At 49.6% G+C, this 61,312-nt stretch overlaps 6 protein-coding genes across 8 annotated transcripts; 2 read left to right on the top strand and 4 right to left on the bottom strand.

The window, feature by feature from the left end:
- Positions 1–1,478: 1,478 nt before the first annotated feature.
- Positions 1,479–7,583, bottom strand: LOC120691446 (CSC1-like protein At1g32090). Of its 2 annotated transcripts, none has more exons than XM_039974515.1 (11): positions 6,917–7,583; positions 5,135–5,287; positions 4,846–4,981; positions 4,528–4,629; positions 4,259–4,378; positions 4,053–4,133; positions 3,456–3,796; positions 3,105–3,350; positions 2,561–2,885; positions 2,228–2,461; positions 1,479–2,121 (listed from the first exon to the last, which is right to left on the bottom strand). In XM_039974515.1, the coding sequence occupies exons 1-11, from the start codon at positions 7,228–7,230 to the stop codon at positions 1,744–1,746; spliced, it is 2,430 nt and encodes an 809-aa protein (XP_039830449.1). In that variant the 5' UTR covers positions 7,231–7,583; the 3' UTR covers positions 1,479–1,743. The 2 variants fall into 2 exon arrangements, with proteins under 2 accessions (XP_039830449.1, XP_039830450.1); XM_039974516.1 differs by lacking the exon at positions 6,917–7,583 and adding an exon at positions 5,374–6,881.
- A 4,234-nt stretch (positions 7,584–11,817) lies between these two features.
- On the bottom strand, positions 11,818–16,383 carry LOC120687956 (D-xylose-proton symporter-like 2). 2 transcript variants are annotated; one of them, XM_039970063.1, is made up of 14 exons: positions 16,137–16,383; positions 15,832–15,980; positions 15,405–15,483; positions 15,232–15,291; positions 15,053–15,119; positions 14,833–14,957; positions 14,607–14,708; positions 14,128–14,496; positions 13,838–13,885; positions 13,346–13,408; positions 13,056–13,136; positions 12,824–12,922; positions 12,474–12,611; positions 11,818–12,328 (listed from the first exon to the last, which is right to left on the bottom strand). In XM_039970063.1, the coding sequence occupies exons 1-14, from the start codon at positions 16,179–16,181 to the stop codon at positions 12,200–12,202; spliced, it is 1,554 nt and encodes a 517-aa protein (XP_039825997.1). In that variant the 5' UTR covers positions 16,182–16,383; the 3' UTR covers positions 11,818–12,199. The 2 variants fall into 2 exon arrangements, with proteins under 2 accessions (XP_039825997.1, XP_039825996.1); XM_039970062.1 differs by having other exon boundaries at positions 11,853–12,328; positions 15,832–15,983; positions 16,137–16,371.
- Positions 16,384–16,643: 260 nt separating this feature from the next.
- LOC120687957 (probable NADH dehydrogenase [ubiquinone] 1 alpha subcomplex subunit 12) lies at positions 16,644–19,356 on the bottom strand. Its single transcript, XM_039970064.1, has 5 exons — positions 19,159–19,356; positions 18,058–18,084; positions 17,877–17,968; positions 17,440–17,549; positions 16,644–17,080 (listed from the first exon to the last, which is right to left on the bottom strand). Exons 1-5 carry the CDS (start codon positions 19,245–19,247, stop codon positions 16,919–16,921), a joined length of 480 nt encoding a protein of 159 aa, XP_039825998.1. The 5' UTR covers positions 19,248–19,356; the 3' UTR covers positions 16,644–16,918.
- Positions 19,357–27,567: 8,211 nt separating this feature from the next.
- LOC120687525 lies at positions 27,568–29,423 on the top strand. Its single transcript, XM_039969540.1, has 3 exons — positions 27,568–27,717; positions 27,802–28,331; positions 28,439–29,423. Exons 2-3 carry the CDS (start codon positions 27,814–27,816, stop codon positions 29,259–29,261), a joined length of 1,341 nt encoding a protein of 446 aa, XP_039825474.1. The 5' UTR covers positions 27,568–27,717; positions 27,802–27,813; the 3' UTR covers positions 29,262–29,423.
- An 813-nt stretch (positions 29,424–30,236) lies between these two features.
- Positions 30,237–32,005, bottom strand: LOC120692623. Its single transcript, XM_039976004.1, has 4 exons — positions 31,731–32,005; positions 31,535–31,641; positions 31,364–31,448; positions 30,237–30,664 (listed from the first exon to the last, which is right to left on the bottom strand). The coding sequence occupies exons 1-4, from the start codon at positions 31,956–31,958 to the stop codon at positions 30,575–30,577; spliced, it is 510 nt and encodes a 169-aa protein (XP_039831938.1). The 5' UTR covers positions 31,959–32,005; the 3' UTR covers positions 30,237–30,574.
- Positions 32,006–53,325: 21,320 nt separating this feature from the next.
- Positions 53,326–56,672, top strand: LOC120687508 (protein NRT1/ PTR FAMILY 8.3-like). The gene is made up of 5 exons (XM_039969523.1): positions 53,326–53,554; positions 53,859–53,922; positions 54,076–54,293; positions 54,394–54,950; positions 55,623–56,672. Exons 1-5 carry the CDS (start codon positions 53,489–53,491, stop codon positions 56,422–56,424), a joined length of 1,707 nt encoding a protein of 568 aa, XP_039825457.1. The 5' UTR covers positions 53,326–53,488; the 3' UTR covers positions 56,425–56,672.
- Positions 56,673–61,312: the final 4,640 nt, after the last annotated feature.

Genomic DNA, 61,312 nt, shown 5'->3' with positions numbered 1-61,312 from the left:
ACCTCCAATGCAATTTCAGATCCAATGAGATAGCAAAGTATTCCACAGGAACAAAATAATTCCGTCTAATTAATCACCAATACAAGCAATAGCACTGATAGAAGGAATCGGCTTACAGCAGATGATGCAAATATTAACATATTCCCTTGCCTTCTCTTTCTCCTCTTTTCTGAAAAATTCTGCACCTTTAAAAATGAGACTTGACGATAGGCCATCAAGATTAAATATTCCTTCCTTCATAATATTGTGCTCAACACAAACAGTAAATGCACCGAGGTTAATATTTTGATGAACCATGGGCTCATCAGCAATGGTGGGTCTAGGGGGGCTCCAACCCCCACAAATAATGGAGCCCTTCCTCTAATTTTGAGGAGAAAGAAGGAAGAAGAGGAGAAAGAAAGGAAGAAGAAATAAGCACCCCTTAATCTATTTCTGGATCTGCCACAGCGAATTGACCGTGCCCACCATGCCTAGACTAAGAAGCCGACATGTAGTGCCGGCATGGCACGACACGACTAAGTTGTCGTGTTAGTGTCGTGTCCTGGCGTACGGCCCATTTGACCATCTATATATCTCCTCCTGACTGCCTATCAGTCAGGTCCCTGGTTGCTCCGTGGCTGGCTCTGTGGTTCCCGTGCTTCTCGTGAGCAAGGCCTGGCCCGTGATCACGGCAACAACCAAAAGAAAATCAGGTAAGCTATAGTTGCCGCAAAAATCAGACGGTGAGTCTTGCGGAGGATGACACGATAAGGCCTGAGAGTGATGCTTATCTCCAGTGCAGATCCTATTTTAAAAATTCAGATGTGCTAGTCAATTTGACCTAATCAGTAATAAATAATAAGGAAAGTATTGGCTGAGATTCCCAATATTTGCAAAAGAAACATTTATGAGTATTGGTAAGAACTGATGCAACTGTTGTTTGGTTTTTTAGATGATATTGTACAGCGAAGGGTATTGTAGCTTTAAGGTTGTAGTTTCCAATCCATTTATCCTTCCAAACTCAGATCCGTTGACCATCATGTAACAGAAAAGTTTCAGCCTTCGAAGAACTCCATGATCCCCATGAGTCCTGACCAGGGGTTGTCCCTTGTTTTGTGCTTGGGCAATAGTTTGATATTTGTTCTGTACATATATCTAGGTTCCCAACTCGTAGGGGTGCAAAGAGGTGCACCTAAGGATATCCACCGCTCCTCTTTAGTTAAAAGTTTATACTAATTTTTCGAAGTGGAAACTCAATTTAAGAAATTAGTATAATTTTTTGAACTAAAGAGGGGTAATGGATACTCTAAGAGGCACTCATTTGCACCCCTACCAACTCGCATTGGTCAGCACCAACAAAAGAAGCAGAGCAGCAGAATGCATGCCATTGTCATGAGGAAGAAGATGGGCTGCTTGGCTGCTCACACAGCACACACCATTCCCATTCTTCTACTGCTCTCCATCAGCTAGAATCACAGTTCAGCGCGAGATACACATCATGGAACACGCAACACGAAAGCTGACTCCTCATCATTTTGGTGCAGGGAATCAATGTTCAGGGCCCATGGCCACATCAGGATTTTAGAGGCCCTGTTTGGTTCTCTAGCGCTGCCTAGCACTACCCACTCGCATGTACATCAACGACTCATCAAACATTAAAATTAGCAATTCAGCATCCTTTTTAATGGTAAGGTGACTAAGAGAAGCATTCACAGGGCGACCAGGAAAACCAGATCAAGTTAGACTACTGCTTTTCAGGATCATTCAGGGTTGGATGTCGTAGTGGTAGATGAAGTGCGGCGGCGACGGCGAGTCCGTGTCGCTCCTCACATGGATCCCCTCATGGTGGTACTGGGTGCTCCGGCTCACATGGCTCTCGTGGTGGTAATGCGTCTCGTGCGTGCTCCTGAAGTGACCCTCCTCGTGGTGGTACTGCGATGAGTTCCTCACATGAGTCTCCTCCTGACGGTGCTGCTGCTGCTGGGCTTTGTCGATCCTCACCTCCACCGTCTCCTGACTCTCCTCCTTTGCCGGTTCCTCAAAAAGATGGAAGATGGGATGCAGGTAAGCGTTGGCCAGGAAGGATTTCAGGTTCAGGTTAGGCTCTGACGCGTGCTCCATGTTATCCTTCTCCATTGCTTCCTGAAAAATAAATGCAGCATTCCAAACATAAGATACGGTCAGAGGCGGCTTTCAGAGTTAGTATCTCGTAGCAGAGAGAAAGAATGTTGCTGTAAAACTGGCTCACCTCTAGAGGATACTTCCTGAAAGCAGGCTCGAACCGGCTCTTGCAGTACTTGTGGAACCATATCGTCAGCAGAGGCAGGAAGATGAGCAGAGGGGTGGAGTATGCAGCTTTCTTTGTGCTCATCAACCCAAACAGAGTTACATGCGAGATCAACAGGCTGGCTATTATCCGGGAATGCACCTGAGGCCAAAATGCAGCAGCGCTCTCGTACTCCTGATTGTACACATTGATGATCTGAAACAACAACAGACAAGAAGAGAGTTGTTGAGGTTAGTGACATTCGACATCACAGGCATGGCAAGGTGAAAAGTGGCGTCAATCACAATATCTGACCTGGTGTCTATAGACGAGGAAAGCAAAGGCAAAGAAGATGATAATGAATGGCAGGAGGATGGGGGTGACGACGGCGTATACAAGCCCGAGGAGAAAATACAGCTGTAGGGATGGAAGGTTTTCTCCAAGCCCAATGCTACCGGGATCCATCGCCCTCTCCCTGTCCCTCTCCGTTTTCACGATAAACATGTTTTTCAGATGGTATATCACTAGAGGCTTCACTCGAAGGATCTCGTTTGCAATACCAGCCCAGCCATCAACCATTATGTAAGTCATGAAAAATGTGGCCTTCATTGGTATAGCTACTCCAATTGTCCTTGGTATTCTGCAAAATGAACATACCACGTCACAGGTTATGACTATGCCTTTTACAACGTAAACTCTTTACCACACAGCTTTGAGAAGTTAACAGGCAGAAGCAGTAGTGCGATTCATATTTATCCAGACCTTCAGCCAAGTAGACTACATAAATTGAATACCAAGCAAAAATAACTTTTATGTTCATAAATATGCAGGAAAAGAAAGGAAGCCTGAAGAGAATTACTGTGTAGGAGGCTGGTGGAGGAAAGCATATAGCTGTTCAAACGCTGTACCAGCGATTATGCTTCCAAGGAATACATTCACCAGCATGAAGTAGTAATATTTCGAAGCAGTCCTCCTTTCCAGCGATGATAAAGATACATAGCCTTCAACTTTTGACATGATCATTAAAACTGTAGGGAGGATATAGAGAAAGATCTTCAGAGCCAGACCGGGAAGAAACCCCTGAAGGAAGGATTTTACCACTTTGCTGCAAATCAAACAAGAAACCATGTGAAAAAAAATTCATGAAATAGACCCATCTTAGTCGTTGGCATCAAGCAAGAGAAACAATGTACAGGGAAAGAAACCTTACGCTTCTATTACTGGCTTCAGAAATGGAGCAACCTTTTCAAGACCCTCAAGATTGGCAAGTGATTGCACAAATGCAATAGGTATCATGTAGAAAAACACCAATGCAAAGACCGCAACGGATATCAGAAACCTGCGGATACTGAGAGAGAAAAATGGGATGGCAAGATTCTGCCAATAAACATCCCGCGGTTCAGGAGCCCAATCAGTCAGCCATTGGGTTGGGTTCTTCGACTGTTGTGTCTGTGCACACACAGCAGCGCCCCATCTCGAGTCAAACGTCACAAAAGAAACAGGCATGATAGCTTTTGGGTCATTGAGAACTTTCTGGCGCTCAGATGCCATCTGAAAATATCACAACAATAACACAAAGCGTTAAGATTGTACATGCAAGAATACAATACTACTAGTACAGTACTAGTAGCATTCAGTAGGGTATTTTAGTAATAATTTTGATAATGATGAAATTTATAGCCAGACAGATGCATCAGACCCAGAAGTCTTTTTTTCTCGAATACGAGACCCAGAAGTCCAGTCCACAGATTTATAGAACTGTGTATCATTGATGACGAATCAATATCAGCAAGAACTGCAGACTCACCTTCCTCTCAAGCTCGCTGATTCTAGCCCTGTAGTACTCGATTTGATCCACTTCGCCACCACAGAAACCAAGGCATCCTGTCTGAAACACAGGAAAATCAACATGCTCAGGGATTTCTTGCAAACAAAATACAGAATGAGCATGGTTGAAGAACTTGGTACATGAGCAAATGAAAGAAACAACAGAAGAAATGTTGGAAAAATTACCCGTCTAGTTGGTCTTTTCTCTGGATGCCTTTCAAACTTCAGCTGATAGTAATCCAACCAGTTTTGAAGCCTCTCCCTTTTCTTCACAAGTTTAGCGTATCGATTCGCGTTGTAAACAGGCTGACCATAAAAAGCAAGGTTGCCTTTGTAATCACCACATTTCTCAACAACCATAACTTGTGATTGGTTCAAAACCGAGTAGAATGTAAAATCCATGCCTGACAAAATGCAAGGTGAATCAGACCTAAGTAAAGGAGAGGGCCATGTACCTGCTGACCAAGATAGTGGTCTGGATGATTTCTTCGGAAGAACTCGTCCACTGTTTCAGAAGTTGAATGGCTTGAGATGCGAGGAATGTTCCTAACAATCACCTGGAATTGGAAAAGACCATTAAATGCTACAGTACTAAGGATCTCGGTTACCGTTGTGAATTTATTAAGTCATAGCATAACTGCAGTACATGTTCCGCTCTGCAAATCCACACTAGAGCATGTGCTCAACTACTCTTTTCCTAGTTATCTATAACAACTGAAGTGGAGCATGCATCATATGTATATGGTTAGTATATACTTCATCAATGTACTTACAGTGAACTGATCGGCGCAACGCTTCTGGGAAGCCAGGAAATGCAATCTCATGAATGCAACATTGCTGTATTCTTTGTACAGCATAAAGCACACCCAGAATGTGAACACATATGCCATCAGGAGATGAATAAAGAATCTGAAACAAATTATAATGGCAATGGTCAGATAATTTCAAAGAGTTACAACTTACAACGACGACACTGTAAGATAGTAGGCTGTAGGCATGGAAATTGTTCTGAACTTTGTATAAGGAACAACAAAAAATGTTAAGAGTTCATAAGATTCTTACCTGTTTGATCCAGGGTCTACATTTGATATGGAAAGCTTATCAATATCACTGAAAACAACTTCTTTTCTTAGATCAAGTAATGTGCCACCCGATACATTGACTGGAATAAGAACCAGCAGTGCGAGAGCCGCAATGGGCAAAAATATCTTTAGGCTGCCAAGTAGAGAAAAGTTTGTGTTATCATATTGGATTGAGACCACCTCTTTTTTCTGAAACAAATATAACACTTAGTGACCTACCCAGCACTTGGATCCTTCTCTTGAAACACAATTGCAAATATTCCTCAGAATAAGAGGGAAAAGGAATAAAGGCCACAAGATTAAGCCTTTAAAACTAGGGTTGAAATTGCCAACACACATCATTTTGTGTAGATGCCAAGCATTGCCCATGTGTAAGGTTAAACACTTAAACGTGAAGCAGAAGGCTCAGAATTAAAAAATTGAAGAACATGTGCCAGCACCAGTGTTGGAGTTACTCTTTACAACTAGTAGTAGAGAAGACGACGATGACACCCGGTGAAATTATATTTTGAGCATGCCGTCTCTGGTCACAGTTGCACTCCGAAAAAGAAACCTTTCAAGTGAATTTTCGTCGGAATTTTTCCAATGTAGTACAAGAAAAGCATCTCCAGTTATAAGAAGAACTGGTCCCCACTGACTGAGAGAGCAAGAATCATCACTTGGTGCCTCTACAATCACAGGGACAAGGGCACAAAGCTTGCCCTTTGGGCCCTTGAAGGCGAAAGCTTTGGTGGTCTTTAGTGGGCGAGCACTACCCAGCAATAGAATAGGATAGATAGACTAGAAGTTTGGCACTCCATTAACCGTTAAACTAGGCCCTAGGAAACCAATAATGAAACCACAGAAGTTTGTGCCGTCCTGAAAGAAAGCCAGGAATCGTGCGGATCAAATCAAGATTATCTGACGACACCATTTTCAACGCCACGATCGAGTGGGATAACAGCACAGCCGAAACGTGCTAAGGACAACATTATCACCAACTCTTTGTCATCAAACACAAGCAATTCCCTATTAGAAAAACATAAGTAGGTTCTCTCACATGGATAAGCAATGAATGACGGAATATTTTTACCCTCGCTTCTGACATAACAGCATTATGCGTGGAAGTGACAAGTTTATCGTGCTATTACTGAAAAAATCAATCGCAATAATGATCAAAGGAAAGATCCGGAATAAAAGGGTACGTAAATCTTTTTTGGAAGGTAAAAAATCTCGTTCCTTTTGGTTGCGGCTTTTTTTTGGAAGGTGAAAAGGTGCCGGTTTTCTTTGTTGGAGCAGGCAATCTCCAGAGCAACCTAAAGACGGCGCCTTCTTTCTTCGCTGCGAGACGATGGAACGAGCAAACCTAAACAAACATGGAACGAAGCAAGTTGCTGGAAGGAATGCAGTATCCATACGCAAACCCGCATATGCATCCAGCCAGGCAGAGGCAGGGAAATCCCGAAACCGTCGTGGGGAAAAACCGAAAAAAAGGCCTTGACAGCGGCGTTTGCTGGAATTCAGCAGAAGGAAGAACGAAAGAAATTTTCTAAAAAAGGAAAATCCGCTGGCTACTTCAGAAAAAGAGGGGGAATGTGAAGAAAAACAATGCGTTTTTACTGTCGTCACTCAAATACTTGAAAGTGAAATGATTGCATCTACGCCTCTAACGAACCAAAAGTTCGATAGTGACTAGTAGTAAGAACAAGCAGGAATTATTGCAGTTCTCGAGGCTGCAATTCAGGAATTGCGAGAAGAATCGAGGGGTTGTTAAGCGGCGTACCCGAGCGTGTAGATGCGCAGGTAGACGGCGGAGTCGAGGCCGGCGTGCGCGACGAGCTCGCTCTCGGTCATGCGGAGCGCGCCGGGCACCCAGCTGAGGAAGGTGACGTAGGTGCAGACGTTGAGGTTGACGAAGCGGCGGACGGCGGAGCGCGCCGAGTGGTCGTGGCGGCGCTTGCCGGCGAGGTAGAGCTTGGGGAAGTATACGCGGTCGTTGACGGGCTGGATGCGGAGGACGGCGAAGAGGATGAGGAAGACCAAGGCGCCGAGGATGTTGATGAAGGCGGAGACGCCCAGGTCCTCGAGCGTCGCCATTCCGCCGGTGGTGCTGGTTTAGGGGAGGGGAGGGGAGGGGAGAGGAGGCCGGGGAGGGAGGAGGGAGAAGGGGAATTCTTGGGGGATGGATCGGTGGTGGGCTGGCGAGCGCGAGGGAGGGAATTGAAGGCAGCCGAGCAGAGTGCAGAGCCGAGCACGCGGCGGCGCTGGTTGGCGTCGCGTGGTGGCGGCCAGTTGGTTTTGTTGGCCGTGGACGCGGACTGGCTTGGACGGACGCGGGTTCACCGTGAATGCACCGTGGTCGTCCTCATGCAGGACGCACTGCTCTGATCTGATCCTCACCCGGGCAGTCAAAGTGCAGGGACAGGGCGAAGGAGAACAACGCACTGCTGAGGGTAGTAGCACTGAACTGAACCAGAGAGTGAGCACCGGCCTGCAGGCTTTTTCTCACCTGCCGCGACCCGACCCGACCCCCTGCGTTTCGGCGCCTGTCTCTGAGCTGAATTTGCGTGTGGATGCTGGGATGGCGAAGGAATAACTTTTAGAACCTTCCTGTGTCATCAAAAAGCGGGGGGGGGGGGGGGGGGGGGGGGGGGGGGGGAACCGAGGAACTTTCCACCTACTGGCCCACATGCGCCGGTGTCACATGCCCGCGTCTCCCTCCGAAGAAGAAAACAACAGCAGCCCAGCCAGCCCAGGAGGTTAACGATCACGGGCGGGGCGGCGCGCGGCTGGTTTGGCTGTGGCCTGAGCGAGTGTCTGACCATGGAAGGAAGGAATGATTGGCAGCCGGGAGGAAGACGACGACTAGGAGGAATCACACCACATGCCCGTGGACGCTGCATTTGCATTGCGTGCGCGACGCGACGGGGCAGAGTCAAAACGCATGAGCCCCAGCCCCTGGGGAAATCTATTTATCGCATATGCGATTTCTCGTCACCACATCGCAGAAGAGCCGCTGCCGCGCCTGTTCATTTCTCCGTGGAGATAAGCAGCGGCCGGAGCTTGGGGAGGGGGAGGGGGTGCTTGGGGAGGGGTGGTAGGTGGGGGGGGGGGGGGGGGGGGGGGGGGGGCGGAGCGGCCGCCGGCTTTAGGGTTCCGGGTTACCTGGGTTCGGGGAGCTCCATGGCCGCCGGCGATAGAAGAGGAAGGGCCCCGGGCGACGAAGGATGGGCGGCCAGCGGAGGTAGGACCCCCGGTGGGCGGCGGCCGGGGGGCGGAGGTGAGAAGAAGCCGGCGGCGCGGTGGCGACGAGCTTGGTTAGGGTTGGCGGCGGTGGAGGGCGGCGGTGGAGGTGCCGGGGGCGGCGCAGGAGCTTGGGGAGGCGGCGGATGGCGGAGGAGCGACGGGAGAAACCTTCTGCGATGTGTTTCTTCCCCCTCGCATATGCGGGGAATAGACTCCCCCAGCCCCGGGCATAGCATTTTGCCTTTCCGCCGAGGCAACGAACGAGAGATGCCGCACGGCGGTTAGGCACGCACGCCCGGCGCCTGTCGGCACCCGGCCCATGTGCTCCCACCAGCTTCGGTTAACTGTACACCGCCAAGGCCAGCCAGGCCGCGGCGCTTTCTCTCCTGTGCGAAAAGGCACCGGCACGGCCGCGCCAACGTGTAGACAGAGACAGACTTGTATTAGATTGCTTTAGGATGACATGGCAACAACATATAGCCAACAACCGGCTAAATTAATAGTTTTGCACTTGAGGACGGCATCTTCTCTAACCCTATATATATATATATATATATATATATATATATATATATATATATATATATATATATATATATATATATATATATATATCCTGTTTGGATCCTATAGCTACTGTTGTGCAAACAAACAGCGCAAATCATTGAGCAACTAAAGATCTCTTTAGGTAATTGAAATAGTATAATCCTATTACCCGGTTAAACCCAGCTAATCCCAGCTAAAAAGGTCAAAATACCTTACTACCCCCAACAGAGCAGGTGAAGAAGTGCTGGCGCAAAAATATAGGGTAGTATAGTCTGGTGTGGCTGGCCTATTAGTTGGTGTATCCAAACATACCCAGCTAATGACTAGTTAGCTAATATTTAGCTAGCTAAAAAACTGTTACCAATTGCCTAGTTAATCATTAGTAAGGGAGGATGCCAGTGTGGAATTGTGACAAACGGTTACAAATTCAGGTAATATTGCCACTGTATAGAATAAACAGTAAATGCTAAACAGTTGACCGTCTTCCATTTAGCTATTTATTCAGACTAAACCATTTAAATAGATTAAAAAGTTATTAAACAGATAAATAACTTATTAAACGGACACACCTAGTCATTATATAGCATTTATAAGGTATGTAGGGTCGTGTAGAAGAACAGAGATCGCCACAAAACCACAAAAGGCCACTAACCTGCACCTAGCAATTCCACATATACTTATCGGGTCTGTTTGGTTGGCTGCATAAGCCCCAGTCAGGCTCCAGAAATGCAGTCGGTGCTTATTTAGTTGGCTGTATAAGCCCCTTAGCCAGGCCAAACTTATGCAACTTGGACCCCTTAGCCTGGCTAGCTGGAAACGCAGGATGCGAGCTTCTCCACGGAGCCAGGCTTGGCTTAGTTTGGGGCCAGCTTCTCGTTACCTCCTCATTTGCCCACCGGTGTTCCCCGACCTTCGCGATCAACCATATCCGCGCGGCGACCGTCGGCGAGGCTCCGAACAGGCCGTACATATGCTCCTCCTCCAGCATGGGCGGGCTCAGGCATTGCGTGGCGCGGCGGACGACCCCGTGATTCGCCGGGAAGCTCGCAGGTCCTGGAGGCCGGTCGCGGCTGTTGCTGTGGCGGCCACCCGCAGGCGGATCTGGAGTTAGCGCGAGCAGCGAGGTCGGTGTCACCCGCAGCTGATTCTCCCTGTAGAGGATGCGCGAGCTCGGGGATGGCGCGATGATGGGGATGCTCGCCATGCTCGCTAGCTCTGGAATGGCGCGAGCTCCTCCGCATCTTCTTCCCCCTCCCTCCGCTCCAGTTCCTTCTCTGCCGCCTGTCGTGCCGCGCCAGCGCCGACGGCGCCGATGGGCCCTGCACGCGCGCCGCCGCCATCGTGCTCCGGCAGCTTTGCAGGCTCTTCACCTGCTCCTAAGACGAGGACAACGTCGCGGCCTTCTTCGTCCGCTGCTGGCCTTAGTGCTGCCGCTACTAGGCGTGGTGGTTGTTCTTGCCCGTGCTGTGCTCTGAAGGTCGTGCCCGTGCTGTACTGGCCGGTGCCTACCTTAGTGGCCGTAGAACATGAGGACGGGAGCAGCAGGGTGTGTGCTTGGATGTGGCTGGGAGGAGAACAGAGAACAACAATGGAGGTGCCTGCCGTGCTCTGAGGTGTTCGACGAAATGCTTCTATGGGGTAAACTTACCCTTGTTCATCCGTGGTGATTCTATCTAAAAAATGCAACCAAACAAACACCAAGTCACCGTAGCCAGGCTCATATTCGTAGGCAACCAAACACAGGCTGGTTGGCTATCCAGAACCAGGCCTGGCCTGCCCAGACTACATTTGCTGGCCAGGCTCCAATCAGCCAACAAACCAAACAGACCCATCATGAATCCTGATAGCTTGCTTTGGCGTCGCGTGTGAACATGTGATGCGATGGTTCCCATGGGGAAGGATAAAGGGGTCCCCCATGTGGCGTTGATGTTCCTCGTCTCATTCTGACGCGGCACCGTCAAATGTGGACAAGTAGAACATCAACCACACCACCACGCGCATTTTCCGGAGCTATGCTGTGCGGTCATCCTATCCGATCCGATCCCCTTTTCACGGTGCAACAAAGCTCAAGGGTACTGCGAGTTTGCGGCGACAAGACTGGAAGCTTGCATGAGAGAAACAGAGGTGCAGGCGACAGTTCTGTCTGTACTCTGCTTGCTCGTCAACTTTAACAATATAGTCAGTCCATCTATTATTTTTTTTATGCGGCATAATTTGACTTGATACGGATTTTTAAGCCTTTATTTTATTTAATAATCGTGGATTTGCTGCTACTCTCTCTGTATTACGATATAGGTCAGTTTTAGTTTTTCCTATTCTCTAACTTGACCAGATTTATATTTAAACATACACAAACATATACAAATCAAATTAGTTATATTGGACCCATCATGAGATTTGTCTTGTATAAAAGTTATTAATATTAATATATTCTTCAATAAACCTGGACAAAGCTAGAAATGTTTGGTTTACGACAAAATCAAAGCGACCTACATTTTAAAACCATGGGGTACCAGTTATGAGCTCGCAAATAAATGTACCTTGAAAGCCCAAACTAATAACAATATTTTTGTATTACTAAACTTATGCATGGTTAGCTTAATCGTTGGTAAACAAGAAATACGGTACGAGTTTGCCATCTGATATGCGTGTACATTTGACCACATGGCGGAGTATACTTTTGATTTTGTTCGCGGTGATCTTCTATCTTTCTATCTTTGCAAGAGTACTTGCTAGTAGTAGCTAGCAAGTGGTAAACTGAATTGTCGATTGAGGCAATTCAGTTTACCACGATGGAGGCAGGGAAGGAGGAGGAGATACTGGTAAACTGAATTGCCGATTGATTCAGTACACTACAAAGCTAGCTAGGAGCACTTCACAAGAAATGCACAATTCAGTGAAATGTTTCTGTCATCAATGCACAATTCTAAGAAAATAGTGGTCGGCCCGGTTAGGTGCAAACAGCACTTCCAACTATGTAGCATAAGGCCCATAATAAACTGGCCCGTCTACTATCATTGTAGCCCACAGCAGGCAGCCGGCTACTGTTTCATTTAGGGTGACCCCAGTGCTAGCTCTACAGTCTACAGCAGCAATGCAATGCTCCTCTGATAAGAACACCTCATGAATTAATCTTTACCAGGAAACAGTAATACAACAGCTTGCAGAAATCTGAACAAGCTAGCTACAGAAGAAGGCTGACTGCAAAATGATACCAGCAGTTCCTTCAGTTAACTGAAACTTGGACGAATGAGCATTCTTCTGGATTAATCTACTACAGACTCGCTTCAATCTCCTCCAGGGTGAGTCCCTTCGTCTCCGGGACGATCCAGAATATGAAGACGAGAGATGCCACTGCGATCACCCCGAATCCACAGAAGAGCAACCCCGTTCCAATCAAATCCTATACCACCATGCATACACACAACTATCATGAGTATTTCAACAGCCAGCTGTCTTCACACATTGCGATATCGCGCAGATGAGATGAAAACACTGCAACAATCTTTGGCGAAATAATAAAAAGGCAGGGCACGGCAGGATCATACCTCCAGTGGAGAGAAAGCAAAGGTGACCAGCGCATTGGATGCGAAATTCACAAGAACAGCAACGCTCAATCCACGGCCTCGCAGTCTCAATGGGAAAACTTCCGAGATCATAAGCCAGCCAATAGGACCAAATGACAGCTGCACAGCAGGTTCTCTTCATCAGACAGATTGCCACATATAACTCCATGATAAAATAGCACAAGGCAACTACTAAACTTTGGTGCTAGGTCCTCAACTACTATTTCTCAAAGCCTACTACTCCAGCTGACACAAATTGACAGTAATCCTCACCTGAGTTTTCAGATAAGGTAAGATGGCTATGTGAGCAATGTACAAGGAAGAGAAACTACCTGGTAACAGCCAACATACAGTAGAAGTGCTATGACAGCCACATAGGAGGCATCCTTCAGTAAGGTGTAGTAGGAGGACAGCAAAAATAAGGAAACAGTCTGCACATTTTACAATCAACAGGTAAGTTCAGTAACCATACGACCACCCTCCATTAAGATATTTGTATTTCTTTTCCACTAAAAAGCTAACAGGTTGTCAGCTAATTGATAATCTACTCGACTGCAGACTTACAATTCCACTGACACCTCCAATGAGTAACGGTCTTCGGCCAAGCCTGTCAACCACGAGGACTGCTACTCCAGTCATGATCAACTGTGGTATGGAAACCATAACATCATTAGCGGTCAGTGAATAGAATGTGTGGAACCTTGAGAAGGAAGACACACAATGGTTTGGACTAAGATTAGAAACAATATATGCTTCATTTCTACTGTAATGATGTAATCATAAATTGCACCACTGAAAGCCTTTTCAGGGGTGACAATAAATCAGATGGAAGCAGCAAAAGTATTGACATGTACCTTCAGTAAACCTAGAAGAATTGACACACGAGTGGCATCAGATGCCCCAGAGAATCCAGCACTCTGCTTGCAAACAATGATAGATATGAGTGATACAGGAATGAAAGATAATAATTCTGGGATGCAAAAGGTCTCCTAATAGCGCAATTTGCCCATACAAGTTTGGCAACTGTTAGATTGACAATGTTTTGAAGCCTCGAACCCCATACAGGAGTTTGTCATAGCAATTCCTAACATGAATCGATGAGTCTGGGGAAGCCCGAGTGTGTCTTAGTTTTCATGTTAAGTTTACTTCAGTTGGAGTTCAAGTTGCTAGGTTTAATCTATGTAAACGTTCATTGTAATTCTCGACATGCTTCTCTTTCTTAAACGACATGGCAGTGCTCCTGCCTTTTTCTTCAAAAAAGAATTCCTAAAATGAATGGATTTCCAGAGTACCCAAACATGCTTCAATGGATAATTACATTTACAAAAGCAACAGTACGTCAGTACCTGAAAGATTGTAGCAGCATAATATAGCACGCTAGGTTGACCAGTGACCTGACATATACATAAGGCAGGATCAGATGAAATACCATAATGCCAACACTCTCACGGTGCAACTGGTCAGCTGAACACGCCAGAGAAGTGGTTCACTGAGCCAGCCTAGGTTCGAGTCACGGCACAAGCTTCTTAAGATGAAAATCAGGGGGATGTCTCTCCCACTGGTCGAGTCTTTTTTTTAATCGAAATACCATAATATTTTATTTTTCAGGAAAGAAACTAAAGATATAAGAGATCACCTGCTGAAAGAACACCAAACCACATCCAATTATCATTGCTTTAAGACATTTTCCTTGAAAGATCTCCCTGAAGCCAACTTGCTTCTCTTGATCAATATACGACAGTTCCTCCAGAATCAAGTTAACCTGATCTGAGACCAAATCAGGCGAAGCTTGACCCCTCAATCGACATAAGCACCGGGTTGCAATTTCTTTTGTCTCCAGCAGGTTTCCCTTCCCTTGTATGGCACATAACAGGAGCCACCTAGGTGACGAGGGTAACCAACACACTCCGACTCCCATTACGAGACATAATGGTGTACTGGTGGCATACATATAACGCCAACCGGAAACCACTTCCACATAGAGATTGCCTGCTATATAACCAAGCTGCACAAATACAAATAAATAAGAAGTCTAAAATATTTTTTTTTTGAAAACTAAGTCTAAAATATTACTAAGGGGATGATATATAGAGAGAAAAACTAATATACACTTACAAGCATCCCAAGAACAATAAAGAACTCCTTTAGAGAAATGAGCATGCCTCTTATCTGGCTTGGTGCAGTCTCTGCAATATACATTGGAGCAGCATGCATAGCCTGATAAAAGCAACTTCCATAAGCCTCATAGTTTTTTTTTTCAAAACAAAACATAAGGCCTCATGAAGAAATGTGCATGATCACATGGTTTGCAATGTGAACTGTGACAAAAAGATCCCATTACCAATCCAATTCCTATTCCATATAAAAAGCGGCCAACCACCATGATAGCGAAGTTGGGTGCTACTGCTGTCAGAAGGGCTCCAATCAAATATGAGATAGAAGAAAGGATAAGCTCTTTGCGTCGCCCTGTGGAAGTTAATTAGAATAAACAAAAATGAGAAGACCATACTAAATTGCACCATATATAAGAAGTAGCATGGAAAAGAAGAGGGGTGATAGACCTAAATAGTCTGCAATAGTATATGCCAAGACAGAGCCGATCAAAGCACCATACAGTGAGCCACTGACCTGCATCAAGCATAACCCGCGATTCGATCATTTAGCAACAGGATGCTAGTTAGTCAATCCAGTCCTGCTGAAATTGAAATACTTTTTTACAGGATACGGAATAAAGCATTACCACAAGGCCAGTCTGCACAGATGATAAATTGTACCAGGTTGTACCACTGAATGTCGAAGACTGCAAAAAAATAGATTTATCGACAGATAAATTAGCAATGTTGACCCAACCAGTGTGTGCAAGCTGTAAAGCGGCATTTTCTGAGAAGCAAGCGCCAGCGGGCACAATGTTACCTTGAGCGATATGGTCGCCCCGGATGTTGCCCCAATGTCATAGCCATAGAGAAGGCCTCCCAAAGCTGGAAAGAAGAACCTGCAACAAATTCACCAAAGTGGAAGACCTTGGTAAGGTAAACTAATAAACTGTTTTGCAGTGATAGTAAAGGTTTGTTGTCAGACATTTCATCTGTAACAAGCTATAAGTGATATGCTAAGTAAAAGTGGAGTGCCTGAAAATTTGTGCAATATATCAGGCAGAGTAGGCTTTTGAGCGAGCAGCTTGAGGACAAGTTGTAATCCTAATCCCTGGAGACATGAGGCACAATTTTGAGAGCAGGGTCTGGGGGTACTGGCTGACCGACCGATGGGGGGGGGGGGGGGAGCACGCGGTGCGAATCATGAGAGGTACGGGAGAAGAATGGAGCGGAGAGGCAAAACGTACGGGAGGGCGGCGGCGGAGACGGAGTAGCACTCGGCGGAGGCTGGAGTCCCGAGCAGCAAAGGGCGCCTGCCCTCGCAGTCGGCGTCGTCGTCGGTGTACGCCTGGACGCCACCGGAGGAGACGTGGATCTCCTCCGGCTCGGCCCACCCCTGCTGACGCAAAGCTCAATCGAAGATGGTGTAAGCATGGACCGGCGATCAGCGAGAAGAGGCGATGGGAAAACGCCAAAAAAAAAATCTTTAGAAAAGGAAAGTAGGTAATCCAACGAGTTAGTTGCTGGCGTGGAACGCGGCGGCCATCCATACCTTGTTCGAGTTGGAAGAAGGCTCGGGAGGAGGGTGGGAAGCCATTGGAGCGGAAGCTGGAGCTGGAGCTGGAGCTGAGCTTGGTCGCGTCGCGTACACGTTGAGATCTTATGGTGGTCCTCGGCACGTCACGTTCCCGTCTGGGTTTGAGACTTTGCGGACTGGGAACGGAGGAGAGGCGTGCGTCGCTCGCGTGCGTGCCTGCGTGGGTAGGTAGCCTGCGAAGCTGGAAGGGGGAGAGGCCGGTGCGGGAGCCGGGCACGTTGGCGCCTCCGGTCCCAGGCATGTGTTGTTCAGTTCGGCGTGGCCCTCTCTCCCTCGGTCAGTGGTCACAGGCTCACAGCCTCGCCCCAGGCACTCGACCAAGCATGCAGGGCTCTGCTCTGCAGTTGCCACAGCAACCGTCGACGGGGCTGCAGAGCCGTGATTCACGTGGAGCAGAGAGACAGTAAACCCGCCTCATCAATCATAAAAAGACATCTCTCGTACAATCCAGAGATAACCAAATGTGGTACTAGCATCACAGCCAGACTGCAAGAGATTCAGCAAATCAGCTTTTATACAACAGTAACAACAGCAACCTTTCGAAATCAAACAAAGATGATCGAATTATACAGTATTGTCGTCCAGTACAACATTATTCAGGATCGCTCCAAGGACCCGAGGCCGAACGAGTCACTCGCTGATTGATTGATTATTCAGCTCAGCAACACCTGGCCCAAGGCAAGAAAGCAGGAAAACACAACACAGGGTGGTCCTCCCCGATCAGACACGACATTTTACTAGGCTTGCTCTTTCTTTGGCTCCCAGGGCTGGTACCTCGTCCAGTCCCTCTGCCCCGGGTTAAGGGCATGCCCCTTGGAGTGGTAGATCAGCTCCTCGCCCTCACCGGAGTAGTTCTGCTTGTGCTCCACAAGGTACCGAGCAGTCTTCCGGGCCAGCAGCTGCAGCACAGGGGGGAAAGTAACAGATAGCCATATAAGCCAAACAGTTTCTTCAATGTCCAAATACTGTGGTCACAGCCTTCAATCTCTTTGTTCCAATGTTCCAAAGGAAAGCAACATCCCCATTTCCCACCAACAAAAATACGCATGGCCATAGATGTTTATCAGAGCAAGCAGTAAGCATGAAATTTTTCAGAGCGAGACAAATCGCACGCACATCATCAATACAGGCGCTTAATTGCTATACATAATAAAAGTAAAGAAGAAAGGGAGAAAGCACTACTGTACGCATGTCAGAAGACTAAAGCTTGAACAGCAATTAGGAATTTAACACAATCAACATTCAGAGGGAAACTTGCCTGATCGCCAGTGTTATCTGTGATGTGATGCAGCCATCCATGCCATTCAGGAGGCACTTGGGATGCATTGTAACGATCTTTCTCTGCATATTCCACCCACCTATGCCTTCCTGCAAAATTTACCAATGCTTATCATTCTTGTGTACAATCAGGGGAAATGGCCAGCAGCACAAGAGCAATTTTTGCTCCCACAAAGACATGCACATCAGCTAAGCTTGATCTTTAAAGAGCGAAGTTAATTATCTCAAAAGCTTGGAGGAAAGAAAACAAGATGTGAAGTATTGAAATAAATTGCAGTCAGTGTTATAGAGTTTGACTTTGTTCTTTCTAACACACAAAGCATCACCTTCATGATCGAAATTCCAATGGAACTACAGAAGAATTCCACATTAAAAGCAACTGTAGCAGATCAACTAGCACAATAGAGTATTGCTCACCATGCTGAGTGTCTTGCAGTTTCTCATAGTACTTGTTTCCAAACTTGTCAACCCCTACAAGTGTTGCGCCAATATTGTGAATTTTTGTTTGCCTGGAAATAGAAGGGGGGTTAGCTGTGCTAAGACACATAGCTACATCCATTCCTGCAAAGTGGAGGAAGAGAGGCAGGTGGCCGCTTACAAAAGGTTCCCATCCAGAATGCAATTCCTATAACAAACAGTATGTTAGATTAAGGCAACAAATACAAATGCAACAAATATAGACTTTAGCTACATCTGCAAAACTGAGAATTCTGAATTCATATCAAGCACAGAACAAAACGATTAAATAGAAAGAGTCCAGGAAACATGAACATGTGACAAATAAGATCCTTTGATAGAGGACCGCAAAGTGTCTGTGCCTAGTGTTTGCATTCAAAAATTGGAGTCGGTGGCAGTGTTGCGTATTTTTAAAGGACTGGAGGTGAAAGTTATAAGAAGTAAGTAATATCATTTTCAACTGAAATATATTCCATCAAGATTGGTTACAGTTACCACTGGCACAGTAGCAGATCAGGCTGCTTTCACAGTTGATGTAACTTAATATGGGATGTCTTCCCAAGTAGTTTGATGCAACTGCATATGTGTGTAATCTGTACAGGAAAACATCTAAACCACGGCAACGGGTTTGTCGACGGTCTCAAAAAAAAATTTATGTACAATGCTAGATTTTTGTTGCATAGTCTTCACTAAACTAGTAAACTTCATGAAAGTTTGATAAGATGTGACTTGTATACTGCAAGGAAAAATAACTATAGGCCTGTATGGAATCAGTCAATCTAACAAGCAGCAACATGCAGGAAATGTATAAGTTTAATTCAATTTATGCCGGGACTGCGTCTAGTATATCGAGCGGTGTACTACATATGCAGTATGAGATGTGATGTGTGGAGTAATAAGGCAGAGCTAAAGAAATACTATTGGCACCATAACCCTGGACGGAACCTCGATTCAAAGGTATGTAGTGATGATTGTACGATTTCAGCAAGGAACCCTAATTTTGATTTTCCCTGCGACACAGCACGACGCAGGAAGAGCCGGAGCCAAATCGAAAACGGTAGGAAGCAAAGCAGGTCTATGTATAAGCAGCCCGTTAGATCAGCAACGAACAGAGAATACTCGCGGCGAATGAATGAACGGAGCGAAAGAGGAGCGGAGGGATCTGAATCGAATCGAAACCGCAATCGCAGCCGGGGGCGTGTGATCCGCGCGGGGAGAAGATTGAAGGGAATGAAGGGGTTACAGGTATCCTTCCTCGCGGGCGTCGCGGAGGAAGTTGGCGAGGCCCTTCTCCTTGATGCCCCTCAGGACGCCGCGCACCACCGCCGCCATGGATGCCGGCGACACGACGACTCACCCGCCGGACCGAAGCGCAAGAGAGGGGGTGTGGTGGAAACAGGAAACTGTGGGTCTGGTCGGTTTGTCCGTCCGGCTCGGCTCGGCTCGGCTCGTCTCGTCGTCCCGGGCTGCCTAAAGATGAATGCATTGCACGCTGGGCCCAATTAGTTGTGGCCCGGCCCACTCAATGAACAAAGAAAGCATTTCTTTTCAAAAAAAAACAAAGAAAGCAGCGAGAAATAGTGATGGGCTGGGCTTCATCCATCATTCAGCCCGAGTCAGCACATCGAATCGACGATGTGCAACAGGCGTCTTTTTATATATATATATTTAAAAAAAATCAAAATTTCAAAAATATATGTCTGTTTCGAAAAATTTCGAAAATATACCCGGTCGCGGGGAGGGGGCGACAGGACCTTAATGTAAATTTTTTTTTGAATTTGCAAAGAGGTCCCTAGCGGAGTGTGTGTGGAGGGAGGGGGGTCTGGCGACAGGGGCCTGTCGCCCCCCTCCCCTCCCCCCGGGCGACAGGGCTCCCCCACGGGCGACAGGGGGTCTCCCACCCTATATAAGCCCTGTCCTCCATTCACTTCTCATTTGAGCAAAAAAAATTGCACCAAAAATTCAGAAAAAAGAGAGGGGTGGGGAGATAAAAAGCGGCGAAGCTCTGCTGAATTGCGCACTTGTGATCTACCGGTAACTTCCGTATGAATCCATTGATATTGTATAACAATTTAATTTAATTAGCGGATTAGCTGAATTAGATTTGGTGCTTTAGAACACTCGTTTAGTATTACAATTTCAGTACTATTACAGACTTGTGTTTAAATTAATTATGAATTATAATAGAATTATGACAGTACCTTATTGATATTGCAGCATAAGACAATGGCTGCCTCCAATTGTGTAGGATTTTCATGGACCGAAGAAAAATCTAGTATAATACTTGATATCATGACCCATCTTGTTATCAGTAAGAAGTTGGATCCGTTAGTGGATAGTACGATAGAGATGGTGTTGTCCAAAGTAGTAGAGTTTAAAGATTTCACATTATTTCGAGGTATTACAACGCAAGATGTAAAGGGACACCTGCTAGAACGTCGGAAGATATACATGAGAGTATGTGAACTAGCGAATCATCCTAATATCATTGGATTCTTACAAAGTTCTTGTAAGATATGGATGCGGCTAGATGTGTATGAGATGCAAATTAAGGTAACTCTCATTCAGTTCTAATCCCGTCCGTCATTTGGAATCCATATGTATGAAACAGTAATATTATTGTTTAATTATATGCTAGGATTACCCCGAGGACACGGAGTTGATTAACAAATCGATACCAAATTTCCGTAAATTGGTATGTATCTTCGGTGGACTTATGCCGCAAACTAGACGAAGGAGGTGGAGAAGATCTTCGGGTGATAGTACTTGGCCTCCACAAGAACAGATGACCGGAGGTTCGTCAAGTCATGCTGCAGCACCTCAAGCACCAAGTTGTGTTAACTTGGATGACGACATGGATGACTTTATACCCCCCAAACCATGGCCTCCAACACATGATGTTCCTTCTCCTGTACATGAATCTAGATCCAGAAAAGAGAGAAATGGAAATGGAAGAGGTTCGTCAAGTCATGCTGCAGCACCTTAAGCACCAACTTGTGTTAATTGGGATGACGACATGGATGACTTTATGCCCCCCAAACCATGCCCTCCAACACATGATGTTCCCCCCTGTACATGAACGTAGATCCAGAAAAAAGAGAAAGGGAAAGGCAAAGGCAAGAGGTTCGCGAGACATACTACACCACCTGCAGCACTACCATCTGTCAACTGGGATGACGACCTAGATGATTTCATGCCATGATCTATAACATATGATGTTCATCAGTTTAAGATGTATTCTCATTTAATATTGTTAATGATGTATTATGCTTGTATGTATGTCTCGTACCTAACTTGCATTCACTAGACATGTACATAATGTCGAGTTTGAATCGTAGTTAGTTCTAATGGAGCATCGAAGCATAAACATACCATGTATCGTATATAATGGAAAATACGAGAGTGATCAGAGGCGAACGTTGAAGTGTACAAATAAGCGGTCCACAGCTATCTCATTACAAATAAACATCAGAGATACAAACATCGGATATATCTAACCATCCCTAGGGCGTCGGACCCTCTTAGCCCTCTGTGACATGATTGCTAAAACCATGCTCCTTCCACTCTTTTGGCAATGAGTACTACTCGTCATCAGATGAGCCCTCATATTCTTCCATCTCCATTGCGGTTTAGTCTTCTGCGTCCATCTCGTCCACAATGCTATGTATCATCTCTCCCTCATCAGTAAGGCCCTGTGGTCCGATGTTTTGGTTCTCTATCTCTTCTGACTCATTTTGCTCAACATAGTTGGTCTCTCTTCGAATACTTGGAGTTGCTTGATCTGCACCATGTTGGATTTCATTTTGTGTCTTCTCCCGGATTTGAACAAGAATGGCCAGAGGCCACCCACGCTCTAGAGCTGCTTGCATGTACTTCTGCCAGTCATCAGTGCTGTGTATCATCATCAATTCACATAAATCATTTTCTACCTCCCAATTAACAAGAGACTGGACGGTCATCACATGTGTCTCCGGATCAACACGGAACCCACGCTACAACCACTTACATATGGAACCAAAACTCCTCTCCAGAGGTTTATCTATGGCGCTAGATGTGCACTTAAAGGCAGAAAGATCTACTCCATTTGGCCCATACAAAATATTGTAGTCACCAAAAAATACTTGAAACTGCATCTTGCTCGACATATCTGTATATCACAGAATACTTATCGAGTTATACTCTTTACTTCACTACCTTATTCAATAATCCGTAAAAACTAAGTATGGATTTCAACTACAACATATAACTATTCATAACTACGTGATGACACTCAAATTCTATACTGCATATGCGAAATTCTATTCTAAATCGTAATTAATTTATAAACACGTCTCTAATAGTACTGCAATTGTAATGATAAACGCGTAGTACTAATTTTCTAAACTAATTTACTACTACGTAACTAAAGTATCATTAAAATCCTACTTAAATGGTTCTACTATACCACTAATTAAATTAAATTACTCTACAATACCAATGGAAAATTACATAAGCTAAATGTACTAACCTGCAGATCACAAGTGCGCAATCCGACAGGGCTTCGCCGCTTCCCTTCTCCTCACCCCTCTCTTTTTTTCTGGATTTTTGGTGGAATTTTTAGGCTCAAATGAGGAAGGAATGGAGGTAGAATGCTTATATAGGGGGCCAAGAGCCTATCGCCCGAGGGGGGGGGGGGGGGGGGGCGACAGGCCCCCCTGTCGCCCGGGGGGGACAGGCCCCCGTGTCGCCCGTGGGTGGGGCCCCCAGTCGCCTGAGGGGGGCCTGTCGCCCCTGGGGGGCGGGGCGACAGGCCCCCTTGCCCCCACGCGCCCCCGGTCGCGGACTTTGTTGCAAATTTGAAGAAAAAAATTACATTTAGGGCCTGTCGCCCCCCAACGGGCGACCGGGGTATATTTTCGAAATTTTTCGAAACGGACATATATTTTTGAAATTTTGATTTTTTTAATATAAAAAAGAAAAAATCGCGTGCAAAACAGCAGGTGCTGGTAATGGAGGTCATTACTGGAGCGGCAGCGGAAGCAGGAAGTTTGGCTGCAGCTAGTGGCTCAAGGAGCCCACCTGTACCGAATCTCTCGGTCTGGTCCACGATGCATCCATCCAATGGGGAAATGAAAGGAAAAGAAAAGAAAAGAAAAAAGGGATGGCGATACTATTCCTGGAGACATGCAGCAGTCGCTGGCTGGCTGTCTATCGCTCTGTCTAGCTACTCTAATAGCTGCATCATCAGATTCTGAAATTGATTAGCTAGCGTGCGCACTCGATCGGCCTCGATTTATCAGATGAAGATGAAGCCGGCTGCTGGCCGGTGCAACACATTTCAAAGGTCAATTAGTTGTAAGCATCCATGCACTCCGATCCTCCGAGCCTGCCTGTAGCTGGGGGCATGTCGTCCAATCCTTTCTCCACACGATCAGTCTAATCAAATCCGTCTCCGCCTCATCTCTTCCATCAGCAATCTATCCTAGCTACCTAGTCATCTTGATCCTCGCTGTTTCTCAACTCATTCATTTCGCGCATTACATTTCCATCACCATTACATGTCGCCTCACCGTCGTCGTCGACGATCGTGCGCACTTGAGCTTCAAATCCTACCTGCCACCGGTCACATTCTGATGATCGATCTACACATCCTTCCTTCAAACCACGCATGCACCCGTCTTTTCACCGGTGCTTTTTTCCAATGATGTACAGCGCCTGGTTTAGTCGCTTGTTTCTCAATTCATGATATAGTTGATGTGCTGCTTAGCATGACGGCGATGTGTGTTAATGTGACACTCGACTACCATTTCGTCTCTACTGAAATGGAGGTTGTTTTAGTTTTATTTTAAATCAAACTTCTTTACATTAAAGTTGGCCGAGTTTATAAAAAAATACAATGGCATCTTCAATACCAATAAATACCAAACAAATACTAACATATAGCTCATGATGGATTTAATGAAGCTAATTTGATGTTCCTGATGTTAGTATGTTTTTCTGTAAACTTGATCGGACTTACTCCCCCGTTCCAAATGATAGATTTTTTATGTTTGGTTGCTATGCATCAAAATATACATTACGTCTTGATACATAGCAAAGTTGTGTATCTGGAAAAATCATAATGGCGCAGGAATAGATAACTTACTTAGGATACAATAAAAACAACTTATCTAAAAATGCATGCAGCACACTTGACTACAAGCACAACCGCAAGGAATGAACTGCACAATGTGCCACACATTAAAAAATAGCCCCAATGTGCTCAAGATCGTGGTAACATATGACGCTACAATGATTTCAAAATCATTGTCAATAATGGCAATTAGTTGCGTTTGGTGCAAGTTAGCATCATTGTAGGATACTCTTGCTATAACTATTATCGTGACAATAACATATTTATATCATCATCATGGCAATAAAATGATATAATTGCAGTGATACCTTTTACACTGAATAAAATAATATAAATAAACTAAAATCGGTAGCTAGCTAGCTAGGCTTTGCAGTCTGTATCAGCATTCGAACATGAAACCTCTGTATTTTTCACACTATGCCTTACCACAGTGCTAAAGTTATATCTATATAAGATTGATAATAAACTTATCCTATTTCTTGAAAGCATGAATTTCAAGAACAAGTGGCAATAGTTAAAATCTTGACAATAGTGTGTGTATATTGTCGCGACACCTTTTTATATTATTGCAGCAATTATTCACTTGTGGCAGTAACACACTGATATTACAACTGATCTCTCATGTATTGCTTCAAACAAAATTAACAATAAAATGATGTATTGCCATGAAAACACAATAAGATTTTAAGGAGCTGCAATCAAAATATTTCCATTGTTCATTTTTAAGTTTGGTTGCAATACCAACAGACACTTGCAAACACAACTCTAAAATGTCAACATTTCAAATATGTTAGAAGAACATAATGCAACAGAATATTTATATTGCCATATGTTTCGTTATAAAAACTCAGCTTTCTAGTGTTTATTATCACTCAGTTTCCCCTTGTCTAATGTGTGTCTATATTGGCAAAATATGTTGATTAACTCAGCTATGTGTCCGATATACTAAAATCATGCTCTCTCACTTAGGCATTTAATCAATCTCATCATTTCTAATATATTCTTGTTTTACTTTCTCATTTATGTATATTCATTTGCTGCTAACTTGTTCACGAGAAACAAAAGTAATAATCTTATTTGGTCAGGCCATCCCTTGTATTGATTACAAATTACATTGGTTCCCACCCATCTAGACAACTACTAACTAAAGTACATTAATTCTCCTTTGTCTCTATAATGTTGTTGTTGGTCTCGCCACCTACCATCTTATGGTGCTATTAATATTCATTGTTGAGAGTACTAGGTTTGTAATTTCCCGTTGGTACTTGGTTGTGTCCACCTCAGGTATAGGCGATCGTCAAGATGTTATAGCATCTATTATAACAAAATAAAAGTTAAAAAACACACCACATCTACTATCTAATGTAAGAAACTATCACATTAATCATGTAGAAAAATATATCAACATGTTACATCATTAATAACTGTATTAGAACAGAAGTATGAATTGGGTAATAATAAAGAAAGATTAACTAAATGTACATGTCATGCAAGGGATCTAGCTTATGGTCTATATTGATTTTGGCAATGAGTGTCACCTAGTCCGTAGGACTAACAATGTTTTCTAGTAAGCAAGGTTTTTAGTTTTATGAATGCTAGTCGCTAGATATATAAACTTGGGGATCAAGCACCACAGGACATCATGCAAGGTCAAATAAGAGTTTTTCATAATGATATAAGGATCAACATGCATGTTTAAACAAGAACAACATGTTGTTGAGAGTGTCACTTGGCGTGTTGCTAAGTCTTGTTTCTCTTTGGTGGTATTATCAAGAGAGGCTTGGGTATAATAGCTTGATCAAGACTTCAGGTTAGTTCTCTAGTCTAGTTTGTTATGACAATAGGCTTAGCTATCCATTGTCTGTTTCCGTCGGCATGCACAATCACAAAATATTTTCTCCTTTTATAGGTTTTTTTTATAACATTGGACAATTAATTTTGGAACCATCTGCAACTCAGCTATCACACCGATGTGTTAGATACCTTGTTATGACCTTCCGATATAATTCTAGGAGAAACATGTTGTCTAATATAGTTGTTGAAACCATATTGATTTTGTGTTTTTTTTTCAATCAGTCTGATTTTTGACTATGCATACATACACAAAGTCATATTTAGCAATCAATCACCTAAAAGGATACTATACGGAGTAATAGATGTGAGCAAATAAGGGAAAAGTCCAGTTTACACCCTCAATTTATCACAAAAAATCGATCTTCAACCTCCAACTATAAAACCGGACAATGGAGGCCATCCGACTATCGAAACCGGCTGGGCAAGTTTTGTCCATAGTGGTTTCAAATGTAGTTTTTCATTTTGTGAAAAATAAAAATACTGAAATTTAAACTAAAATACCATATGCAATTTTTTAAAATTAAAAAAAATCTGAAACTGGTACCAATTTTTTTGTAAAAATATAACTCACAAAACTTTAGCTTTTGTCCATATGATTTTTTTTCCACAAAAGGAACTTTTGTATGTGTATAATAAATACATTTGGACCAACTCCCTTCCTTAAAAAATGTACATTATTTTAGTTTCGTCAAGATGAAACTTTTATAATGATCAAATTTATAGAAATGTTAATTTTTTATGGACCATAACTGACTAGATATGATAAGTCGTGCCAACATGGCATGCCACGTAGAACGAATGATTAAATTGAGCTGGATGGAGAAATTTGAGAACTAAGACGGTCATTTTGAATGTTCAGAGACAAAATTAAGTTTTGGTTGAAAATTTGAGGATGAATTGAGAAGTCCATATGTTTGTGCGACCCCCTTAAATTTTCTTTCCAGTTCCGCCACTGACTGAAAACTACGTGGACAAAAGAATTCTCATAGGAGCACAATTTTAATTCGTTCAATTACAATATTTAAAAGAAAACGAGTTTCAGTTATGAACATACATCCTTTTTTTCAAAATGAAGAGAGTGAGAGAGAGAAAGAACATAAAAGTTTTGTTGTAAAAGGCAAAGTGACATAGCTTTTTGGAGTGCAGATGCAAATAGAGATGGATCGAAGGTAGCACATCATGAAAGATGGAACGACAGGTATATGCAGCTGCGTGCTACATTGAGCGCATGATAGCAAACGAAGCGGCAATTCTCCATCGATGGATCATCGATCGAGATGTGGACCGATACGAAAACAAGGTGGCCGCCGCTCTCCATCTCAGTGAATCTGGCAATAAAGCTAGGGTGGGAAAAGAAGAGCACAGAAAAGATGGACGAAAAGACACCAGCATCAGATAGATAGGGAGTAGGCCACTGTAGCACGTAGTAGCTGCTACTACTACTGCTCATCGCACACTGTACTGTACACGTATGTGTACGCCGATCATTGGGCGTGCATGCCATGGATGGGGTAGTAGTAGATGGATCGGCTGATGTTACCGAGCGTGTCAGTGGCAGCATAGTGTCGTTGATCTGGACCTGCAGCCGTGCACGCATTGCCTGTAGCTAGCTCACCGTCACCGGCTAGCTAGCTCTCTATCTTTGCTAAAGGCTACAGCGAGTGACAACGCTGGCTCTGGCTCCATTATATAGCTGTGTGTTGTGTCTGTGTGCTGCCTGAGCAGGTCAGCCCTGACCATGACAGTTACTTGAACTCTCTGCATCTACATGCATACATGTGCTCGATCGATCGATCCCTAGCTTCTTGCCAATTTGTCTACTAGAGTCTTGTTCTGGCAAGTGCCAACTCTCTCTTTTTGCCTTGAATCTGTAACGTAACCCAGCTGGTGACAAATTGTTCATCTGAATCTTTGTAGCAGTTGCTAGATATCATGTGTGACTTCTTCTGGATGTCGCCTGCCGATCAAGGCGACCTCTCCGACGTCGTCCGGGCAAGCCTGCAGCAGCAGCAGCCTCACCTTCGGCTGCCGGCCACTCCTGCCCCAGCCGCAGTGTGCAGGTGCAGCCATGGCTCGTTGGGCTCCCGTCATCTGCCGGAGGAAGAGGAGCTGCTGCTGCTGCTGCAACAAGGCCGAGTGAACCTCGTCGACGGCGATCATGAAGCGCACTTGCAGCAGCAGCAGCGGCAGCTGGTACGCGGCAATGGCGGCATGGGTCTCGTGGTTGGCAGCAACGCCGCCCTGTATCCACATCCACAGCACCATCCGGAGGCAGAGGGGCTAGTGATTCCCCAGCTCATGTCCGGGCCGCCGCAGCCGCAGCTGTGCGCTCCCAGTTCCAGCTTCGCCGAGAGGGAAGACGACGCGGCCCACGCTCCAGCAGTGCCGGAAGAGCTCGGCCTGGACACGGCGATGGCCACTCACCCCCATGCCTCGTCCATCAAGCGAAGGTGCGACGACGCATCATCACCAGAAGTTTGGTAATTTCCATGAGCATATGTGCATCTGCATCCATAACATATTATGGTCGATCTCTTGTGGTGGTGGCATGGCGCAGGAAGAGCCAAACGAAGAAGGTGGTGTGCATCCCGGCGCCGGTGGCGCCGCCGCCGGGGGTGGGCGGGCGGCCGAGCACGAGCGGCGAGGTGGTGCCGTCGGACCTGTGGGCGTGGAGGAAGTACGGGCAGAAGCCCATCAAGGGGTCGCCGTACCCGAGGGGCTACTACCGGTGCAGCAGCTCCAAGGGCTGCTCCGCCCGGAAGCAGGTGGAGCGCAGCCGCACCGACCCCTCCATGCTCGTCATCACCTACACCTCCGACCACAACCACCCCTGGCCGATGCAGCGCAACGCGCTCGCCGGCTCCATCAGGCCGGCCGCCGCGTCCTCCTCCTCCACCTCCTCGGCCAAGAACCACCACCACCAGCATCGCTCGTCAGTGGCTGCTGATGCCGTTCCTTATCCGACACCGCCCCACCGTCGTCACGCCAGCAACGTCGCCGTCGCCAACAATTGCAATGCTACTCCGCCAGCAGCAGGCTCCATCACCGCCAGTGTCCATCACCACCAGCTGCTCAAGCAGGAGGTGCTCGACATGGATAACCTCGAGCCAGCACTGGACGCTGCTGCTGATGATGACCACCTGGGCGGCATGATTGCGGATGTGGACGGCGCCCTCAACGTCCTGTGCGCCTCCAGCTTCCACTACTCAAAAAAGCAGCAACAGCATGCCACTGCTGGTCAACCGGAGGAGTTGCCGGAGGAAGAAGACAAGCTGCAGCTGCTGCTGGATCGGGATCCGTTCAGCTTCAGCTTCTTCGACTGGGTGGGCGCTTCATTCGGAGTTGGAGAGGCAGCAGCAAATCAAGGCGGTTACTGTTAGATGGCTTGCTGCCAAACCCAGCATGAGTCAATACTCACCTTACAGAACTGATCAAGCAAATTCCTAGTAATTTGCATATATACAGCTAGCCAGGACGCCCAATTATATTTCAAATGCAAGTTAAGCGCGCGCCAACAGATCTTAGTGATATTTATTTTACAATTTTACTTGTCTCTTTTCAGCTCTACAAATCTCTGTTGATTGTGTCCTTCATTTCTAATATAATATAACCGAAAAGGACTAATGAGCCATTAACATAGTGTGTGGGGAGCAGATGTACTCTCCCTCCGTCCCAAATTATTAGTTGTTTTGACTTTTTTAGATACAAAGATTTTGCACTGTATTATTAGTCGTTTTGACTTTTCTAGGAATGGAAGTGGATGATGGCAAAGTTAAACTTACTGGAGCTGAATAAAAAACACTTCCATAGCTGACTTGTGAACATATGGGATTCATTTGCAAATTCATGTAAGCTAATCGTGGTGATAAAAAAACAACAGAGAACGAACAATATTCGTTTCTGATGAATCTCGATCTGTCACTTCCAGTTCCATAGTCTGCCTTGCTAATGATTGAATGCCAAAGATAAGTCCAAATGCACTGTTCAGCCCAAAAAAATAAAGTAAAAAGAAAAGGAAAAGTGGACCAAGATGAAAGGAGAACCTGAGGACAGAATGCTGAGATAAAAAGCTCAAACGACAACAAGAATCTTCTTACCACATTGCAAATATGCGATCGCTGTTGCTCATAGTTGCCGATGAGACTGGACGATGCGAGAAAAAAAAAATCGTTCTAGTCCACCATTAATAACCCTCCACAGCCAATTCCTCCCACAACACATTCAACTCCCACCAGAAGCCTCCAGACCAAAAGGATTGCAGTAACACACTGCAAAACTACCACAAGTCTGCAATATAATCATAGTGAAACACTTTACTGGCCACGGTTTCAGAAAAGTAACATCTGTACACTGAATTTCTGCATCAAAAATTATAGCCACTAGATGCCGCAGCAGAGCTCTTTATTTACTGAAGCAATTTCCCACACGACCCTGATAGTTTCTCTGACATTGTGTACATAACAGAATGCAGCGCAACTTTATATCATTTAGTGGTAAACAAATGGCTTCGCATCAGTAGTGTCTGAACAGATGAGAGCACAACATCTGAAGACAAAGCATCAAATGACAAAAGTAGGAATTCAAGAATTCAAACTAGTTCAATGAGATTCCAGCGTTTACAATCTGCATGCAGATGCAGCGGTTGAGCTTCCTTGTTTCCCATGCCAAACTCCACCGTATCTGCTTTCATTTCCTACCCGCAGAAGTTGAGCTTTTTTATAACTTTTGCATAAGCTAAATGCACCAATGCAGGCTTCCGAAGTCTTCGTTTTGCTTCCTTGGACTGCAATGCCATAATTCATAAGAAGATCACATAAAGCAATGTTATAATGTATAAATGCATCACTGATTATAAGCAATGCTGACTATTTGTAAAACATGAGAGCCTGTCTACATGGATGCATCAAAATGTTGCGAATTTCTTTTGATCATTTTCACAGCTAGAAAGAAGAATCATAAGAAACTGTGGAAATGAGCATGCTTCTAGTTTAAACAGTCTACAAGAGAAAAAAAGGATGCAAGCACAAGTATTAAGTAGACTCAACATTTTTGCAGGTTGCTGTTTATAATTTGCAGGGCAAGGCAAAGCCATTTACTCAATTGATTAACTTGATTTGCACTAGAAATCATAATATATATACACTAGGGAAAAAAATATATGCAATGATTCAATCATATACAGGCATACGGCAATTTTTTCTTCTTCAAATTATGCTGTACGGATAGGTTATCCAAGAGCAGGGCATGCATTGTTTAACAAGGATTTGAAATATAGAGTGCTAGCTAAGTAGGTTCTGCTTCAGCGAATTGTACAGACAAGACAATTTGGTTTCATGGGGACAAATTCTAAGTATTGCTGATCATCGTGTTCAGTTTGGTTTGGTTCACAGTACATAGCAATCCATATAAGTCAATACAGCATCCTAGAAGTGTTGCAACAATTGATGAACAAAGCACGCTCACTAGTTTAGTCTCAATGTACCTTGAGGTGCGCATTGTGCCGCTTTCCCGCCCTCCACCTGCGGATCTGCCCGTCATTCATGGTTCTGAATCTGAACTTCATGGACCTAGCAAAAGGAGCAAAAAAATCAGCTGCTCGGGGTGCCCGCGCGAGAAGGTGAGAAGGGCACAGGAAAGACGACTGGGCAATTACGAGGGGGCCTTCATCTTGTATTTCTTGACTTTGGACTTGGTGGGTGTGAGCGGCGCGCGCGACCTCTCCTTCTTGGCGTAGGGCCGCACCTGCTGCTGAAGCGCCGACTGCGCGACGCCATCCACGGAGGAAATGAGCATCGAAGCAGCAGGCATTCGAACCGAATGAAAGGGGACGGGACGAGGCGGGAGCTCACCGGAGGGCGGAAGGAGGAAGCGATGGCCGGGTGGAAGAGCCCAAGGGGCAGGGGCGCGTGGAGGGAGTGGTGCCGGCGGCAGGGCATGGAGAAAGGGGCGTTGAAGGAGGCCGATTTGGGGATCACGGGTGGGGGCAGCGGGCGGGCATGGGACGCGACGGCGGCGGCGGAGGAGGAGGAGAGGACGCGGCGGCCGAGGCCGCCGGCGGCGCACCACCACCGCCGCATCGATCCGAGCTTTCTCTGTTTCAGTGTGCGAGTTTGGCGGGCCTAGGGTTCGTCCATTTCGCTATGATATGTTTGATCCATCATCATTATTCCTTCCGTTTGGAGCCCATCAAACTTCTTAAGGCCTGTTTGGTTTAATTAGGCCGACGTTTGGGCCTCAGTGTCTCATCTCGAACTGGGCCTGCCAACAGCCTTTTTGGCGTAGCGCGGTTGGCAAAGGCGCCAGGGTTCGAGTCTTAACTCCCGCGGGTGCTCACCGGGGGTTTTCCCCAATTTATTCCAAGTTCCAGGTTGGACTGCGCATCACACCCGGATGACCCACAATGGTTAGAGTGACGTGCCCGTCACACTCGGAGTCCGGTGGTGACTTCGGAGATCTCTCAGCCGCGTGCATTCCTAGGTGTAGGTGTAGGTTTAGCTCGCGCACAGTGTGCGTGTGTGGGTGTGAGTGTGGTGTTGGTGTGAGTTTGTGCGTGAGTTCAGATATTACAGCTTGTACTTGAAGGGTCGAGGCCTAAAAAAAAGATATTTTTTCGCTACATTGAGCCTTGTAGGCACACAGATGAGCAGAATTTTTATCTACGTATAAATCATATTATCATGTTTCAGGCTACACGCTAAACCTGGTGTTACGGTCATAGCTAGTGCCGCTCAGCCGTGCATTTCATGGTACGTATCATACTGTCACTTAACTCCAAGTTTTACGGGCGCTATTTTGCTGATATGTTAATCAACTTACCATTGGATATAAAGTGGGCTAACATACAGAATATATTATTTTAGCCGATAAAATTTTTCTCACGAAGTTAGAACATTTTTGTTCTTGAGCAGAACATTCATAAATTCAAGTAGCATGCAAAAACATTTTTTTTAACATTGGCAGATGTTCATAATTCAACTCCAACAGATGGATATGCAAAATAACATTCGTCTGGCATATAAATCTGTCAAATAAAAAAACACTACCATATAGTGACATCAAGTTGCAAATATGTGAAAATTATTGTGCTATAGTACAATGAAACCTAGGATTAAATGCCACATACAATAAAATCTTGCGCTTTTTGGGACACACTATGAAATCCGATTTTTTATGAGTTTTATTTAAAGAGAACATATTAGGTGCAAATCATGTAAACTTTAATCTGGACCACCGGATCAACATTCAAGGGTTCGCAGGGAGAGTGAGAGGAGGGGGGGGGGGGTTGGTTTGCAAAATTGTGATTAGAGGTGGGCGATTAATTATAGAATTACCCAATCCCCCATGCCCCTTAGATGTTGATCCGGTAGCCAAGACTGAAGTTTGCACGGTTTGCACGAAGAGACTGGTTTGCATATGATATATTTTCTTATTTAAAACAAGTAAACAACTCATGTTTAAAGTAAGATTTGAATGTAACAATTAGAACTAATTTAAGGTGTTTGTCTTTGTATGAAACACTTTTTAGTGTGGTGATGGCGGCTTTTGAGTTTTGACTACAACTCCACATACCAATGCTCAAATCTTAATACCTGTAGTTTACACACGCATGAATGTAAAAGAGGCATATATAACATGGTGAGCTTGTGGTAAATTCCTCGAGTATAATAATGTGCCATGCATGAGTGTTTATAAAATGTGGTGTGTGCCAAGTATAAAATACCTATCGAGATGGTGGAGATCAACACGGGGTAGTTTTGTAGTGTTTAAGGCCACAAATGAAACATATTAGCTGATGTTCCAAAAAAACATATTAGCTGATTGAAAGCACCTCTAATAAACAAAGGTTTGAAAGAAGTCATTTTACAACCCGAGCAATTCATTGTATCCACTTAAGAGAATTTTAACGCCTAAACTATTTCAATTGGTTTAATATACCCTAATGAGCTTTTTTCTTTTCCCCATGTATTCATTGAAATTTAATTTTGTTTAACATTTTGGGGAGAAAGTTCACTTAAAATCCAGCATGTACCGGAAGAGGAAAAAATGCAGATCTTATCAGTCTACTAGGTGGTCTTCTCCACCAAAAGGATGGATTAAGATAATCGTCAATGGGTGGTCGTTTGTGGAAGGGTTTTTGAGTTGTGGCCAGAGATTGTAATGGTGAGGTTCACTCATATAAGATTAAGCTCGTGTTACAGGCACACTATCTAACCAAATTGCGGAATGAATATTTCTTCTAACTAACCAGCGACAAAACTGAGGGCTCATCGATAGGGGCGGATCCAGGAATTGGAGGTAGTGGGGCTCATCTCACTTCTCCTTCTTCCAGCCCCCCCTCCTTTTTCTCTTCATCTCTTTTTTTCTCTTCCTCACTCTCCTTCCTCCATATAATTTCAATGGAGTTCCTGGGGTAGGGGGGCTTGAGCCCTCCCCCAGCCCCCATGCTCATCACGTTTTCAATAGCTATCGAGGGACACGCGTCAGGTAAGAGCATGTTCTGATACTCATTTCGATCCTGCTTAGTACAAAATAAGGACTTTGGGGCTGCCACACCAATCAAGATGAAGTGGAACAGTTTGGGGAATGCTGCTAGGGTAGGCATCGTAGTTAGCTCAGTCGTCCTAGTCTTAGCCAAGGTATTCCTTCTTCTCTACTGTGCGTGGAGGCGCTTCTGGACCAAGAACTGCCATGCGCTGCTACCATCACCACTACTGCTTCCATCACCTGGAGTATCACCGCGACGATGACTACTACTACGGGGTGGCAGCCGCGACAGTGACCAGCTGCGACTATGGGGGCGGCAATCCTCCGACATCGTCAACCTTGTCCATCTGCTGCAGTCCAAATCGTCTTGGAGGAGGTAGTCGAGGGGTTTGGAGTTGTGGCTAGAGATTGTAATGGTGAGGTTCCCTCATATGAAATTAGGCTCGTCACGCTGGCACACTACCTAACCAAACTGCGGAATAAATATTTCTTCTAATTAACCAGAGGCAAAATTGAGGGGGCAGGCGGGGGCCACGACCCCCTCAATAAAAAGAAAACCATTGCATATAGTATAATTTGTTGATAAAATTAGATCAAATTTTTATAGAAAATCAATGCAAAACTAAAAGAAAGGCTGTTTTTCCTTTGCTAGAAATAGCCTATTTCATCACCGAACTTTTAGTCAAGGGTCATCTTCATCTCTATCCTTTTAAAATGATCATTTCAGTCCTCAACCTTTTTCATGCAGCTTAACTTAGTCCTTCGTTCTATATGTCTTGCCACGTTAGCATGCCATGCCAGCAGTCAAGTGTTCCTATTTTTTAGCAGCAATATATACTGGTTCACACATTTTAAAGATACACACAACAAAACTTTAACTTGTGTCTACATGATTTTTTCTCACAAAAGAAACTTTTTTACGTGCATAATAAATATATTCAGATCAACTCCCTTCCTTAAAAATTGTCCATTGTTTTACTTTCGTCGTGATGAAACTTTTATAATGATCAAATTTATAGAAACATTAATTTTTTTATGAACCATAACTGACTAGATGTGACAATGCATGCCAATATGGCATATTATGTAGGAAGAAGAATTAAATTGAGTTTAATGGAGAAGTTTGAGAACTAAAATGGTCATTTTAAAAGTTCGAAAATAAAGTTAAGCTTTGGTTGAAAATTTAAGTATGAAATTGATTATTGCATATATTTGTCCGACCCTCCTTAGATTTTCTCTGCCGCCATTGTAACTAACTGAGCTAATTCGTTTGCAACTTTATTACCTTCCGTCATCACCTGAACCCAATCATCCAACGCTCTTGCTTTGCATAGCTTGAACGATCCTCACAGTTTGACTCGATTAGGATGATTTGTGGCACCACTGCACCGCCAGTCTTATGCCCTCAACACAGGCATAAGACTGGGATTCAAATGAACAAAGGAAAAGATAGTAAAATGAACTGTTTCAGAATGCCGGTATTGTTTCTTTGTGTCGGTGTCCCGACCCAGGGGGCCCGGATCCCAACTAGTAAATGCGGCGTGCTTCCTCGTCCCAGATGATGATGCAAGAGGCAACACAGTAACGCGTGGTTTATCCTGGTTCCGGCCGCGGGGCCGTACGTCCAGCAAAGGGGATGTGCGAGGGCACTGTATTATCTTGCACCCGGAGTGCTTGTAGCAGGGGATACAAGCAAGGTGAGAGAGGGAGGGAAGCCCCCAAGTCTCTGCTAGAAGTGGAGTCGGCTCAGAAGAGTGCTCAGTAGTCCCTGAACGTCCTCTTGGAAAAGAGAAGCCAGAGAGAGAGTCACCAGCCAGCAGCCAACCCCGGCTAAAGGAAGCCAGCCCCCTCTTTTTATAGTCACAAGGAGGGGCGGGGTACATGAGTGGGGGCACAGAAGTCATCATTTTCCCCTGAATCGCGGGGTACAGTGGTTGGATACTGTAGGAAGTACACTGTGGGAAGGCGGCGCGCGTCGCTGTCGTCCTGGATTTCGTCCTTGGTTCTGCGAGGATCGCGCCGGTCGTCCTGCAGTGTCCCTGTTGGCGGCATGGTCGTCGCTGATGTATGGTCTCCTATATACGGCGCGGTGGCATTCGGTGGGCCCTACGGATTAGGGTCCTGCATGCACCAGCGGCAGCGGTAGCGGGGGGTGCGGCGGCCCTGGACCCCCTAGTCGGAGTGCGGGCGTGCACACTAGGAAATCCGGGGGACACGCGGAGGTCCCGGACCCCACAAGGGGGGAGGTCTGGGGCCCCGCCCGTGCGTGCTGAGTGCCCCTCTCGGAAGGACACGTGACATTGCCGGACCCCTTCCTCAGTGGGGAGGTGAGTCCGGATGGTCGGTGTCGGCGGAATGGTATGGGAGCAGTGCCGGGCCTGTCTTGTCCCGTATCACTGGTCCCACAGTGTTGCTATAGCAATTGGGGTGGCGGAGCGGTGACCGAAGTCAGCGGATGGGACCCCGGTCACATCCACTGTGGGAGTGGCAGTCTGACATCGCCCGTCCTTTGAGCCGTGGCGGAGTGACTGGCCTTTAATGCCTTCGTACGGCGGTCGGTTGGGCGGCGGGGCCGTTTGTCCCTTGTGCCGAGAGACGGCCTCGAGCGAGGCGGAGATGAGTCACCAGCTCGAGGGTAGATCCGCTACCCTCGAGCGAGGCGGAGGTGTGTTGCGTGGTCGAGGGTCCCGAGGGGAGCCCTCGAGCGAGGCGGAAAATGAGTCACCCACTCGAAGGTAGGTCCGCTACCCTCGAGTGAGGCGGAGATCGTTTTCGTGGGTTCGAGGGGGATGCAAATGGGACGCATGCTGGGCTTCTTTGAGTCCTTTCCTTTCTTCCGGATGGGAAGCAGGCCGTGGGCCTTCGTGGGCCCAGTTGCCTTAACAGGTGTTTGTGTTTTTAAAGCGATCTTAGTACCCCGATTAGGGTGCCCCTAATCGTGGTACCCGACAGTAGCCCCCGAGGCTTTGGTCGAGTCAATGGATTCAACCAAAGGGTGATTCGGCGATTTCCCCTTTGACGTGATCAGTCAATGTTGCGCATCCGCCAGACGCGCCTGAGCGCCAGTCCGGCGGATGTGACAACACGCCGGTCGGGGTAGTACGCCCGCGGGGGGAGTACTTCGAGGCGCGCGCCTCTTTATTTGCTTGAAGGACAAGACGTGTCCGCGCACTGAGGGGGGCCAGGGCGACGGTGGCGCCCGCTGCTCGGCAGCTGGTGCTCCCATCGCGCTGTCACGCACGTAGAGCCTTGGCCCCGACGTTCCTGGTTGCTTTGCGGCACGCCATTCGAGGGCAGCCGGCCAGAGCCGACACCGCCCCGCTTAGCGTCCAGGGGCTCAGCTCTGCTTTATTTCGTTTGGTCGTGTCTCGGCGCGGGGACCGAGGACATCCTTTGCTCGTGGAGCGCCGCTTCGTCACGGGCGATACAAGCCTCCGCTCTTTGATAAGTTTGAAGCTTTATGCCCGGTGCAGCTATAAATAGGGGTCGTGGGGTTCCCTTTCTTCTCCAACTTCCCAGCTCTTTCTTCCAGTATCGCCCTAACTTTGTAATGTTTTCTCTGCCCTTTTGTGGCCGGCCCCCGGATGGGGCGGCCTGGCTTTTTTAGGCTTTTGGCGCTAGAAGAAAGCTTGTGAGCGGTGGAGGAAGACCGGAGTGGGCGTGCGCACCATCCCTCAGCTTCAGTGGGATCAGTAGAAGAGCATTGGGCCCATGGGGCCCTGCTCCTGCGATGTCCCCTAGCCTGAAGGGGGATGGAGACACCTGACCATGGCGCTGGCGCCAAGTCTAGCGGCTGTTTTTCGCATCGTCCCCCCCAGGTGACTTGGTTGCTCTCGGGGAGATGGTGCGGAGGGCGCTGTCCGCCAGCTCGACCCCCCGCGTGGTCTTCGGTGGAGGAGACGCTAGAAGAAGGCTTGCGAGGAGAGCGTCCCGCTGGACCCGTGAGGTCTGGGGGCTGCTTCTCGCATCCCTAGCAGCCTCGCTGTTGCGTCAGCCAAGGGCTCAGTGCCTTTCTTCGTCACTCGTTCCTCCCCAAGACAGGGAAAATTGCCACATAGGTGGCAATGTGTTTGTATCTTTCGATGGCTTCGCGCCGGTAACCCTTTGTAATCTTTATTTGCATTTGAGCAATAAAGTCCCCTTTCTCCTCTGCGGGGAGGATTACCGAGGGTATAGGGGTGTACATAGAGTTACAACCCTCGAATATGTGTGAAGTCTCCTTCGCGGGGGCGCGTCAGCGCACCCGCGGGTGTAGCCCCCGAGGCCTTGGAGGAGTGTTTGTGCTCGTCCAAGGGCTACAAACGTTGTCCCACTGGGTAGCTTTACTGGGATGGCCGTCCAGCGTCTTTTTCAGCCGGCATCGGCACTTTTTCAGCCGGCCTCGGCACTCTCGGTGCTGGTACAGCGACCCGGTGTTCAGCTTAGCCGTTAGGGGAACGTACGCTAATAGCGGGGGGTTCGGTCATACACGTGGAGCTTCATAAGTGACGGTTGTCGATTTATTCGAGGGTGTAGTTTTGAACCGTGGTGTGCGAGGAGCCCCCGAGCCTAGGCCCGTACGAAGGCGTTCAGGGGAACCCTCGACTTTGATTACGACCCTCGTCGCCCTTCCGCAGGGAGGAGGGGTGAAGCGCACCATGCTACCCATGCCCGGGCCGCGAGCTATGGCTGCTTCAGTGAGCTACTAGCGGGTTGTTCAAGCGGACGTCCGTGCCCCGTTCGATAAGGGTCGGCTCGTGGTCCATAGACACGTCACATAGAGCACTTGCGAAGGTTCGCTAGGCGGGGCTCGGACCCATTCGATAGGGTCCGAGGGCTCGATGCTCTCCCTCGATGGGATCCCCCTTCTAGGCACCCTCAACTGGCCTTGAACACTGTGTAGGATGTCTCGAACTCCGCGTTCGAGGGTAGCTTATATGGCACATCCCTGCAGTCCCTGACTCTGGTGATCTGGGGCGCCCGTCGAACCCCCTGGAGGGCCAGGCTTCGACCTCCTGATCAGTAAGGCCTCGAAATGCGATTCCTTCGAGGGTAAAGAGACCCCTTGAGGGAATATTCCGTCGTGATTCGGAAACGACGCAGAGTCGCGAGTTATGCGCGCGGGTCTTCCACTAGTGGTGGGCGACGTGGCCCGATCTGTGTGGTGCGGCGTGGGTGCGCCTTTTCATGCGACAGCCTCGGGTAGATGAAGCGGCGTGGGCAGCGGCTGACGGATGGGATAGCTCAACAGTCGCGCCGTGCCCGCCGGTTACCGTGCCGCAGTTATTACTGCGTGCGCGCGTGGGAGACTCCGCGGTCGTGGGGCCCAACCGTCAGCGAGAGCAAAATCTACCGCACTCAATGCGGTAGATTTGGGCCGTGGCTGCGGCTGCGCCCGTCGTGGTGAAATAAAATGAAGAGGAATGGATTGTTTGGGCTCACCTGGCCATTTGCCTTCATCCCTCTCCGCCTTCTCCGCCTCCTTTGCATCCTGAACCCGTAGCCAAAAGCGAGAAGGAGGAGGAAGAAGGAGAAAGAGAGAGAGAGGAAGAACCTTAGCCATTTCGGAGCCTTCATTCCCGCATCCCCCCTCGAATCGAAGACATGTCGGACATCCAGGAGCCTTTGCCGTGGGGGAAGTCCTCCGCCACCGTGGCGGTCCTGGAGCAGCTGGTCGCCGACCGGCTGCTGCCGCGGATCACCGACTCGAGGGCGCCGGCGTGGATTTCCCCGCATCCGGATGAGACCGAGCCGAAGCCCCCGCAAGGCTATGTCGTGAGCTTCGTGCGCCTTCACGAGCGAGGCTTCGGCGTCCCCATCAGCAGGTTTATGAGGGCCTTGTGCGAGTACTACGGACTGGAGCTGCACAATTTCAGCCCCAACTCCATCTCGCAGGCGGCGGTCTTCGTCGCCGTCTGCGAGGGGTACATCGGCATCGAAGCCCACTGGGACCTCTGGGTCCATCTGTTCCGCGGCGAACTCTTCGTCGAGAACGCGCGGGGCAAACCGCGGTGGCCTGACTCTCCACGTCCGCCCGACCCGGAGGAATTTTTACATCACGAGCAAGATGACGACAAATAACTCCGGGTGGAGCCGATGGTGGTTCTACCTTCGGAACTACAAGGGCGCGCTCCCGGCGTTCACTAACAAAGTTCTCCGGGAGCGTCCGCCGAAGTGGGACTGGGGGGTTTCGCCCCCATCGCAACAAGCCAAGCTCGAGGGCCTCACCGACGCGCTGGCGTGTCTGGTGAGGAAGGGGCTGACGGCAGCGGCCGTCATCGCGTACTTCCACCGGCAGAGGGTTATCCCTCTCGTGGAAAGGGCCCTGCCGATTTTCGAGCTCACCCCCGGGAGCAAGGTGGAGGGCTCTAGGACGTCGAAAAAGCTGCTTTCCCACACCGCCGCCGCCCGTAGGGCGAAGTACGCGGTGGCGGACTTCCCTCAAAATCCCGAGGACCTCTGGAGGATCAAGATGCGCCCCGAGCCGGGGTACATTTCTCTGGTAAGTTTTGATTTCAAATGTGCTGTGTGTTGTGTGGTCCCCTTTTCCTGACCTTATCTCGGGCGTGCTTTGCAGGGGTTGAGGTGCGGCACCTCGAAGCCCCCGGTCCCGGAACAACGCCTGATCAATCGTCTCCATGCGGAGAAGATGAAAAGGCGGAAGGATGCGACAGAGGCAAAGGCCGAGAGGAAGAGGAAGAGAAAGGCGAAGCACGACAAGGAGTGCAAGCTTGCTCGCGCGGAGGGGAAACACGGCCCGCCACACCCGAGTCCTCGAAGGAGGAGGAGGAGGAGGAGGAGGCCTCGGATGCCGAGGACCACGCTCTGGGGAGCGACGGGGAAGCCGCGGGTGCGAGCCCCCCGCCGTTCTACCTGTGGGATGACGGCGGGCGAGGAGTCGTCCGTGCTGGCAGCCTCGAGTCACCAGGCCGACACGAGGGGGGCGCCCTCGGGGCAGTCTTCGAGGGGCGGCACGGCGACTCGGACCCGAAGAAGCGCCATGAGGAAGTGGAGCATGAGGGCTCGATCCGGGTAAGTGAATTGGATTTCATTTTTGTTGCGTGTTTGGTGAATTTTCTGGATCCCTTTGTCCTCAACTCGTGTCTCCTGATTTTCAGCCCCGGGGCCGTTCCCAAAGATGCGGTGCAGCTTGCCCCGGCCAAGGCTCTCAAGACCGGGGCACGCAGCACGCCGCACACGGCGCCGCAGCCCCTGCCTGCCGTGGACCTCGAGGCGGCGGCCGCAAGGCTACGGGAGGCCATGGCTCGAGGCGCCCAGGCGGCGCAGCAAGCTCGGGCACAGGAGGAGGAGGGTGACGCCGGCCAGAGCGGTGCCGAAGCAGCCGCTCCGGCTGCCGATGCCGGGGAGACCAGCCAGGGCTTTGTGGATGGCGCCACCCTGGCAGTTACTGAAGTTGAGGCCAGTCAGGGCAATGCGGCTAGCGCCGCCCGGCCGGACACAGGAGGAGAGACCGGCGGGGGCACGCAGGAGCGCCCTGCCGACCGTGTGGAGGAGGAGACCCTCGTCTTCGAGCCCCCGAGGGCCGAAGGCGAGGGTGTCGTAGAGGAGGAGACGGCGCAAGAGGCGCCGATGGTGGAAGGAGCTACCGTCCCGGGGCCCGCGGAGGCCCGGTACGAGGGTACTGTAGCGGTAGTGCCCTTGCCAACGGCGCAAGGGGGTGTGACGGCGATGGTGGAGCTGCCGGACAGCAACGAGGATTACTGGGCTCGATTGAAATCGACCCCGCTGCTGCGGCAAGCGCCGCCGCGCACATCGCCGAGTTCGCGTCAGCCAGCGCGGGCACGCTCGAGGCGGGGACGTCCGAGGGGGGCCATCTCGGGGCGATTGTTCCATCCGGGGTCCCCTCGGAGTTCCTTCATAAGGAGCAAGAGGAGGAGGAGGCCTGGAACAAGCAGATGGGCGTGGGTCGCAAGATCTTGCAAGCCCTCGACCGCGCCTTCACGCTCCACCAGAATGCGGATTACCAGGTCAGCCAGGTAAATGCTTCCCCCCCCCCGAAAATTGCTCGGATTTGGTTTAACTTTTACGCGTCTTCACCCATGTCCTCCCCTTTGCAGCAGCTGAGGGAAATCTCGCACGAAAAGAGCGCCGAGATGAACCGGCCGTACTCCCAGCTGAGCCAGCTCGGGCAGCACAACGCCGTGCTGGTACTCAAGAACATTGACGCCAACGCGAAGATGGCGGATCTGGGAGCGCGTCAGCAGGCGCTGGAGGAGGAGCTGGCACGGGTTGCTGGTGAGCGGGACGTCCAGAGGGCGGCAGTGGAGGAGAAGGCCCGGGAGGCCAGGGCACAAGCTGCCGAGCTGCAGCGCCTTCGGACGGCGCTCGAGGATAGAGCTCGGGAGGCTGAGGCGCAAAGCGTCGAGCTGCAGCGTCTCAGCACCACCCTAGAGCAGCAGAAGGCCGAGCTCCTCCACAGGGAGGTAGCCGTGGTTGCGCTCACCGGGACCCTCCGGGAATAGGGCGAGGCCCTCGAGGAGAAGGGGGTGGCCCTCCAGAACATGGGGGCTACCCTTAAGGAGAAGGAAGCCTCCTTGTCCTCGCTCGAAGAGGCCGCTCGAGCCCAGAGGGAGGAGGCGCAGAGGAACATCATGGGTGAGTACCTTCGATTTTTCGTTGATTTGTTACTTTTCATAACTGACGTTGGTTTCCTTTGCTCAGAGCTGAGGCAGAAGGTGGCGGACGAGACCGCGGCGAAGGAAGCGGTCCACACCGCGCTCACGGCGGCGCAGATGGAGTTTGCTGAGCTGGAGCAGACCGCCGTGAGCGTGTGTCAAGAGCTTGAGGGGGAGGGTGCCGTCTCGGGGAGTTCGGTGATCAGCCACCTGCGCGTGCTAGGCGGCCGGATTGCCGAACACGCCAAGAGCACCTTCCGTCTCGGTGTCCTGCGGGCTCTCGCCGTGGCCTCGACACACTACCTCATGGATCTCCAGAGGGTGTTGTCGGGGTACGTCGTTCCCGATGATGCGGATGCGGATGCCGCGTCGGTCATCCTGGATGAAGCTGACGCAGCCACGGAAGAGTTTGCCACCGTCCTCGCCGAAAAGCTCGAAGAAGACATCTCTCCCATCGCTGAATTCGACGCCCCTGAGGGCCCGCAAGGGGGGGATGGTAGCCTGTAGGAAAACTGGGCCTCGAAGCCCATGTAAATAGATTAGTGTTTATCACAGTCGCGCTTTGTAATCACATCCTATGAATATAAGAGATTTTATTTTCGTAATTTGAATGTGTGGCCCGTCGAGGCCTTGTGAGTTCGAGCCTATATTTTTTTACTTTATTTCCGTGTTCTTCGTATGCGACTAAGATAAACATCTGCGATGAAGTTCGCGTTCATAAGCAATGTAGGCGTAGGGTGGTGAGGGGGGTGCCGTATCCCGGAGGCGTAGGCGGCCCCACGACTCGGCCAGCCCTGTACCGTAGTTGCTTACGCCTCGCGTCCATTTTTTCCAAGGATACGAGAAGCTTAGGGTCGAGACGGAAATATTTCAAAAAAACATTGGTGACTTTTTGGGGACGTTCGGGGGTTCCCCCCGTAGTAGCCCCCGAGGGAGGCTCAGCTTTGCCAAGGGTAAAGCCGAGCGTACCTCAATGTTCGTGTGCACCCGAGCCCTCGAGGGTCCGGAAGGTTCCCAAAAAGCAATAAGTAAAGCGTACTTCCTTATTATTTTGGGAAATTGAAAATGCGAGTACGAACAATGTACAAATAGCTTGAAATGCTAAGGATAGAAGCGACGTAGCTGTTGTATGTTCCAAACGTTGGTAAGGACTTCGCCGTTTTCATTCGCCAGCTTGTACGTGCCGGGTTTGAGCACCTCGGCGATTATGTACGGCCCTTACCATGGAGGTGAGAGCTTGTGGCGGCCCCTGTTGTCCTGTCGGAGCCTCAGCACCAAGTCCCCTTCATTGAGGTCTCAGCGCCGGACCCTCTGCGCTTGATACCTTCGCAAGGACTGCTGGTAGCGCGCAGAGTGGAGGAGCGCCACGTCTCGAGCCTCGTCCACTTGGTCCAGCGAGTCTTCGCGAGCTCGCTGGTTTTGTTGCTCTTGGTATGCCTTGAGCCTTGGCGATCCGTATTCCAAGTCAATGGGGAGAATGGCCTCGGCGCCGTAGACGAGGAAGAACGGGGAAAAACCCGTGGCTCTGCTTGGGGTCGTTCTCAGGCTCCAAATGACCGAGGGTAGCTCCGTGAGCCACCTCCGGCCGAACTTGTTCTGCTTGTTGAAGATTCTCGGCTTCAGTCCCTGGAGGATCATGCCGTTGGCACGCTCCACTTGCCCGTTCGTCTGTGGGTGTGCCACAGCCGACCAGTCCACACGTATGTGGAAACTATCGCAGAACGCCAAGAACTTCTTGCCTGTGAACTGAGTGCCGTTGTCGGTGATAATCGAGTTCGAGACCCCGAACCTGAAGGCAATGTCGGTGAAGAACAGAACTGCTTGCTCGGATTTGATCTTGCCGATGGGTCGAGCCTCGATCCACTTGGAAAACTTGTCGACCGCCACCAGCAAGTGGGTGAAGCCCCCGGGCGCCTTCTTCGGTGGACCGACGAGGTCTAGTCCCCACACGGCGAACGACCACGTGATGGGGATGGTCTGCAGAGCATGGGCCGGGAGGTGTGTCTTTCGAGCATAGAACTGGCAACCCTCGCAGGTCCGCACAACGTCGGTGGCGTCAGCGACCGCGGTGGGCCAGTAGAAGCCTTGCCGGAACGCGTTACCCACGAGGGTGCGCGGAGCAGCGTGATGGCCGCATATGCCGGCGTGGATGTTGTAGATCAGCTCCTTGCCCTCGGGGACGGGGATGCATCACTGCATGACGCCCGAGGGACTGCGCTTGTATAGCACGTCGTCGATTAGAACGAAGGACTTGGCCCGCCTAGCGAGGCGCCGCGCCTGAGCGCGGTTCGAGGGTAGGACCCCTCGAGTCATCCAGTCAATGTACTGGACGCGCCAGTCTCGCGAAGTGGGGGCCTCATCGACTTCCATTGCTTCGGCCTCGTCAGCGGAGGTGGTCCCAGAGTCAATGTCCATGGGCTCGACCCCGTCCGCCGGGGGGTTCCCTCCGGGGGACCCGGTGGACGAGGGGCCCGGCTCCGCCGGATCTTTGAATTCGGCGGAGGGCTTGGTGATGTCGCGAGCGAAGATGTTCGGGGGGACGGTGGTCCGCCCCAACGCGATCTTGGCTAATTCGTCGGCGTCCTTGTTGTACTTGCGCGGGACGTGATTGAGCTCAAGGCCGTCAAATTTGTCTTCGAGGCGGTGCACTGCGCTGCAGTACGCCTCCATCTTCGGGTCATGACAGCTAGACTCCTTCATGACTTGATCGACGACGAGTTGAGAGTCGCCGCACGCATCGAGGCGTTTGACGCCGAGCTCGATGGCGATGCGGAGGCCACTTAGAAGGGCCTCGTACTCCGCCATGTTGTTGGAAGCGGGGAAATGCAAGCGTATCACGTACCGCATGTGTTCTCCGAGGGGTGAGATGAAGAGGAGGCCGGCACCGGCACCGGTTTTCATCACCAATCCGCCGAAGTACATTTTCCAGCATTCGCCCTGGATTTGTGGTGGGGGTAGCTGAGTGTCCGTCCACTCAGCCACGAAGTCAGCCAAGATTTGGGACTTGATCGCCTTGCGGGGGGCGTATGTGAGTGTTTCTCCCATCAGCTCCACAGACCATTTGGCAATTCTACCCTCGGCTTCCCGGTTGCGGGCTATCTCTCCCAAGGGGAAAGGCGAGACCACGGTGACGGGGTGAGCCTCGAAGTAGTGGCGCAGCTTGCGCCGAGCCAAAACCACTGCGTAGAGCAGCTTTTGAATCTGCGGATAGCGTGTCTTAGTTTCAGACAACACCTCGCTGATGTAATATACCGGTCGTTGGACGGGCAGAGTATGACCCTCCTCTTGTCTTTCGACCACGATCACCGCGCTGACCACTTGGGTCGTCGCAGCTACGTACAGATAGAGGGGCTCGCCGTCCGTAGGTGGTGTGAGAATGGGGGCGCGAGTGAGTGACACCTTCAGCCTTTCGAGGGCTTCTTGGGCTTCGGGGGTCCACGTGAAGGTCTCGGTTTTCCTCAAGAGTCGATACAGGGGTAAGCCTTTCTCGCCGAGACGCGAGATGAAACGGCTAAGGGATGCTAGGCATCCCATGACCCTCTGTACCCCCTTTAGGTCTCGGATTGGTCCCATCCGAGTGATGGCCGAGACTTTGTCAGGGTTGGGTTCGATGCCCCGCTGGGAGACAATGAAGCCCAAGAGCATGCCTCGAGGCACCCCGAACACACACTTTTCGGGGTTGAGTTTCACCCCTTTGGCCCGTAGGCAATCGAACGTGATTTTGAGATCGGCAACTAGGTCGTCCGCCTTCCTGGATTTCACAACGATATCATCGACATATGCCTCTACGCTCCGCCCAAGATGATCTCCGAAAACGTGGAGCATACACCGCTGGTATGTGGCTCCGGCGTTTCTGAGGCCAAAGGGCATCGTAACGTAGCAGTACATGCCGAAGGGTGTGATAAAAAAAGTCACGAGCTGGTCGGACTCTTTCATCTTGATTTGGTGATAACCGGAATAAGCATCAAGAAAGGATAGAAGTTCACATCCCGCAGTAGTATCTACAATCTGATCAATTCGTGGCAAAGGAAAGGGAACCTTCGGACATGTCTTATTTAAACTAGTGTAATCTACACACATCCTCCAGTTTCCACTCTTTTTCTTCACTAATACTGGATTAGCTAGCCACTCGGGATGGAATACCTCTTTGATGAATTCGGCCGCCAGAAGTTTCTGCAACTCCTCGCCGATCGCCCGGCGCTTGAGCTCGTCGAAGCGTCGCAGGCGCTGCTTCACCGGCTTGGAGTTGGGTCGGACATCAAGGGAGTGCTCGGCGACCTCCCTCGGTATGCCAGGCATGTCCGAGGGGCTCCACGCAAAGATGTCTGCGTTGGCGCGGAGGAAATCGACGAGCACCACTTCCTATTTGCCGTCGAGGTTGGCGCTGATCTGCAACGCCTTGTCGTCGGAGTGGTTCGGGTCGAGGGGCACCTTCTTGATACCCTCGGCAGGTTCGAAGCTCCCGGCGTGTCAGTGCGTGGAGTCCAAGGCCTCGCTTGCCATTTTGTCGAGGGTGGCTGCGAAGGCCTCGTCGTCCGCTTGAACCTCCGCGCGCTCAACGCACTCAATGTCGCACTTGTAGGCGTGCTCGAACGAAGAGCCGATGGTGATCACGCCCTTTGGACCCAGCATCTTGAGCTTGAGGTAAGTGTAGTTGGGGACGGCCATGAACCTGGCGTAACAAGGACGACCCAGGATGGCATGGTAGGATCCTCGAAACCCCACTACCTCGAAAGTGAGTACCTCTTTGCGGAAGTTGGCTGCTGTGCCGAAGCACACAGGCAGATCGATCTGGCCGAGGGGTCGGACTCGCTTCCCCGGTGCGATGCCGTGGAATGGCGACTTGCTGGGGCGAAGCTTGTTCAGTCCGATCCCCATGAGCTCCAAGGTAGGGGCGTACATGATGTTGAGGTTGCTGCCTCCGTCCATGAGCACCTTGGAGAAGCGAGTGTTGCCGATGATGGGGTCGACAACGAGCGGATACCGTCCCGGATGCGGGACGTAGTCGGGGTGGTCCTCGCGGCCAAAGGTGATGGTATCCTTCGACCAGTCAAGGTAGGATGGCGTGGCTTTGGTGACGGAAAAGACTTCGCGGCGCTCACGCTTGCGCTACCGAGAAGTCATATTCGCCGTTGCTCCTCCAAAGATGAAGAAGGCGTTCTCCACTGGGGGGAACTCGTCATCTTCACCTTTGTCGCCAGCATCCTTCTTCTTGTCCTCGTCGCGATGCGTGACGCGGTTGTAGTATTTCTTGAGCATTTCGCACTGCTCGAGGGCATGATTGACCGAGCCCTTGTGGTAAGGGCACAACTTCTTGAGCATGTCGTTGAATTGGCCACCACCGCCTCGAGGGGGGCCTCGAGGTCCTTTGCCGTCTGGGGCGGCGGCGAAGGCCTCCTCGGAGTCCTCTGCCTGCCCCGACCCATGCTGGTTCGGTGGGACCGGCTTCTTTCCCTTCCTCCCCTGCTTCTGTTTCTTGGTGGGGGCGTTGGGCTTGGCGTTGCTGCCCTCCGCAGGCGCATCATCCTTGCGCTTGCTCGATTTGTCGTCGAAGATGGCACCAACGGCCTCCTCGCCGGTGGCGTAGTTGGTGGCAGCATCGAACAGCTCATTGGTGTTGACGGGTCGGCTTCTCGCGAGCTCATGCACCAGGTTCCTGCAGGTCGTACCCTCGAGGAAAGTGTTGATGACCTCGACGTGGGTGACGCTAGGGAGCTCGGTGCACTGCTTGGAGAAGCATCGCACGTAGTCACGCAGGGACTCGCGGGGCTTCTGGCGACACCCTTTGAGATCCCAGGAGTTCCCAGGGCGCACGTACGTGCCCTGGAAATTGCCCACGAAGATGTGGACCAAGTCGGCCCAGTTGTGGATCTGATCCGCAGGCAGGTGCTCGAGCCACGTTTGTGTGGCGTCAGCAAGATGAAGAGGAAGGTTGCGGATGATGACCGCGTCCTCCGTCGCGCTGCCTAGCTGGCACGCTAGGCGGTAGTCATTGAGCCAGACTGCAGGATCAGTCTCGCCAGAGTATTTGACGAGGGTGTTGGGTTGTCGAAAGCGCGGGGGAAAAGATGTAGTTCGAATCTCCCGGCTGAACACCCGAGTGCCCGGAGGCTCCGGTGACTCACCCTTGTCGTGCTCAGGGTCAAAGCGTCCACCCCATCGAGGGGTGTACCTCCTGCCATCGATGACGTTGCGGCCGTCGCCGTCGCCAGCGTGCCCGCGAGTGTCACGAATTCGCTCCCTTACGGGAACTCTCCTGATGCGCTCGTGCACCGAGGGCGCCTTCGCACCGGGCGCTACGGCTGCCTTGCCCTTCCCCGCTGGGGGTGTGTGCACAGAAACCTCGCGGTCCTGATGCGCAGTCCCATCACGCTGCTCCGGGGCCTTCGAGCGCATACGAGACGCAGAACTCTCAGCCTGCTGCACGGCAGCTTGCTCGATGAGCTCCTGTGCCTCGCGGTGCAGGTTGAGGCCCGAAGGTGTCGATGGCTCGGGCATAGCTTGGAGTAGGTAAGCCACAGCGACGAGCTTCTCGCCCGCCATCTTCAGCTCCGGAGATTTGTCGACGTTGTCGTCGGCCATGATGCGCTCCCGGGCAACACGTCCCGCCGCCTGGGCGTGTGCACCACGCGCGGTACGCTGCTGCTTGAGTGCGGCGCGCAGCTCCTGGGTTTGTTGACGCTGCTCGTCGAGCTTGGCTTGAAGCTCATTGAGCTGTGCCAGCTGAGCTTGTCGCGCCGCCGAGCTTGACGAAGAAGGGGCTGCAAGCGGCACCACCGGTGGGTTTGCCTGCACGTCCGCCCCGCCGTCCTCGTGGTTGCTCGGGGCGTTGTCGTTTTGCTCGTCCGCGAGGTCCGCCATGAAGCACTCTCGGGAAGGATCGAAATCCCCTCACTGGAGTCTTCGGAGCAGGTGAGGCAGTAAGCCGTCGCCAGCTGGAACGTGCGGAGAGCGTCGGGGTCGCGGACCCCGGAGTAGTCCTCGGCCTTCTCGGCCGTAAAGTTGTTCATGAAGAAGTTGACGTCGTCGGCGATCGAGCTCGCCGTCTCGGGGTAGGATTCGTCAGGAGACGACGCGATGAGGCTGCGGATCGGTAGAAGATGATGACCCGGCAGATCCTCATGCTCGATGAAGTTAGCGCTGGTTGATGAGGCGTGGACGGCAGCGTTGCGCATCCCAAAGGGGAAGGGCGACGCCGAAGTCGAGCCCTCCCTGGGAGGCACTAATGCTGCAGCAGGTGACGATGTCGGCGCAGATGACGCCGAGGCACGTGATGACGACATGCCAGCCTCGACCCACGTGGGGGAGTTGTGGCGTGCCGCGCGACGCCGCTCCGCCCGCGCCTGTCGCGAAAGTTGGCCCGAGCGCCTATTGCGCCGGGCTGGTGAAGTCGGGGTGACGGGGTTGCGTCCGGGCGAGAGGAGCTGCATGAGGTAACCGTTGCCGGTTGCTCTGAACTCGAGGCTCCCAAACGAGATCACGCATCCCGCTGGAAACGGATCCGAAACGCCCATGGGGTATGGGTTGGATCTGCCCGTCATCCCTGGAGATCAAATGGGAAAAAGAGAGAAAAATGTCACGCCGTTCCCCCCTACCTGGCGCGCCAACTGTCGGTGTCCCGACCCAGGGGGCCCGGATCCCAACTAGTAAATGCGGCGTGCTTCCTCGTCCCAGATGATGATGCAAGAGGCAACATAGTAACGCGTGGTTTATCCTGGTTCCGGCCGCGGGGCCGTACGTCCAGCAAAGGGGATGTGCGAGGGCACTGTTTTATCTTGCACCCGGAGTGCTTGTAGCAGGGGATACAAGCAAGGTGAGAGAGGGAGGGAAGGCCCCAAGTCTCTGCTAGAAGTGGAGTCGGCTCAGAAGAGTGCTCAGTAGTCCATGAACGTCCTCTTGGAAAAGAGAAGCCAGAGAGAGAGTCACCAGCCAGCAGCCAACCCCGGCTAAAGGAAGCCCGCCCCCTCCTTCTATAGTCACAAGGAGGGGCGGGGTACATGAGTGGGGGCACAGAAGTCGTCGTTTTCCCCTGAATCGCGGGATACAGTGGTTGGATACTGTAGGAAGTACACTGTGGGAAGGCGGCGCGTGTCGCTGTCGTCCTGGATTTCGTCCTTGGTTCTGCGAGGATCGCGTCGGTCGTCCTGCAGTGTCCCTGTAGGCGGCGTGGTCGTCGCTGATGTATGGTCTCCTATATACGGCGCGGTGGCATTCGGTGGGCCCTACGGATTAGGGTCCTGCATGCACCAGCGGCAGTGGTAGCGGGGGGTGCGGCGGCCCTGGACCCCCTGGTCGGAGTGCGGGCGTACACACTAGGAGATCCGGGGGACGCGCGGAGGTCCTGGACCCCACAAGGGGGGAGGTCCGGGGCCCGCCCGTGCGTGCTGAGTGCCCCTCTCGGAAGGACACGTGACATCGCCGGACCCCTTCCTCAGCGGGGAGGTGAGTCCGGATGGTCGGTGTCGGCAGAATGGTACGGGAGCAGTACCGGGCCTGTCTTGTCCCGTATCACTGGTCCCACAGTGTTGCTATAGCAACTGGGGCGGCGGAGCGGTGACCGAAGTCAGCGGATGGGACCCCGGTCACATCCACTGTGGGAGTGGCAGTCTGACACCGCCCGTCCTTTGAGCCGTGGCGGAGTGGCTGGCCTTCAATGCCTTCGTACGGCGGTCGGTTGGGCGGCGGGGCCGTTTGTCCCTTGTGCCGAGAGACGGCCTCGAGCGAGGCGGAGATGAGTCACCCGCTCGAGGGTAGATCCGCTGCCCTCGAGCGAGGCGGAGGTGTGTTGCGTGGTCGAGGGTCCCGAGGGGAGCCCTCGAGCGAGGCGGAAAATGAGTCACCCGCTCGTTTTCGCGGATTCGAGGGGGATGCAAACGGGACGCATGTTGGGCTTCTTTAAGTCATTTCCTTTCTTCCGGATGGGAAGCAGGGCATGAGCCTTCGTGGACCCAGTTGACTTAACAGGTGTTTGTGTTTTTAAAGCGATCTTAGTACACCGATTAGGGTGCCCCTAATCGTGGTACCCGACACTTTGCTTATTCAACTGTTGTTGTTGTTGTCTTTTACAGAGTTGATGTAATGATTTGCTTTGGCTACATATATTGATCGAGTCGACCGTGTCCACAGCATATTGCTGAACTGTTTTTAAAAACTATAAAGTCGTATTCCCGTGTTCCGTGTGTATTTCTCGCAGCTGAACTAGTTGTGTGGTGGCCACCGACTACCGTTGCAGCAGCCAGCAGGGGACAACGACGAGCGACGAAGAGCTGTTCCACGAGAGAGACTACGCGTGGATACTCAGATCGAGAGATCCAGGTAACGGCACGAGGGACTCTTCTTGGCTACTAGTTTAGGCGCTGATGGACGGGAGTTAGTTGGGCAGTAGTGGCGTCCCAGCGTCGAGATCGAAATTAAGAAATGAGATCGACGGGATGGTGGGGTCCCGATCCTGTTGGCACGTTGGTTAGGCTGTGTTTAGTTGGTGTAAATTTTTGGGTTTAGGAACTGTAGCATTCTCATTATTATTTGGTAATTAATGTCCAATCATAAACTAATTAGGCTTAAAAAATTCATCACATCATTTACAGCTAAACTGTGTAATTTGTTATTTTTTTAAATTAAATTAATGTTTTGTATGTGTTTAAAAAAATTTGAGAACTAAATATGGCCTTAAATGATCAGCACGTGATTCATCATGGAGTTGTCAGTTGTGGATCTCGCTACCGGCAACTGGAGGTCGCGTCAGCGATGACGGGGCAGGGAGTAGAGGGAAGCCGCGCATCCACAGCAGAGGAACAAGCAGACAGCTCAACTCCTCTGCAGTCGACTGCAGAGTGACATCGTCACTGCATGTGGACTCAGCTGCTCGTCGGACCCACGCATCGGTCACTGCAGTCGAGACTGCAGAGGATCTCAATCCCAAGCAGACGGGCCGAAGACGACGAAGAATGGGGCCAGCCGCGACGGGGGAGGGCATCGGTCTGGGTACGAAATGTCTAATCTTTACACATTTAAAATACTAAATATAAATTAATCACAAAATTAATTACAGAACTCATCTATAAATAATGATGAGATGATTTTATTAAGACTAATCGATTATATATTCACTGTAGCATTACTGTATTAATTTAATATTTAATAATAATCTAATTATGCTCATTAGATTCATCTCGTAATTTATAAGCAAACTATATAATATATTTTTTATTTTATTTAAATTTAATGCTCCATACACGTAAGATTTTTTGTAAGATTCTTTTTTGATGTGTTAATTTTAGAATTCTGAATTTTACAATTAAACAAGATCTAAACTAGAGTGGTTGGGGTCATGCTCACGCTAGGTGAGAGCATTAGCTGGGCTCAGAACATGCGCCTGGTCTCCCCTTCCCTGCTTCTCAGCTTCTTGCTTGGACCCAGACCCAGCCAGAGCTGGAGTAGCAACTAGCAACCTCACCTTCTTGCGCAGGAGGAGAGAGGAGGGGGAGGAGCTCTGAGGCGCCGCCGCCATGGACACCGAGAGAGGAGATGCCCAGTCTCCCCTGCTGCAGCACCAGCCTCCAAACCAGACGCAGGTAACTGAATCCCCCCACCCCACCCTCTTCGTCCCTCCCGTTTACTCCGCATCTCGGCATCTCCCGATACCATCCACATCCATCCTTGCTCGCCAATTCCTTCTACTGCGCACGGACGCTGCTGTTGCTGCTGCTCCACGGGAACTTCTTAATTCGTAGCCTCCCAATGAAACGAATGCTTGGTGATACTTACTCGTGATCTAACCGAACTTGCTATCCTGTCACCAGTCCATGCTTCCCTTTCCTCGTTTCGGTCCCAAAAGATGGCGATCAGAACCTGACATGCCTTCTTTTCTCCCTGCAGGTTTCCTCAGCGAATCAGCACTATAACAAGCCCTTCAGCTGGAAGGCTCCTGCCATTGTTTTGGGTATGCCCCTCGTCTCAAAACAACCTACTGTTTGTTAAGCAGAGTATACTCTCTCACACACATGACTGTCAAGTTCTTGCATTATGTTCAGTTCACTATCTTGTTTGCTGCCAAAGTTCTTGTCTAACCACTGGTGCTTCTTTGCAACCGCAGCCTTCGAATTCTTGGAGAGTATTGCTTACTCTGGTATAGCGCTCAACTTGGTCGTCTATCTTGGGACCGTCCTCCATGGAACCACTGCCTCCAGTGCAGCAAATGTCGATGCGTGGAACGGTGCCACGTTTCTTACACCGGTCCTTGGAGCCTTTCTTGCTGATACATATTGGGGAAAGTACAAGACCGTAGCAATCTCTATAATATTCTACGTTGGTGTAAGTGCAGGCGCCATCTTGATTTACTAATCCTCTTGCAGTATGTGCCACTTCTTATCCTTATAACATTTTGGCATGTATCATGGTTATCCTCAATTAGGGGTTGCTTGTAATTACCGCCTCTGCTGTCATTCCATCCCTACGGCCTGCCTCATGCGAAGGAGGTTCTTGCCCACCTGCAACGGGGTTTCAGTATTTTGTGCTCTTTGCTTCGTTGTACCTCATTTCGATCGGCACGGGGGGCGTCAAGTCAGCTCTACTTCCCTTCGGAGCGGACCAATACGATGATTCCAACCTTGAAGAGAGTAAAAACAAGCAATTGTTCTTCAGTTGGTTTTTCATTGCTATCAACCTTGGAGTGTTCATCTCGGGCACTGTCCTTGTCTGGATACAGCAAAATGTGGCTTGGTCCCTTGGATTTGGCATCTCCTTGATCTGCCTTCTCATCGCCACAGTCGCCTTTTTCATTGGAACACCAGCCTACAGGGTTCAGCTTCCAACTGGGAGCCCACTGAAGAGCATTGTAATGGTATTTGTTGCCTCCTTTAAGCAGAGAAGAGTGGCAGTTCCTGCTGATAGCACGCTGTTGTTTGAAGGGGAAGATGCTGAATCAAGCGACACGGTACCAAACAAATTAGAACACACCGATGAATTCAGGTATGTTTACCACTTTGTCAAAATATGAAACTGGAATTCAGAGCTAACATAAGTACATATATAACATAGCAGGAAACTTTTGCTAAAATTCAGTTTGATTGCTTCATGACCTGCGACAACAAAGATGGCAAATGTCTGATCTATCTGCTTACCGGACTCTGCAATTATGCATTCTTGAAACTAAGCATAATGAAAGAAAAGTGACTTCTTGGTTAACAAAAATGGAAATAAACTCTTAAATGCACCTTTGAATGTTAAAATCATTGTGAATAAAAGGTAGCTTACAAAAATGTTAAATGTTCTTAAAATACAAAATACCTGGGGTTTCAGGGGGAGAAATACCCACACAAGTACACAACTCAATAGAAGTACTGGTACTATTGCAGCCCCCTTTTGCCTATCCAATTGAATTAAATTCTATCTTTTAACTGTGATGGGCATTTATTTGTCAAGTTCTGTTAGATAAAGTGTATTGGCATTTCGTGACCAGTTAAATGCATTCCCACTTTAATGTTTTGTTGCTTCAGCACCATGGCACATACTGTGTTTTCCGCTTCAATGTTTTGTTCAGCTTCAGAACCATGGCACATACTGTGTTTTGCAAATTGAAGTTCTTTTTTTTTCTGTTACAGTTATGTTGATCACCCTGTGTATCTATACTCATTCATTCAGGTGCTTAGATAAGGCTGCTGTGGTTTTAGAGGAGCAAGAGATTAAGGGCAGCCGTCGTCCATGGATGCTATGCACAGTGACTCAGGTGGAGGAAGTGAAGATCCTGATCCGGATGCTCCCAATATGGTTCACCTGCGTCTTCTACTCGGCCGCGATGTGCCAGACCGCCACGACGTTCGTCCAGCAGGGGAACGCGATGAGCACCAAGATCGGGTCCTTCTCGGTGCCAGCCGCGTCCCTGAATTCGGCCGAGGTCATCTTCATGATGGTCTGGGTGGCGTTCCAGGACAGTGTGGTCATCCCGGTGGCGAGGCGGTACACGGGCCACCCCGCGGGCCTGACGCTGCTGCAGCGGATGGGCGTGGGGCGGCTCCTGGCGGTCCCCGCGATGGGGGCGGCGGCGCTGGTGGAGACGTGGCGGCTGCGGCGCGTGCGGGCAGGCGGGAACCTGAGCATCGGGTGGCAGCTGCCCCAGTTCGTGATCCTGGCCTGCTCTGACGTGTTCTGCGGCATCGCGCAGCTGGAGTTCTTCTACGCGGAGGCGCCGGCGTCGATGCGCAGCCTGTGCTCGGCGTTCCAGTTCCTGGCCATGTCGCTGGCGTACTACGTGAACACGCTGGTGGTCTCGGTGGTGGCGGCGGCGACGACGGCCGGCGGGCGGCCCGGGTGGCTCCCCGCGGACCTGAACGACGGCCACCTCGACTACTACTTCTGGATGTGGACGGGCATCAGCGCGGTGAACTACGCCGTGTACACGGCGTTCGCCAAGCGCTACACGCTCAAGAAGGTGGTCCGCCAGTAGCTGCTGGATCGGCCTCTGTCCGAGTACCCTGCTCTACTGTACGGTATACGGTGTACACTACTCCTACTCTACTCCGGAACCAAAAGACTGCTGTTGCCGATTGTAAAGACCGTCAAAATTCATTGTAGCCTGTTAATTTGAGCATCGTGTCATCTGTACTAGTTATCTTGTAGTATGTCGATGTGTATCTTGTATGGCGATTTGTATTGATTTTCCGGAAAGAATAAGAGGGAAAATTTTACAATTAACCGTCTGTCTTTGAATTGGATAATTACATTTTTGCAAATCCCACCTCCCCCTCTCTCCGTGTCCTCCTTGGATGTTAATCCGCCTTTGACCTCCTTGGATGTTAATCCGCCTTTGACGGGTGCTTGATGCTCCTTTATCCCTTTGGTGAGTCCACTCTACTTCCCAGTTGACTTGGTGGCCACCGAGCATGCCCATTGGGTGGATGGCTTACCAAGTCTAATGGTGTTGGCAGATAAACTAATGGCGCTCATGATGAGAAAATTGCAAAAATTGGACTTGAAATAATGCGCTTCGTAAATTTGTCATTTCAAACATCGTCTTCGTAAAAACGGAACTCCAAACGTGAGCCACTTGATTATACTGTCATTTGGGGTATTTTCCCTCTTCTTTTTTCTTTTCATGTATTTGGGAGGTTGAAACAGCGGCGGATGCACTGGGGGGCTCCAGCCCCCCTAAAGCAAATAATTACACTAAAATTACTGTAGCAAAATATTAAATCACCATTAAAACTTTATACAAATTAACAACTTCATTGATTCAGCCCCCTTCTTCTCCATCCTACCTCCGCCACTGGGTTGAAATAACCTTGTTACCCTTCCTCACTTGTGCATGGGTTTAGAAGCCGAGCTTTCACGGGCAGTCGCCGCCACCGCCATTGCCAGGGCAAGCACTGCCGCCGCCCCTGCGTAGCAGCACTGCTACCGCCCTGGTTGGCCTGCCGCCGCCCCTGGCAGGCAAGCAGGCAGCCGGGATGAGCGCCGCCGCCCCTGGCTGGCAGGCAGGCTGCTGCCGCTGCCGTGCGCGCGCAGCAGGCCACCGTCCCTAGCTGCCAGGCAGGTAGGCTGCTGCCGCTGCCGTGGGTGTGCAGCAGGCCGTCAGGATGACCGCCGCCGCCCCTGGCAGGCAGGGCAGCGCCACCCTCGGGCATGGCTAGGAGAGCGGCGTCCGGCGTGGCTAGGAGAGCAGCGTCCGGCGGCTGGGACCTAGGTTAGGACTCACGAGCGCAGCGAACCGGATCAGAACGATGGGAGTAGGATCGATCAGAATAGATACTTAATCCATGCATAAGGACAAAAGAAACATTTCATACTCCAAATACATAGAAAAAAAGACAAATGATGAAAAATACCCCAAATGGCAGTATAATTAAGTGGTTGATGTTTGAAGTCCTGTTTTTACGAAGGCGATGTTTGGAATGGCAAATTTGAGAAGTGTATTCTTTCGAGTTCCATTTTTACAATTTTCTCGCTCGGGACTCCAGCAAGGTCACAGTGTGATGGAGCCCGTGGGGCCAGCCCGGCTGTCACCGGGACTTTGCAGGCACTGATAAACCTAAACCCCCACGGGTTTGGTTAAGCGGCTCGAGGCTCAGATGTCCGTTTCTTTATTCTTCTTCGAGAACCGATGGTGGTTGTTGTTGCTGCCAGGGGCGGATGCACACCCCGGGCCACCCGGGTCATGGCCCGGGGTTCGGCCCAAATTTTTTTCATTTTGCAGTAGCTTCTATCTCTGGATTTGGATCAATTGCTGAAGAAGGACTTGTATCAATTGCTGAAGAAGAATAAATATATTACTTCGCGATGACGCTTTTTGTATGTTATCTATCTTTCCGTTTATATTTTCATGTATTTTTTGAACTGTGAGTTTGTGGACGTCTATATTTAAAACTCGGCCCGGGATTCGACTCAATCCTGGTTCCGCCACTGGTTGCTGCTATGCTACCAAACCAAACCAGTAGTAGTATGAAAGAGAGGTCGCAGCGCCAAGCAACAGCAGCTGGACATGTGACGCAGCGTGAGGTTCGGTGCCTGCCTGCCTGCAACCCCAGCCGGAGCCCGATTATCTCCGTCAGATCTTGACCAAAGATGCAATCTTTTATAAGTTTTCAATTCAATGTAATCCGTTCGTTATCTGCACGGCCAATCCGTCTCCATCTGCACGCAGCAGTTAGAAATGTCTGCAGAACGCCGTTTAGGCTCTGTTCACTTCTCAAAAAATTTGCTACAGTAACTTTCACATCGAATTTTCAGACACATGCATGGAGTATTAAATGTAGTTAAAAAAATAACTAATTATATAGTCTAACTGATTAGCACGAGATGAATCTTTTAAGCCTAATTAGTTCATGATTAGATATTATTTGTCAAGTAACAACGAACTGTGCTACAGTAAATTTTCATCCTAAAATCGCGAACTGAACGGGGCTTAGTATTTCTGCACAAACATTTCATTTTTTCATGTTTGATTTTCAGAAACCTAGGATCAGAGGGGCATGGCTTGAGCTCCAACTGCAGGTGGTTGCGCTGTACCTACTAGCGCTCGCTCTCTGCTCGCAGCCGAGGAGGAGATCGGCAGATAGACCGTCACTTCACTTGCTCTTCTTTTTCGTTTGCTTTTTCTGGTGCTGGGTTTTTTCCTCCCACGTCGAGTCACTTGCAAGGGAGCCGAAAGCAGAGCAAAAGGAGGAGAGGGAACCGACGTTGACGCCACACGTCGCCGTCCAAGGGTCCGAGCTTGCTGGATCGGAGAGATTGCATTGCACTACAGGTACGTCTTGTTTGGTTTCTCCTCGTGTTAAAAATAGTGAGATTTTAAATATTAATTATGGTATCAAACAAAGACAGTTTACAAAACCAACTTTAGAACCCCCGTGCTAGTGCTAGTGACCCTGAAGAATCTAATAAAACTTTTGACAACACAATTAAAGAATAGTTACTGTAGCATCACTGTAGCAAATTATTAATTAATTATAGTTATTAGATTCGTCTCGAAAAGTTACACCCATCCCTGAAAAGATTTTGCAAATAGATTTCATTTAGTACATCATACGTGTGAGATTCTTTTTTCGGAAAACGTGTGCGCTAGAATCCTAGCCTGATCCAAACAAGGGCTTGTTTGGTTACGTGCCCCATCCTTGCATTCCTAAAATGCACGTTTCTCAAAAAAAAATCTCGCATGTATGAAGTATTAAATGAAGTATATTTATAAAATCTTTTCAGGGATAGATATAACTTTTCGCGACGACTCTAATGACGGTAATTAATCGATGATTGGTTACAATGATGCTACAGTATCATCTTCTAATCACATGGTCAAAGATTTCATTAGATTTTTTAGGATTTCTAGCGCAGGGATTCTAAAATTTGTTTTGTAAACTAATTTTGTTTGACACCATAATTAGCAGTCAAAATTTCCTAGCACATCCTATGAAAAACCAAACAGCCAAGCCCACTGCACCGCGCCATTCTTGCTCCGCTGGCAGCTCCTCCCTCGGCTCGTCTCCATCACCAGTTCGAGTTCCTCCACCAATCCGTCCGTTCCATAGGCGGCAGCGGCGGCGGCGGCACGAGGAGCCGTAGGAACGAGAGGGGAGTTGGCGTTGGCCCCCTGCTTCCGGAGATGCAAGGTAACCGGCGTTCGTTATACTCGTGGCGTTATTGACAGCTCGATCCACTCCTGACGCCGGGCTGCATTGCATGCCTGCCTAGCTGGGAGGTAGTTGGCAGATAGAGAGCGAGGAGGGATAGGGATAGAGGCGGAGAGATCGGAGACGCCGCCGCGGCCACCGCTGACCGACACCTCTCTCTCTCTTTCGATCCAGCTCAATCAACAGTTACTGCCCCGGGTTTGCTCCTTCCCTTTCTCCGATCCGAATCCTCTTGAGTCCTCTTCTCCACTTCCGCGTGCAATGTTTCGCGGGAGGCGGCGGCGACGACGGCGATGACCCACGCGTCGCTTGTCCTCTCCTTTCTCCTACTGCTTTCTTTTGACTCACTGGTAGGGATGGCAACGGGTAAAAGCTCTTCGGGTATCACTAACCCAAACCCGTATCCGGCAGTGTAAAATCGTACCCGTTAAAAAACATATACTCGTCGCGAGTATGATTTCATGCCCGTACCTGTACTCATGCGAGTTTTTTTTACCCGCGGGTTTCCTGTACCCGATAGAACCGATAGAAGAAGCAACAAAACTGTCGGGTACCACGATTAGGGATACCCTAACCGGGGTACTAAGATCGCTTAAAAACGCAAACACATGTTAAGGCGACTGGGCCCACAAAGGCCCAAGACCTCCCTCCGATATGGAAGAAAGGACTCAAAGAAGCCCAAACACGCGGCCCACCGACACGGTGCGGCCCATCCACGCTCCCCTCGGACCGCGGGGTGGTTTCCGCCTAGCTCGAGGGCTCCCGTCGAGACCCCTCGACTGTGCCCTACATCTCCGCCTCGCTCGAGGCCACCCCTCGGCACAAGGGACAAACAGCCTTGCTGCTCACCCGCCCATCGTACGGAGGCTTTAAGTGCCAACCACCCCTTCACAGTGTCCAGGACAGACGGTGTCAGACCACAATTTCCCACGATGGCTGTGACCGGAGTCCCATCCGCCAACTCCGGTCACTGCATCGCCATCCCGGGCGCTGCGGCGATACAGTGGGACCTGCGACGCGGGACGGAGCGTGCCCGGCCCTGCTCCCCACACTATTCCGTCAACTCCGGCCGTTCGGACTCTACGTCATCTCACGTATGGCCCCGGGACCACCTCCTGCTTGGGAGGAGGTCTGGTGCCGCCACGAGCCCCTCGGAGAGGGATGCCCATCACTCGCAGCCAGGAGCCCGGACCTCCCCCCTCGAGCGGTCTG

The sequence above is a fragment of the Panicum virgatum genome, chromosome 9N (genome assembly GCF_016808335.1).
Source record: "Panicum virgatum strain AP13 chromosome 9N, P.virgatum_v5, whole genome shotgun sequence".
Classification (NCBI taxonomy): domain Eukaryota; kingdom Viridiplantae; phylum Streptophyta; class Magnoliopsida; order Poales; family Poaceae; genus Panicum; species Panicum virgatum.
The sequence above is the reverse complement of the archived record's forward strand: the minus strand, read 5'-3'. Positions and strand labels throughout refer to the sequence as shown.

Coding starts and splice junctions, on each gene's coding strand:
- LOC120687525 (XM_039969540.1), top strand. CDS start 27,814: ATGTGTGACTTCTTCTGGATGTCGCCTGCCGATCAAGGCGACCTCTCC. Junction 28,332..28,438: donor GCCTCGTCCATCAAGCGAAG/GTGCGACGACGC, acceptor GGCATGGCGCAG/GAAGAGCCAAACGAAGAAGG.
- LOC120687957 (XM_039970064.1), bottom strand. CDS start 19,247: ATGGCGGCGGTGGTGCGCGGCGTCCTGAGGGGCATCAAGGAGAAGGGC. Junction 18,085..19,158: donor GCCCGCGAGGAAGGATACCT/GTAACCCCTTCA, acceptor TGTTTGTTATAG/GAATTGCATTCTGGATGGGA. Junction 17,081..17,439: donor CAGATAACACTGGCGATCAG/GCAAGTTTCCCT, acceptor CCTGTGCTGCAG/CTGCTGGCCCGGAAGACTGC.
- LOC120687508 (XM_039969523.1), top strand. CDS start 53,489: ATGGACACCGAGAGAGGAGATGCCCAGTCTCCCCTGCTGCAGCACCAG. Junction 53,923..54,075: donor GGCTCCTGCCATTGTTTTGG/GTATGCCCCTCG, acceptor TTGCAACCGCAG/CCTTCGAATTCTTGGAGAGT. Junction 54,294..54,393: donor CTATAATATTCTACGTTGGT/GTAAGTGCAGGC, acceptor ATCCTCAATTAG/GGGTTGCTTGTAATTACCGC.
- LOC120691446 (XM_039974515.1), bottom strand. CDS start 7,230: ATGGCGACGCTCGAGGACCTGGGCGTCTCCGCCTTCATCAACATCCTC. Junction 4,630..4,845: donor GTTGCGCCGATCAGTTCACT/GTAAGTACATTG, acceptor TTCCAATTCCAG/GTGATTGTTAGGAACATTCC. Junction 2,122..2,227: donor TCAGGAAGTATCCTCTAGAG/GTGAGCCAGTTT, acceptor TTTATTTTTCAG/GAAGCAATGGAGAAGGATAA.
- LOC120687956 (XM_039970062.1), bottom strand. CDS start 16,181: ATGGCTTCCCACCCTCCTCCCGAGCCTTCTTCCAACTCGAACAAG. Junction 15,984..16,136: donor CTTCTTCCAACTCGAACAAG/GTATGGATGGCC, acceptor GCTTTGCGTCAG/CAGGGGTGGGCCGAGCCGGA. Junction 15,120..15,231: donor CTGTGCAGACTGGCCTTGTG/GTAATGCTTTAT, acceptor TGCTTGATGCAG/GTCAGTGGCTCACTGTATGG.
- LOC120692623 (XM_039976004.1), bottom strand. CDS start 31,958: ATGCGGCGGTGGTGGTGCGCCGCCGGCGGCCTCGGCCGCCGCGTCCTC. Junction 31,642..31,730: donor CTTCCTCCTTCCGCCCTCCG/GTGAGCTCCCGC, acceptor GGCGTCGCGCAG/TCGGCGCTTCAGCAGCAGGT. Junction 30,665..31,363: donor GGCACAATGCGCACCTCAAG/GTACATTGAGAC, acceptor ATGGCATTGCAG/TCCAAGGAAGCAAAACGAAG.